A 72,089-nucleotide genomic window follows, 5' to 3' on the forward strand; every position below is an offset into this window, starting at 1 on the left:
GGCATTTTTATGAGGATTTTGGGATGAGGACTTTGTTCTTGAAGAAAAAACAGAAACATCATTTCTTCCAGGCTCAACACTTGAATGAGCAAGCCCTGTAGATGAGTTCAGAATGGTCACAAACTAATTTACATGACTGTGTTGGACCACAAAGAGGAGTTGTGTACCTATTAACAGAAAATAGTGGTCCTCGTGTATGGAAATGTGGCTGAATGTAATAATGTATGGATATGTGTATGTAGAAAAGGTGCTTGTAGAAGAGTTGGGATGGAAAAATTGGTAATTATAGGTGAAGTCTTGGGGTAGGGGGTATAAATGTATACATGCAACATGATTTATATTATAGATAGATGCAGGAATCAAGTATACATATTCAATCTTGCTTCAGTGAATATCAGACTTTACTCTTCATCCTGAGTTGCTTCTTTAACTTGGACTATGTCAGAGGTTAATTCCACTTCATCAGCTCAGAATGCTTCCAGAAATCTTCCTTCTTTTTTTGCTTGGATGATTTCTTCTTCTTCACATTTTTCATTAATATCATGAGCTTGAACTACTGTATAGATTGGATCTATCAGTGTTTGAGATTTAAATTCCTTATATACTGACTTCTTCTTTGTAAATCTTTGGATTTAGGCTTTGAGATCTTTTACTTTTCTTCTATCTTCTCTTTTCCTTTAAGCTTCTTGTCAGCAGTTCCAATAACTTGTGATCTGAGATATCTTTCATCTTCTTTCTGATTGATTTCCCTTATAACTATACCTCTGGTTGGTCTGTTAGAACGATCATCTTCATAAAGTACTTGAGAAATAACAACAATAATAACATTTGCTGTCTTATTAGAATTCTTGAAGTCTTCCAACATTTGTCTTAGCTATTCAAGATCAACTCCAGGATTTTCTTTAGCAAATATTCTTCTACTCACCTCAGAGTCAAATAATTGAATCTTTGGATCCTTGTAGAACAGAGTTGTCTTTCTTAATTTAACTTTCATAGTTTAAAGATATTGACTTGCTTCAGCACCAGCTTCTCTCTCCAGAATACCTTGGTCTTCATCAGCAGCAGTTGTGACTTGTGAAGATTGTTGCATTTTAGTAGTCACAGTCAAATCTTCAACTCTTATTTCATTCCTCTTACTTTCTCCTTCTTGTCTAGACTGAAATATAGTGATGGCTTTTGATGAACCACTAACTCCAACTAGCTCTTCACCTCTTCTCCTTTTGCTTTCCTTCTGTCCCCCCTTATTACCTCTATCGGGATTTTCATCATCAGTAGTTGTCAATGTCACCTGCTTGCATTAAGATTTTTTCTCCCCCTTTTTGGCATCATCACCAAGCAGTAGAGAAAGAATCAGCTCCATTGAATTCTGTACTTCTGTAAGTGGATCAGACATTTGAGCTTGTTTAGCTTCCAATTTAGCTTGACTGGCTTCAATGGCAGTTTTTCTGGAAACTGTTGGTGAAATTTGTTTCTGAATTTCCTGATGAGTAGTCATCTTTGAAGCAATCAATGATTCTTTGATCTGATTGATTTGAGTAGTAGTTGATTCATGAGCTGTGTGTAAGGATCTGACAACTAAAGTTGATGCAACAACTTGAGTTCTGGAAATATGATATGTATCATTTTTCCAACGAGCATTCCAAAGATTATCAGAATAATCATGCTTCTTCTTAGCATCTAACTCTTTCATTTTATGTTATCTCACATGCATAGACACATCTTCAGGGAAGAAAAGATCATCCTCAGGATTTAAAATTACATTAGAAATATTAGCTTCTTCACTATCATTAGATTCTTCAATAGAAACTGGATTTTGCACTAATTGCTGAACTTCATCAACAACTTCAGCATGTAGAATAGAATGATAAATTGGTGTAGTATATGATCCAGTAGCTTCATAAGCTTCCACACCTTCAACAACTAACTCTACATCTTCAAGTATTGTAGATAAATAAATTGGAGCTTCAATATTAACTTCCAGGACCTCAATTCCTGTAAAATACCGTGATGATTTTGAAATGGATGAAATTTTATGAATAGACTGTTGTGCTACTACATTTTCAGAAACAACAGGGATTTCCTCAAGTGATGGAAAAGTAGAGTAAATGGACTATTTTTTAATAAAAAAAGGGATTATCTCATGTGGTGGAATAGTAGAATGTATGGACTGCAAGAAAGTATCATTACTTAGACTTGCAGGGAGATTAATAGCCTTTGGTACATCAGAGATTTCCTGAGATTCAACAGACTACTGTTCAGCATCCGTTCCTTTAGTACTCTGAGCACCTACAAACATATATCAAATAAAACTTAATCTCTTTATTCTTTTACAGTAGTCTCACTACTCTGCACACCACACATCTCATGACTTTTAATAGTCAGAGCTTCCTCACAAGGATTACTAAATCCTATCTCTCATCTACCTCTCCTTTTTCCAGGAAAGATCATGCCTCTCTTAAATTCTGTTTTTCTCTCAATCTTTTCACACATCTCATAGAAAAAGGCTCAAAAAGATTGTCCCACATAAATAAGAGGTGGCTAAAGAAGGGTGATCTGTGGTCATACAACTAGAGGTAGTCCTTAAATAAGGTCTAGAATTAATCATGCCAACATGATTTATATCATGAAAAATATAATAAATGCTGAAAGAACTTAATCGGTATTTAAAATAAATGTTGATAAAGTAATAACAATATTTATACCTTGTGAATTCACAGTTAAGCTCACAGTAGATACTGTGGTTATGACACTTGTTGTTCATCAATAATGAGAACCTCCATTTGAATTGGAGAGGATTTGATCAGGTTACCATCATGTATCATGATCTCAAACTTGTTCTTCTTGCAAAGAACTAACACTTGAATGTGTTTATTGAAAGCTTTCACAGAGTCTTTAGTAAAAACTGATGAAACCTCTGTGTCTCTATTAGTATCATTAATATCTACCTCATCAAGTAGTCTCTAACCAACTAAATGTTGTTTCTGAGTGGTGAACATAATTCAAGAATTATGTCACTTGATTTTTGGCAAAATTTGAGTAAAGAATTCAAGTGTTTCAGTTGTAAGAAGAAATTTAAGATGTAAGATACATAACTTTAAGAATTGAGTGTGAGCAACTTTCTTGAATAAAAAAAGAAAGTCTCAAAAGTATGTCTTGAAAAGATATTTTGGATAGTTAAGTACACTGAAATATAATAATCCTTATTGATTAAGAATTAAATCTTTCATAAATTTCTTTTTTAACAATAGTAACTTACTTTAGTGCTTTTAATAGTACATGGAACTGAATTCAAGAATAGTACTATGAAAGAGTTCTGCAAACTCAAGGGGATAAAATAAGAGTTTTCTGCTCCAGGAACCCCACAACAAAATTGAGTTGTTGAAAGAAAGAATAGAACTCTGATATAAGCTGCAAGAACCATGCTAGAGGAAGCAAGATTGCATTCCTACTTCTGGGATGAGGCTGTGCAAACTGCTTGCTTTACACAAAATGCAAAATTGATCAACAAATATGGAAAAACAGCATTTGTGATGGTGAAGGGAAAGAAGCCAAATTTAAAGTACTTTCATATTTTTGGTTGTAAGTGTTTTGTTCTTAAAACTCATCCGAAGCAGCTGACCAAGTTTTATCTGAAAGTTGATGGATGAATTTTTGTTGGATATCCATTATCTACAAAAGCCTTCAGAGTTTACAATCTGAGAATGAGAATAGTCATGGAATCTATACATGTATCTTTTGATACAAGAAGATAACCGGTCTAGAAGATGCAGACGACCATGACAAATTGAGATTTGAAAATGAAGTACCTTCTGCTGAATTTTTAAGTCCTGACTTTGATACAGTAAATCCTAATACAGGAACTCAATGAATTTGAAAGGAACAAAGTCTGGACTCTTGTTCCAAGACCAAAAAATAGATCTATAGTTGGCACAAAATGGGTGTTCAGAAATAATACTGACAGTGAGGGCATTATCACAAGGAATAAATCAAGACTGGTTGCAAAGGGTTACTCACAACAAGAAGGCATTGATTATGATAGGACATTTGCTCCAGTTGCAAGGCTAGAAGCTATAAGAATCTTTCTTGCCTATGCTGCTCACCAGAAGTTTAAGGTGTTCCAAATGGATGTGAAGAGTGCATTTCTAAATGGAGAACTTGAAGAGGAAGTTTATGTTGAACAAAATCCAGGGTTCATTGATCCAAAGTATTTAGATCATGTCTACTTACTGGATAAAGAACTCTATGGACTGAAGCAAGCTACAAGGGCCTGGTATGAAACACTTGGTCTATTTCTGCTAGAAAGTGGTTTCACAAGAGGTACAATTGATAAAACTCTCTTTTATGAATACCATGGTAAGGACTTGTTATTAGTTCAAATATATGTTGATGATATCATTTTTGTATCTACTAATGATAAACTCTGTGAAGAGTTGCAAAGCTAATGCATTCCAGGTATCAAATGAGTATGATGGGAGAATTGAGTTACATTCTAGGGTTACAAGTTAAACAGACTGATGAAGGAATCTTCATAAATCAATCCAAATACACCAGGAATTTACTCAAAAGATTTGGAATCAAAGACTACTCAACTGCATTAACTCCCATGGCCACTGCAACCAAGTTAGATTTAAATACTGGTTCTTCAGTAGATATAACTAACTACAGAGGTATGATTGGCTCACTCCCATATTTGACTGCTAGTAGACCTGATATCATGTATGCTACCTATCTTTGTGTAAGGTTCCAAGATGACCCTAGAGAACTTCATCTATTAGCTGTGAAAAGAATTTTTAAGTATCTCAAAGGCACCATGGATCTGGAATTATGGTATCCTAGAGATTCAGACTTTAAGTTAATTGGATATTCAGATGCTGATTTTGTAGGATGCAAATAGACCAGAAAAGCACTTCTGGAAGGTGTCAATTCCTTGGTGGCATATTGGTTTCTTTGTATAGCAAGAAATAAAAGTACTTAGTATAGCATGGTATCTTATTATGTGTCAGTAATTGTTAGATACTGATTATTGTGCTAAATATTTATGCCATAATAACATACGAATTATGCTAAATGATCTTATGTGAAAATTGCATATTGAACTACTGATTATGCTTACATGCCTTGTTATTAGTTAAACCTGGTTTGACTAGTAGTTTATGTCAGTAGATGATAAATCCTGATACTTGTAATTAAAATACTGATAATGGTCAAATCATGATTGACTGTTATACTTCATTGGATATTTTGAATTTATTCGAAATAAATTGTTTAACAGTATTTTTAATTAATCAGTGAGTGAGTGAAATATCTTTTAATTGCTTAAATGGGTTAGCTACTGATGCAAGTATCTTATAATACTTGAGTATTTACATTGGGAATAGGAATCTAAAGAGAGAGATTACTTTTTGTTTACCTAGATACGCGTAATCGTGTATTTGTATTATGAATAATTATTACATGGTTAATCAAAGAGACTCTTCAGTTTCTAACTTCTCTTCTATAAATACAACCCTCCACTCTCAAAACTTCTCCTGACCTTTCATTTTAAACACTCATATATCAAGACTTCTTGAACACAACTCCTTAACTTCTCAAATGTTCATGGCTCAACGTTTGTTTAGTACTCGTACTAATGTTGGAGCTTACCTTCCAGATTTTAAGTTTGAAAAGGGTTGTGTCTATTATAACCCCTGGGGACATAGAGTTAAGATTAACAATCAAATCTTTAGTTCTCATGATGTTCCATTATCAGACTATGAGGAGTTGTCAAGTGATCAATAAGTGGATCTCCCACTGTTTCAGTTGGAAATTACTCTTGAGGATGAACGTTTAGCCGAAGAGGCTGAGCAGCTGAGACTCGAATCTCTTCAGTTGCAAGAGAATATTATCTCTCTTGCAAAGACTATCTCCGGAATTTATCATCGCCGAGTCATGAAGAATTAAGAAGCTCTGAAGAAATTGAAGATGGAATAGTTTCTAGGAATAGTTTTTAGCTTGTGTTAGGACTATTTTATGATTCTGCTTTGTATTCATCTTCTTCATAATTAATGAAAATCTTTAAGCTTCTTCACTATCTTATTTGATTTCTTGTTTACTTTTAACAACATATTATGAACAATAAATTAGTTACTTAGCCGCTAAGTAACTACAAAAATGATCAGATTTAGTATCAGATTTGGATAATCACCAAACCGGGCTTCTTATAAAATACTTTATACGAAAATAATGTAATAATATCTCGTCTTCCGAGAATACGGGTTTTATTAATTTACCGAAATGATTATCGTATAGAAAATTGTACGTCGGGACGTGTACAGGTCAAACCGTAATCCAGATCGAAAAAGTCAAAACACGGAAAATGTCTGAAATTATCAGATTAGTTAGGAAGGAGTTTTCGGAAGAGTTTCGAGTTGTAAAAATGCAAAAACAATTGAAGTTGGACGGTTCCTGGTTTTATAAAATAGTTTTATAATTATACAAAAATAATTATTAAATCTATAAATCCTTATAAAATCATATAACGATCCAAAAATTACCAGAAAAATATCATAATTATCTATAATGTATTTTGCACATATAAAAATTAAAATGTTTAGATAACATCACATATAAACATCCAAAACATCACTCCAATTACCAGATAATTCACCAAAATTCATATAAAATCAAATAAACAATTTCAAATAATAATACTAATAATATTTGAAAATATGGGATATTACAATCTACCCCCCCCCCCCTATAAGGATTCCGTCCTCGAAATCAGCAGAAGAAAGCACTAAGGGTTTTCTAAACAACTTCCCAATCTTACATCAGCAACTTTTCTCAAAATTTTCCAATAACACTGCAATTCCTTATACCACACAGTTACAACAGGAGCTTCACTCTGCAACATTGTTCCATCCACATCCTTTGACCAATCCCTCAATAGAATTTCTTTTACTACTTGCGAGAAAGAAGAATAGAGAGAAAGAAAAAGAAAGAGAGATGGATAGAGAGAGAAGTAAAGAAACATATTGACTTCGTTATACGCCACTGATATTATAACCACATTGCAGTCCACTGTTGATCTTGGTAATCCCATCATATAACTCTGCTTTGACTTAACCAGGATAACTCAGCTTAATTGAATTGGCATACCTTCGAATGTTTGAGATGATAAAATCATGGAATTTCAAAAAGAAGAGACAAAATCTGAATTTGTGAAAAAAAATATTGTTGAAACAAGAGAATAACTGAGAGATCAATATGATCAAATAAACTTGGTGTTGCGTGCCAAAATCAAGACACTACTAAAGGTTGTTGACTTTCATTTATTCACAACACACAGAAGTGATGGTGTGCCATTCAACTCCTATCACACAAACAGGTATACCTTGTGTCCCCTATTGCCCCTGGTTGTTCATCTCAGTTAGAATAAATGAATATCAAAGGAATCCAAAATCAAATGAATAAAACTGAAAAGATTTCAAAGCTGATATTTCCGAAGGAAATGAAATCCAGAGAACAAAATTTTGGCATAAAATGTTTAAACAGGTGTTAGGGAATATATCCTCTAACAGATACCTCTTTTTGAGAGATGACAAAAGAAGTTATAGAAAGAGAAGGTATTGCCAAGGTCTTAATACTTATCTTCTATTTGAACTCTTATGTTGACTCGTCGTCCAATTCCAGATACTTCTTCATGTTCCAAGGATATCGATAATCTTCATCATCGTCGAATCGTAGTAGCCTCGAAAGATTCCATAATAGAAGTTTGCAACTGCCACGAGTTTTGTCCAGCTGAACACAACCATCTCAAACTAATGCACCTATCATAACTTACTCGTTGGTACTATATCCAATAATCGAACAGGGACTCGATATGAGCTCAAACGTACTCACATAGCTATAACCACTCCTACACACTCTCGTTTCTAGTTTACTATAACCTCATCTCTGATACCAACCTGTAACGCCCCCAAATCCGGGGTCAGAGGATTTGGTCGTCACTATAAAACCTCAATCCAAATTAACCTGTTAAATCAAAATGCAAATGACAGCGGAAGATATTTAGCATCTGTGAACTCAACTAATCCAAGATCTTTTAAGGATACAGTTCTAGAAAAAAGAAATCCAAATTCCATAAATAAATTTTTCACTTTCTTTTAAAACTCTTTTGAAGAATTCTCAATCTCAAAACTTAACCCGCTAGTATAACTTTGAAAAGAAGTATACGAGGCCCAACTATAAAATACACAACTATAATATAATATAATGTAAACAACTTTATACAATAAAACTTACACTAGTCCACAAACCCTGGACCAACCACCTTCCAAACGCTTCTTCTTTGCTTCCTCGAATTACGCGGCTAAACAACGTAAGTTAATCCTCACTGGAGGTTAAATTTAAAAACAAGCAAGTATAAGCAAAAGAAATGCTCAGCAAGTTCATTATAATATTTATATATGGTTGTTTTGATATAAAACTGACATCTGCAATAGCGCAGAAACATTTTAAAATCATAATTGCTGAAACAAAAAAAATTATTAAAGAATCAGATAATTGTTTCTCACTGTATTCAAAACTCTTTTTGATATTTTCGAGCGAAATGCTTCAGCAATACTTTTAATCTTGACGAGAATAAAACTCGTAAAACCGTGTTTACGGAAATATCGTAAACAACAATAACAAGAAGCAATGATTATGGATTGAGTCATAAATTTTATTCAAAACCGAACTCTTGATATTAATAATTATTTTGTTGTCATACCCAATTAGATATCAATATGAACTTTGATGCTCACAACATCCCATACTGAAGTCAACATCAATCATCTATACTAATACCACCTTTGATATTTAACAACAAAGTAAGTATCAGCATAAATCAGAACTTGAATCAAAACTGCATTTCACTTTTAATCCAAAACAGAAATAGTTGATAAATCATTTATTCTATGAATATCAAAAATGATATGATAATTTAGATTGGGATCATTCTCCGAAGGACGTACTATCACATGCTGATCAGCCCGTGTGATAGCACTGAGTCATGATTCGTAGAAACATGACCCCAAAAACACGAGTACTCAAATAAAAAGGCAATATACCTTCCTTTGGAAAAAATTGTGTCATAATATTCCTAATAATTGACACCAAAAATAATTTTATTTCCCCCATTTACTTGGATAGGAATATTCGCAACCAAATCATTTTTTTCAAAATCCAAAACATTTATAAATCCAGTAATTTGATGAGTAAAATCACTTAGCTATTGTGAACTTAGAATAGCCGAAAGTTCTTGCATAGTGAACATTTAATTCAGCGATATGTAAAACATTTATCTATTCTGAACTCAGAATACGGAAAGCAATACCTGCGTAAGAAGATTTAAAATAAATATCACTTGAACAATAAGTGATGATAGGGATACTTGCCATTGGTTTTTAACAGTTAGTCACACTCGCAACGACACATCAATCTTAGTCTGGCATCTCAAGGCATCAACGTCTTTTACTTCGCTAAATCTCTGGTTTGCTACTCATGCAGTGCTGCAACCCAAGATTCCATACTATTCAATTATACTCTTCATCCATTCCATCTAGTCCTGATCGTCTTGAAAGACTCGTATCTATAATTAAAATATACAACTTGAATCATCTAAACGATAAATACTCGACAAGCTGCGCGTCAAAACCCTATTGTCTACCCATACGATAGCCCGCACATAAAGAAGACAGTCAAATACGAGACTCTTGACTCACGTACGCACATAATTCACATACCACGTTAACACGTAACTCACATATCACATAAATTATATCACATATGACTCGGTTCATCAAAAGGTTCGACCCAGAACGTTTAAAACTGAAATCGAGTCAAAAATATGATTTTTAGATAAATAAGCTACTCACAACTGACTTGCAAAATAAGCGACCTTTCGAAACAAAAGAGTTTGGGTCTCGAAAGTATTATTAATGAAAGCGGAATATTTTTCTGAGTCTATACGCGTTCATTTCTTATTAAACGGACGAACGGTTGATTTATTATGAATTGGGTCTCCGAGTCTGAAAGGCATATGTCATAGCCTATTCGTTTATTCGAGGATTTAACTCAACTCAAATAAGAATGTAATAAGTAAATAGTGGATCTATCATCAGAGATATCTCACAAAGTAACATCTGTCAAAGGATAAAGAAACATTGTTCATCTGCAGACTTGAAGATTCACTGGAAGAAGTTCAAGAATTTGATCATGCCTCAGTGATATAAATCAAGATCGTGGATTTAATCAAGTGACAGAGATCTCGTCAGGGTATCATTTATTACAAGGATTTAATCAGAGTATCAAAGTCAAGACATGAAGAAACGTCACGGAAGTTAGTCACTCATGAACCAGACAGTACATCGAGTGTCAGCATTGAAGTGGCGGAATTGATTCATAAGTCTCAGTGATTTTCAGAAGATTGTCAGAAGAATGAATGCTGCTCAGGGTTAGTATTAATTCTCTATTAATTAATTAAGTCATATAATTTAATTAAGAAAATAAATTATATCTGCAAAGATTAATTTATTGATTAATTGAATTAAATTGATTAATTAATTTAGAATTAATATTGAGGATTTACAAGATTTTAATTGGTTTAAAATCTGCTTAAATTCAAAACAAGACAATTCATTTGAACTAGTATGACAATCGGTATGACAATTGATAGTCATACCGAAAGTCATGCCAATACATTTAATTGTCTTATTAGAATTTCCTGTTTAGATTAAAATCTGTTATTAATTCAGCAAGACAATTTATTTGAACTAATATGACAATCGGTATGACAATCAATAGTCATACCGAAAGTCTTGCTAGTTCATTTTGATTGTCTTGCTAGTTGTAAATATTGTCATACCGAAAGTCTTGCTGGCCAAAGAGATTGTCATGCCAGTACATTTTTCAGTTCGGTGTTTGATAAAAGCAGCAGAAGACTTTTATTGATCAACACTTACAGAATCCAATCAAACAGAAAATAGAACACACAAGAGAAAAAGAGCAGAAAACAAAAGCATAACATTTTATTTTTCATCTGCTTTTCTTCAAGATTAAATTTCTAGATTGTAAAGTTAAATCCAATCAACTAGAAATATTTATCTTGTTCTTGTGTATCAATCTAGCGGATTAAAATCCCTAGAACTTAATCTCAAATCGCATTTAGCATTTGATCTTTTAATTACAAAAATAGAAAAAGTTCATGTCGAATTTATTCTAGATTTGTAATAATTGATTTGAGATTAATCCCTTGTAACCGATACCGTAGTTGTAACACCTTTCAAGTTTAATAAAAGTTTTATTTAACTTGAATTTGTTTCACAATTTTATCCCGCATTTTATTCGATTAAACGGTATTGTTTGCATTCAACCCCCCTTCTACAAACAAATTGGGACCTAACAATTGGTATCAGAGCCTTCTGATTAACGTACAAATCTAGATCCTAGACTTTTGTGTTTCTTTCACTTCTTGAATTTTTTATTCACACTACACAAAAAGTTGGAACCGTTAAAATTCCACTTTTCGATAAAGAAAATTATGTTATGTGGAAGAAGAAGATGCTACTGTTTTTACAGGTTGCTAATCCCAAATATTTGCAAGTGTTGAAGAAGGGTCCAAAAATTCCTATAGTTATTGAACCAGAGGTAATAGAAAATGATGTGGTGATCACCAAAGCGAGAACTTATGTGAAGGATCCTGAGGACTTCTCTCCTGCTGAAATAGAAGAAGCCTCCCTGGATGCTAGCCTTCAATTAATCTTAGTAGATTCCCTTAATCCCCTGATGAATAGACATGTGATGAATTGTAAAGATTCCAAACATATCTGGGAAACTATTGAGATTATTAATGAAGGCACAGAGGAAGTTAGGGAGAACAAACTAGAAATCCTAACCTCTGAGTATGAATACTTTAAATCCAATCCAGGGGAAGGAATCACTGAAGTGTTTGAGAGGTACAATGCATTGATCAACAACCTGAACATTAATGGTAAATACTATTCCATCAGGGAGGTCAACAAAAAGTTCCTTTTAACACTGCCAACTCATCTCGAACATAGAATCACTGCTATAAGAGAAGCAAGAGATCTGAGTGAGATTTCTTTGGAAAGGCTCTATGGTGTGTTAAAGACTTACGAGTTGGAGCAGATTTAGCAGAAGGAAGTTTACGGGAATGGAAGAGTGGTCAGCACGTCTACTGCTCTAGTAGCTGATGAACAACAACAACAACCACAATATCAACAACAATCTAAACAGTCAGAAAGAATGGTACAGTCTTCCAAGGTTAAAGATAATGTGATAGTAGCAGAATTTGATTCTCCTACTACAAATCAATCAGGAGATGATTATTATTCCTTGGAAGAACTGGAGCAATTGGAGGATGAGTCAATGGTCCTGATTGTCAAGAGCTTCTCAAATGTCAGATTCAAAAGGAATCCCAAGTTCAAGTACAAGTCCAACTACAACAGATTCCAGAAAGGTGGATCTTCATCCTCTAACACCAGCAGTGGTGGGTATAAAACAGGGATGGTTGATCGAAGCACCATTCGATGCTTCAACTGTAATGAGTTGGGACACTTTGCCACAGAATGCAGGAAGCCAAAACAAGATAGGAAGAACTCTTACGATTCTAATCAGAAGAGTAAATCTGAAAGGGCTTACCTGGCAAAGGGAAGAAGCTGGGATGATACTGACAGTGAAGATGAAGAAGTTGGGAATCTTGCTCTCATGGCTAGTGATGCAAGCACCTCATCGTCAAGAAAAGAGGTAAAATTTACTAATGCTGAATTAGTTTATCATCTAGGAGATTCCTTAGATTGTGCGCGTCGTGATAATGAATTGTTAAATCAACAAATCAAAGACCTTGAGAAAGAGGTCAATGAATTAAGACTTGTACACATTAATCAAGATAAATTAAAAGATCAAGTGTCTTTTCTAGAGAATAGAGTTGACTGTTATAGAAAACTTGAAACTATTCTTAAAGACAAGATCACTGGTCTTGAGGCTAAGGTTAAAGCTTACTTTAATTCTTGTTCGAAGTCCAAAGGGTTTTATAATAAGCAAGCTGTTAATCAAACATCTGGTATAGGTTATGATTACAATGCTGCTATTGGAAAATTAGGCATAAACTCCCCTCCTCATGTCTGTGCTAAAGGCAGGGAAGTACCACATGTGCTTAAGGGTGTTGATGAACCCCTCTATAAAGAATCAATTGCTGAACCATTTGATGAGACCTCTTTTATTATTCAAGAAGAAATCCGTGCTGAAGATAATGCTAATGGGAAAGCTGTCTCCAAGTCAAGTGTGTCAAAAGTTCCAGTCAAGGTTGTGAAAGCAACTGAGACTAACTCAGACACACATGAGTTGGATAACACAAATGCCATGTCTACCATGCATAAGTTGCCTATTGTTAATCCTTCTCATAAAGCATGTGGTGTTCCTGATTGTATGTCTTGTGCTTTTAATCTGATGTTTGCTTATTTTAATGGTAAGCATGTTTCTAATGATAAGACTACTCCTCGTCAGCATGTGAATAATAGAAAGCATGATAGGTCTAAGACTACTAGTCCTCCTAAAGCTAGAAAGGAGACATTTGTGCCTAAGTCTAAACAGAAATTTGTCAAGGCTGTTCACAAGGTCAAATGTTCAGTCATTGAGAACGTTGAGAATATTAAAATTAAGAATGTTGTTTTGCCTGATAAAGGCCAATTTTATAAGTATGCCGGACCCAGTCAAGCTTGGGTTCCGAAGAAGGTCTAATCCATTTGTATTGCAGGGCATTAAACAGGTACAACCGGTAGTGTGGATTCTTGACAGCGGATCGTCAAGACATATGACCGGAGATAGAGCCCTGCTATCAAATGTGGTTGAGAAAGCTGGCCCAGTGGTTACCTTTGGAGATAACAGCAAAGGTTTAATGGAGGGATATGGCTGTTTGCTAGCTGGAAATGTTATCATTGAAAATGTATATATTGTGCAAGGACTTGAACACAATCTGCTTAGCATTAGTCAGTTCTGTGACAACGGCTACAATGTTTTATTCGACAAGCTGAAGTGTCAGATTCTGCACAAGAAAAGTGAAAAACCCTCCTTAATGGGAATCCGGAAAGGAAATCTGTTCGTAGCTGACATGAACTCTGGAAGCAATCTTGAAGTCAATTGTTTCTATGCAAAGGCATCGTCAGATGAGAGTTGGCTATGGCACAAGAGACTTTCTCATCTCAATTTCAAAACAATGAATTCTCTTGTCAAAAGAGAATTGGTAAGAGGTCTGCCTCAGCTGGAATTCTCTCCAGAAGGACTATGTGAGGCTTGCCAGAAAGGAAAGTCAAAGAAAGCAAGTCACAAAAGCACTGACACATCTTCCATAACTGGTGTTCTGTAATTATTGCACATGGATTTATTTGGTCCAGTTAATATCCTTTCAATGTCAAAGAAGTGTTACTGTCTTGTGATAGTTGATGACTATTCCAAGTATACGTGGGTTTTATTTCTTCACTCTAAGGATGAAACACCACAAGTTGTGATTGATCATATCAAGATGATTGAGTTAGATTCTAACGTCCCTGTTAGAGCAATAAGGTCAGATAATGGGACAGAATTCAAGAATGCACTTCTCAACGGATTCTGTACAGACAAAGGGATTACCAGACAATTTTCAGCTCCTAGAACCCCTCAGCAAAATAGAGTGGTAGAAAGGAAGAATCGTACATTGATTGAAGCTGCAAGAACGATGTTAAGTGAATCAGGTCTTCCAATGTACTTTTGGGCTGAAGCTGTCAATACTGCATGTTATACTCAGAATCGAACTCTAATCAACAAAGACTTCATGAAAACTCCTTATGAGATTTTGAATGAACAGAAACCTTCTATCAAATACTTTCATGTATTTGGTGCCAGATGCTTCGTGCTCAAGGATGGAGATGATCGTCGTGGTAAGTTCGAGGCAAAGGCATATGAGGGTATTTTTGTTGGATATGGAAGAAGATCATATAGAGTGTATATCATTGATCAACACAAAGTAACTGAAAGTGTCAATGTTACATTTGATGACACTAAACTCCCTAGTATCCAAACTGAAGATCCTTCTGAGAAACTGAAGTTTGATGATACGTCAGATTCAGAATCAGAACATGGTCAAGAACCTGAGGTTGTTGCTGGTGAAGAACCTGTTAATCATGATGATACTCAAGGTAATAGTGATGGAAACTTTGGCAACAATGAAGATACCACTGCTACTGACGGAGAATCTTCAAGTCAATATGGCAACAACTCAGGGGGAGATATTGAAGGATCATCTAGTAGGACACAACATCACAATGAATTTCAAGGCGAATCATCAAGATCAAATCTTCCAAGACAGACTGTCTGGAATAATGCTCACCCTTTTGAGTTGATTATTGGTGATCCAGATGTTGGAGTCAGAACTAGACGTGCTACTCAAAATGAGTGTCTGTTCTCAGGATTTCTTTCTGAGATGGAACCTAAGAAGATTGAAGAAGCACTAACTGATCCAGATTGGGTGATTGCTATGCAAGATGAGCTCAATCAGTTTGAAAGTCAACAAGTCTGGAAACTAGTACCTAGACCTACACACAAGAAAGCTGTTGGTACTAGGTGGGTATTCAGGAATAAACTAGATGAAGATGGTGTGGTTACGAGAAACAAGGCAAGACTGGTAGCAAAAGGGTATTCTCAAGCTGAAGGCATTGATTATGATGAAACCTATGCTCCAGTGGCTAGACTTGAGGCCATCAGGATATTTCTGGCATTCGCAGCATTCTCAAACTTTAAAGTTTATCAAATGGATGTCAAGAGCGCCTTTCTGAATGGAAAGCTGGATGAAGAGGTATATGTAGAGCAACCTCCTGGTTTTGAAGATCCAGATCATTTGGATTTTGTCTTCTTTCTTTTCAAGGCTATTTATGGGCTAAAACAGTCTCCAAGAAAATGGTATGACACACTCTCTGAATTTCTTTTTGAAAATAGCTTTATTAGAGGTGTCATAGACAAAACTCTCTTTTCTAAAAAACATAAGAATGATACTATATTAGTCCAAGTTTATGTGGATGACATAATATTTGGGTCTACTAATGATAATCTCTGTAAGAGATTTGCTAAGTTAATGCACAGCAAGTTTGAAATGAGCATGATGGGAGAGCTAAAGTTCTTTCTTGGATTACAAGTAAATCAAAGGTTAGATGGAACATTTATTTGTCAATCCAAGTATCTCAAGGAACTCCTCAAAAAGTACAATCTAGAGGATTCTGCATCAGCAAGGACTCCATCAACTACAGCTGTCAAGCTTGGACCATGTGAAAACTCCATTAAGGTAGATGTCACAAGCTACAGAGGTATGATTGGCTCGTTACTCTATCTTACTGCAAGTAGACCAGATATTATGTATGCTACATGTTTATGTGCAAGGTTCCAAGCGGATCCTAGAGATATTCATCTCGTTGCTGTTAAACGAATCTTAAGATATCTTAAGGGAACACCAAATCTAGGTATTTGGTACCCTAAAGAATCTGGTTTTAACCTTGTCGGATATACAGATTCAGATTATGCAGGAAGTGTTGTTGATAGGAAAAGCACCTCAGGGAGTTGTCAATTCCTAGGTAGCAGACTAGTCTCATGGTACAGCAAGAAACAACAAACAGTTTCCAACTCAACGGTCGAGGCTGAATATATTGCTGCTGGAAGCTGCTGTGCTCAGATCTTGTGGATTAGGAACCAACTACGAGACTATGGCTCTGTATTGAACAAAATTCCTATTTTATGTGACAATACAAGTGCAATAGCCATCACCAACAACCCTGTGCAGCACTCGAGGACAAAGCACATTGACATCAGGTATCATTTTATTAGAGAGCACGTCATGAATGGTACTGTTGAACTATTTTTTGTTCCAACAGAAGAACAAATAGCAGATATTTTCACTAAACCACTTGACGAATCCACATTTACCAGATTAGTTGGTAAATTGGGCATGTTGAATAGTTTTAGTGATTAATTTAGTTAATATCTGGGATCTGTTCTTGAATGAATTTACAAATGAATTTTTCATAAATGAAAAATTCATTTGCAAATTTATTTTATCATTTTATCATATTTCTTGCTTATTTCTATGTAATTTCTATTATCTTATCTTATTTATTTACTCAACTTGTTAATTTTAATGTCTCAGAATATTTTATTTTCTCTAAAAATATTTTTCTATGAATTTAATTTGTTAAAATTCAAAAGAAATCTATTTTTGGACTGAAAATATTATTATCTCTGAAATATTTTAATTATTTTAATTCTGTAAATATTATAGGTCTGTATTTCAGTTTTACTATTTTGTAATATAATTTCAGTACATATATAGAAGTCTGTACATTTTGACTGTATTTCTACTGAAATGACAATCGACAAGACAATTGAAATTGTCTTGCTGAAAGTCATTTCAGTATATATTTGTCATATTAGTGTTTTTCAGTATAGTTTATACTGGCAAGACAATCGGTATGACTATCAATTGTCTTGCCAGTTATAAACATTATATATATATATTATTTTATTTTATACTGGTATGACAATCGGTATGACTATCAGATTGTCATACCAGTTATATATTATCACTTGTTTTATTCTTATTGTTTTCGGTTATTTTCTTTCTTTTGCCTGGTATGACAATCGGTATGACAATCCCGGATTGTCATACCAGCTGTAATATAAAGGCGTGTGTTTGTTTTTTTTTAAAAACCATTTCAACAGTTCATTTCTTTTCATAAGTCGAACAGTTTTCTTCATTTTCTCTCTTCTCTCTCTTCGAACTAAAACAAACGAACTGCTTCTTTCCTTGCTCGAGTTTTTACTCAGCAAACTGAATCTTCACTCCTGTGATATATACTTACATATATATACATACAGGAGTGCTGTCAAAATTTTCAAAATCTGTTTTTTTTTAATCAGTTTGCCCCTTCAAATTCAATTTGTGTTTGTTGATTTTGAACATTTTTATTTTTATTTTAATTTCTGATTTGTGTCTTGTGGCTTGTTTAATCTGGGTTTGTGAGTTAAGGATTTTAACGAGATACATTCCTGTCTAAATTTTTCGATTATAATTAATTTAATTCGAATTATTGAATTAATTTAATTAATTCGAATTTTCTTAATATTATTCTTAAAATTCTGAAAGTGTGTGTCTTATTATTATTTTAAATGGCTCTCAATTTCCAAATTGTCGCGCATAATCAGGTTGGTTATTTTAATCCGGAAAAATGTGATGTTGAAAAATTTAAGCCTTGGATTAGATTTTTAAATGACCATTCAATTGTTAGCTCTGCTATAAAATCAAATGTGATTTTAAATGTCGATCTTCTTAGACTGATTTGCACAACATCTACTGTGGCCGGTGATTCAAAATCTTTTTCATTCACCGTGGCAAACACACAGTATGTAGTTGATGAATCAGTCATTAATCAGGCGTTAAATTTTCCATTGGACAATTTCTGTAATTTACCCTCTGAAAATGAAATCACAAACTTTTTCCATGCTATTCACTATCAGGGGGTGATCAATTTAACCAAACTTTCTAAATCCAATTTGGTGTCTGAATGGGATATTTTCTTCGATACACTTTCCAAAGTGTTTGCCAACTGCACAAAATCCAATTTTCATAACATCACTTCCACTCTGCAGTATATTGGTCTTGCGGTTGTTTTCAATCAAAGGATCAATTTTGGCAAACTACTTTTTCCCATTCTCTTGAGACGTCTAACTTCTGCTTTACGTGATCATTCTACAAATCGTAGGGTATCATGTTACTATGCTCGTTTTCTCATGCTTATAGCAGATCATCTTCTCACACCTGAACACAAAGCCCTTTTTGCTAACTCTGCAGTAACCGAACCCCCTCCAGTTAGCAAAAAGATTTACACTCGCCAAGACACAACCTTCAAATTCATGCAAGTTCCAGTACTTGTATCTGCTTTCATGGCCACTTATATTCCTTTACCTATTTTCAATCTTCTCGGTCATGAACAGCAACCTCAACCTCCAGTGGTTCAAGCCACCCAGGCTCCTCCAACATCAGATGCTCTTCCATTACAGGTAGTAATTCCTCACTCTCACTCCCTTCCTACTTCTGTTGAAAGACCCCCAGTGGTTGATAGGGCTGACCATGAAGTTGTAGAACCACAGCTTCAATCCTAGGTCATAGAGCCAAACACAGAGTCACATTCTATCTCAACCTCTCCCCCACTGTCTAAAATGTTACCCAGAAGATTACTAGGAAGTAGTGCATTGTTAAATATGAGTGAACCCTCAGCTCTGCCTCCTCCTAAGAAAAGAAGAACATATACTGAGGCATCTGAAAGCCCATCCTTGTCCTCCCAACAGGACATGGACTTTGAAATGGCCAATGAACAGTTACTAGAAGCATTCTCTCAACAGGATGCATCTATTGAAATTCGCCATAGGGCCATGGCATCTTGTACTGAGTCAAGCACAATTCCATTACTCACAACGGAACCATACACTTCCCCAGATCATACTCAGGACACAGAACGAGGAGTGCACGTAGAGTCGGTTACAGTGCCTGCCATAGTTACGGCAGAAGAGCAGTCACATGCTTCAGAGGGAAAATCTGACTCTCCGCCATCTTTAATAGAGTCATTTTCTCCCCTCCCAGATCCAACACCTCTGGCTCCCTTATGGGATTCTCCACTCGCAGATTTATCTGGAGAAAGTGGAGGGCAACTCAGTCAATCTATCCCTGAAGAAATTCAGACATCTATTTCAAAAGATTTGATGGTATTGACTGAGGATCGGGACTCGCGAATTCCCATTGCACCACCACTGACCTCTCTTGAAGAGGCTAGGGTGATTTTAACTGCAGGTACAGAAGAACAGCAACAGGAAGACTCCTCACGAGCAATTATATTGAGAGAAACACAAGCGCGTGAGGTGAGTGAACCAAACACGAGTGAAATTCAGGTGAGAGCACACACAGACACAGATACTCAAAACCTGTTAGCTCAAATTGCTGCTCTAAAAGGAGAACTTGCTAAAAGCCAAGCTGAAGCTCAAGCATTCAAAGCACAAGTGGTTGAACGGTCTTCTTCTTCCACCTCTGTCAACAATCAGCTGGCAATCATCAGGAATGACATCTCAGATCTCAAGACCACTGTAATACCAAAGCTCAATTCCATTCAGGACACTCCAACTTTATCAGCTGATGACATATCCAACTTCTGCTCTCTACACACAAGAATGACTTCTCTTGAAGAACTCGTTGAGATGAATCATTCACTGGACTCCTCAAGATTTCTAAAGATAGAGACGGGCATGGAACATCTCAATGAAGGGATGAAGCACCTATATTTCATGATCAAGAACTCTCATTGCCCTAATGAAGAACAAAGAGCTTATTTTGAAGGACCGTCTGGTGGAGGATCAGGCTCTGGAGGTGATGGAGGTTCCAAAGGAAGGTCAGAAGAGGATCCCTCAACTAAGGGGGAGAAGAAAGGGAGTAGTGCCAAAGGGAAGGAAAATGATACCTCTGCTGGAGACAAAGGAAAGGCTGATGATGTCTACTACAGTGGAGAACATGATGACTTTGATATTTTTGACATTCCCACTGAACCAGTTCAGGAAGATAAAGATGGTTTATTTGAAGCTGAAGAGGAAAGTGATTTTGGAGAATGGGAAGAAGAAGCTCAAGTGGATCCTCTGTTTGAGAAAGAATTTCAGAAGGAGCAGTCAGAGATGAAAAGAAAAGAAGCTGAACTCAAGAAGGTCTCTCAGATCATTGACATGAGGAAAGACATTCAAAGAATAGAAACTCTTCAAAAGCAACGTCTTCATGACATTAAGGCTCAAGAAAGGAGAAGAGATGTCAGACTGAAGATTGGTGAAAAATGGGATGAAGCTAGGAGAGTACTTGATATGCCTCAGCTGAGCACTAACAATGATAGGCAGTTCCTACATCTTCTTGACAAGCTGGAAATCTCAAATCCTAACAATGACATGTACATGAATGCTATCAAGACTGAAGTCTTAAGGATCACAGCTGCTTTTGATAGATCCCTAAATGAGATGAGCATTTTTGTATATTGTCAGAGTGAAGGATCCTTCAAGGTGTCACTTCATCTGTTCGAGAATCGTTCTTTGTCAGAGAGTTGGGTTCTTCTCAACAAGGTAAAAAGAAGCTCAGAATTGAATGAAGTTCTTCGAGAAAGGCTTAAAGAGTTTGCCAGCAGGGCTAGTCCTCAAGTGGTCAACAATCCTCATCAGGTGAGATTCTTTAAGTCTGATTGTCTTCAAATCTGTCAGCTAGATGTACAATCTCTTAAAGACTACTCAGCTAAGCATCTGGTCTGGATGGAACATCATTTAAGAACTGCTGGATATTCATCCATGTTGAAGACTCAAGCTGCTGATTTGATTCAAGCTTATTGTGAAAAGAATATTAAAAGGTACAATCAGATCAAGAATAAGCTGAAGTCAGTTGGAGTTCAACCAGTCAGACCAGCAAGCTTCACTTCAGAAAAGGATCGTGTCTTTGACAAGGAATTGCTTCAAGATTTAGAAGAAGGTGAAGTCAGAAGAGAAGACAACTGAAGTCAATTAGCTCAAAACTCAATGTAATATGATTAGAGCTTTATGAATCAAGATAGTCTAATGTAGTTATATGTTCAGGCTAGAGGAACACCTATCTTGTATTCACTTGTAAATTTCATTTGGAATCTGGAAAATGTTAAATATAATCCAAAACTTTTCTGTTATTTACTTTGCATTACTGTTTATATCTTTTTCTTATTTGTTAGTTGAGTTATCCTCTAGGTATTTGTTGTTATTGTCTAACAAGCAAATAGGGGGAGATTGAAAGGCATATGTCATAGCCTATTCGTTTATTCGAGGATTTAACTCAACTCAAATAAGAATGTAATAAGTAAATAGTGGATCTATCATCAGAGAGATCTCACAAAGTAACATCTGTCAAAGGATAAAGAAACATTGTTCATCTGCAGACTTGAAGATTCACTGGAAGAAGTTCAAGAATTTGATCATGCCTCAGTGATATAAATCAAGATCGTGGATTTAATCAAGTGACAGAGATCTCGTCAGGGTATCATTTATTACAAGGATTTAATCAGAGTATCAAAGTCAAGACATGAAGAAACGTCACGGAAGTTAGTCACTCATGAACCAGACAGTACATCGAGTGTCAGCATTGAAGTGGCGGAATTGATTCATAAGTCTCAGTGATTTTCAGAAGATTGTCAGAAGAATGGATGCTGCTCAGGGTTAGTATTAATTCTCTATTAATTAATTAAGTCATATAATTTAATTAAGAAAATAAATTATATCCGCAAAGATTAATTTATTGATTAATTGAATTAAATTGATTAATTAATTTAGAATTAATATTGAGGATTTACAAGATTTTAATTGGTTTAAAATCTGCTTAAATTCAAAACAAGAAAATTCATTTGAACTAGTATGACAATCGGTATGACAATTGATAGTCATACCGAAAGTCATGCCAATACATTTAATTGTCTTATTAGAATTTCTGTTTAGATTAAAATCTGTTATTAATTCAGCAAGACAATTTATTTGAACTAATATGACAATCGGTATGACAATCAATAGTCATACCGAAAGTCTTGCTAGTTCATTTTGATTGTCTTACTAGTTTTAAATATTGTCATACCGAAAGTCTTGCTGGCCAAAGAGATTGTCATGCCAGTACATTTTTCAGTTCGGTGTTTGATAAAAGCAGCAGAAGACTTTTATTGATCAACACTTACAGAATCCAATCAAACAGAAAATAGAACACACAAGAGAAAAAGGAGTAGAAAACAAAAGCATAACATTTTATTTTTCATCTGCTTTTCTTCAAGATTAAATTTCTAGATTGTAAAGTTAAATCCAATCAACTAGAAATATTTATCTTGTTCTTGTGTATCAATCTAGCGGATTAAAATCCCTAGAACTTAATCTCAAATCGCATTTAGCATTTGATCTTTTAATTACAAAAATAGAAAAAGTTCATGTCGAATTTATTCTAGATTTGTAATAATTGATTTGAGATTAATCCCTTGTAACCGATACCGTAGTTGTAACACCTTTCAAGTTTAATAAAAGTTTTATTTAACTTGAATTTTGTTTCATAATTTTATTCCGCATTTTATTCGATTAAACGGTATTGTTTGCATTCAACCCCCCTTCTACAAACAAATTGGGACCTAACAGAGTCATTTTATAATTAAATAATAGGGTTCAAATACCCGAATATGACTTTAAAATAATTTTATAATAATTATTGAGTCTTCAAAATAATTTTAAAATAATATTTTAAAGCTCGAAACTATTTTTCGGAATGTGTAAATTAAAAATAAATAATTAAATCTAATTAAATAATCAATTAAAATTAATTAATAACTAATTAAATTAATTAATCAATTAATATTTAAATTAATTAACTAATTAAATAATTAATTATCAACTAAAATTAATTAATTAACTAATTAGGATTTATTTTAGAATTAAAAATAATTTTAGAATAATAAATAATGAATTTTGGAATTTTTTAAAAAAATTTAAAAAATTGAATTTTGAATTATTTAGAAAGGAAAATTCAAAAACAGTTGATAGGAATAGAGTTTGGGGGAAATTGGATCAAAAGCGGGTCATATCAAGAGTAAAACGGGTTGGAACGGGTCAAGGAAATGGGTCACCGGAAAACAAGAACATAGACCGGAATCTGGAAAATCAGAAAACCGGTTACCGGAGCTCCGTTTTCCGGCCAGGCTCCGTTCATGGGTATAACGCCTTAGACCGAGTTCATTTTTGTACCAAATTCGCTTAATACGATACCGGCATCTCATAACTTACAATCACAGTTACCAACGATCAAGAATTCAACAACTCCGGCCAAAAATTCAAGCAACGCCGGCGAGAGCTTGAGCAAAATCCGGCCAGACCCCAAAACGTAACCAAATTTAACGATATATTTATATGAAATTGAAGCTTATCAAACATACAATCTAACCCATGTAATCATATTAACAATTATTCAGCAATAAGAATAGAAATTCAACTCAAAAATTCAACAATTTTTATGAACTCGAATATGCCACTCCGGGAATCGTTTGGTACACTAAAATATATGAATTGATAAAAAATTTGACAAAAAAGCTTAATGAAACATCAGAATTAACCCATAACCCCTAAATCAAAAAGCCCCAATTCGACTTATAAACCCTAGAAATCGGATTTGAAAATTACCAGTCGTTTGATCAAATTGATGGCAGAATATGATAGAGAGGATCAAGGGCTTCAAGACGAATATTCACACTTATGATTTGGACCACAAAATCATTCCCAAATCTGCTTTGATCTTCAAGACTAATCAAAACCCTAACCCTAATTCTTGGGAGAAAATCTGATTTTTGATATCTTTTTTTTTTTATTTTTGTATAATTAACTAATACTAAATGCTATTTATACTTATGGAATATTGGTTCGTGATGGATCGATAAATTATTTACTTAACCGCTAATTAACTGCAAAAACGATCCGATTTAGTATCAGATTTGGATAATTACCAAACCGGGCTTCTTATAAAATACTTTATAAGAAAATAATTTAATAATATCTCGTCTTCCGAGAATACGGGTTTTATTGATTTACCGAAATGATTATCGTATCGAAAATTGTACGTCGGGATGCGTACGGGTCAAACCGTAATACGGATCGAAAAAGTCAAAACACGGAAAATGTCTGAAATTATCAGATTAGGTTAGAAAGGAGTTTTCGGAAGAGTTTCGGGTTGTAAAAATACAAAAACAGCTGAAGTTGGACGGTTCCCGATTTTATAAAATAGTTTTATAATTATACATAAATAATTATTAAATCTATAAATCCTTATAAAATCATATAACCATCAAAAAATTACCATAAAAATATCATAATTATCTATAATTTATTCTGCACGTATAAAAATTTAAATGCTCAAATAACATCACATATAAACATCCAAAACATCACTCCAATTACCAGATAATTCACCAAAATTCACATAAAATCACATAAATAATTTCAAATAATAATACTAATAATATTTGAAAATATGGGATATTACAGCTAATCTACTAATCATTGATTTTTTTTACCAAAACCTTTCTACTGACAATTATTTCTTAAATAATCTGTGAATCTAGGTTGGTGAAGGTATAAATTTTCCACCTCTACTTAAGCAATTTGAAAAGAAAGAGTTTATTGTTACTTTATGTCCATCTGAAGAGAACATTAAGAAATTATGTAATGTGTATTTGGCAAAGAAAGTTACTAATGTTCCTAAAAAGACTGGAAATTATATTCCTACAGAGCCACAAACTCCAGGAAATATTCATATATCACTTAATGGTGTAAGAACCTGCTTTCCTTAACTTCAACCTTCCTCTTTGGGAAAGAAACACTAATTTTATGAATGTAATAGGAAAATGGTAATAATGATGTCCGCCCAGGTTCCCCCCCCCCCCACTGAAAAATCTACCAACAGGATTAGAACACGGAGGAGCAAATTTTCTATAAAATGTGAGCTAGATGACAACACAACTTTAGCCAAACAAAGGGAACCATAGTTTGTGAGTGTATATTGTCTTCCTTTTTATTCAATTCTCTGCACTTTTGCCTGTCATATATTTAAGGTAATTACCTTTATTGTAGGTTTTTACATTGATAGGCTAGTGGACGTTGATTTGATTTGAGATGGTTTTTAGATAATGTTTGGTAATCAGACCATGGTATATGGCTACTTTATTTTTGTTGGACCACAAACTTATTTCAATTTGGTTGTAACTTAAATCTCGAGTAATATATGTACTTCTAAACTGCCATTATGTTGCTTGATGAACATTTGAAAGAAGTTATTTGTAGTCCAACTATGTCAGAAATGTTATTGTTGTATTATTTTTAAATGAAAAGTTATCTACTTCATTCAATTCTTTTACTATATTTACACTTTGAGAATGAAAGAATCAGATTACATAATGTTGTATGTGTATCATAGTGTTCTTGAACACAGGTCCTGCCATTGCTTGAAATTTTAAATTTGTAGTCAATATTATTGGTCCATACCTTGTCTATATAACATAATAGAATCCCAGGAGAAGGTATACACATTTCTTGCTATTGAGTCACACAACAATGGCTTCTAAGAAATATGACTCTTTCCGAGATTTAAAAAAGGAAAATACGATTGGAATGTAACTACAAGAGTAATTAATATGTGGTGGGGTTACACAAAGCAAGGACATCCATTTCAAAGTTTCAACCTACTTCTAAGAGATAACAAGGTTAGCACCATTTTTTAACATTCCAATTATGCATTTGTACAAGTCCAGTATTGGTAACATTTATGAACAGAGAAGTAGGATCCATGCGTTTGTACCCGAAAATGTTGCTTGTAAGATATAATCCACCTTACAAGTTGGCAGCATTTACAACTTCAAGAATTTTACTGCGAGAGAATATAAACTAGATGACAAATTTAGGCCTCTGTTCAAGGATATTCAAATTGTATTCTCTAATGAAACCAAGATTCTGGATATGGATGAGAATGAAGTTTTCATTGAGCACGGTGTATTTGATTTCTATGATCTTGGTGAGCTAAATAATCTTTCGAAACAAGCAACTTATCTCACTGGCAAGTTATCTCAACTTATATTTTCTGATTTTAGATTTTTTATACCACTTTGAAGTTTTCAAATAACACTCCGTTCTTAAAATTATCATGTTAAATATGTAGACGTGATTGGTGTCATCAAAATCCCATTACCTACTCTTTCCAGGTTGACAAACAAATTGAACCATGAGCAACGGAAAACAAAAAATTTCATAACTGATGGGAGGTTTGCATTCTAAATGTTGATTATTTAATATACATCTCTTTATATTACGGTATCTATGTTTTTACTTTTGAATGTATTAACCTTATAGGAACTCTATCAAAGTGACCTTTTGGGATGCATTTACAGAGCTTTTTGCTGAAGCTCTAAAAGAGGAATATGAATATCCTTTGAACATTATTATTGGTAGTACCAGAATACAGGAGTGGAATAATATGTAAAAAGAATCTCCCAGAACATCTTCAAAAGATTATAAATTTTGTGATTTTGTTTATTTCACTTTTTTACAGATAAAGATGAAGTATCACATGTTGGAGCTACTACCTTCTATCTTAACTACAATCACCACAGTGTTGGTCAGCTTCGTAAAATGTAAAATGTAGGCCTTTACCAGACTTTTGTAGAAGCATACTATTATACTCCAAGTTATTTATTATCTAACTAATTAATTATATTAACAGGATGAAGGAAGATATGTTTGGTTATTGTGAGCTTACAAGAAGAAGATCTAATAATATCAAATACTGTACCGTTGAAGAAATGAAGAACCTTGTTGAAGATGACATTAGGGTATTGTCAAATTTTTTACTCTTATTATAAATATTGTCCCATTTTACAGTCATTTCTTTAACCATAACTTTGTTCGTAGAATGAAGTGATGTGTTTTCTGAAAATTGATCAAGTGCCTATCATGGAAATATGGTTTCGCTATATATGCACTTCATGCTACAAGGAATGTAAACTGGTTGGCAAACAATGCCACTGCATGTTTTGTAAGAGGATTGTGCTACATCCTGAGAAATGGTATAACATTTGATAATAGAATTATAAATTAGTCTTATTACAAATTTTGATGTGTACTTAGTTCTCTAAAATGATGCAGGTATGAGTTATGGATATTGGCATCAGATAGCAGTGGATAGATTGATATGATTTTGGAGAATTATCCAGCAAGCAAGTGTATCTGCAAGTATGTCCATGAAATTTATAATGAGGTATGTATTTGAGGATTGGTTATATCTTCTATGTACATTAATCTGGCTTATCCTTACCTATAAACAGGGGCCTGAAGTCATGTTCCCATCTGTTCTTAAGACCCTTGAGAATAAGGAGTACACGATGAAAATTTTGATACGCGGAGAAAATATGAAGGAAAGATCAAAGCTCTATATTTTGAAAGATATCATGGAAGGTCCGTACACTGATGAGTATGATAGTGATAATGAACATACCAACATTAAACCTGTGCAAAAATCTTATGCAGAAGTAAGCATTAACATTGGCATATGTATAGGTAATAATAATATTAAATTTTATTAGCAGTATTCTCCAGTGATTCTAATATATGTCCATGGTTTTCAGGCTTCGTCTTCAACTTATCATCTGGACTCCATGTCAGAAAACAACTAGCTTATGATATTGAATCTTTTGCTGAATGAAATGTTAGTTGAACGATGTTATGTAATGTTTAATTTTCAACATGATTATTATTTAATTTCTACCTATCATTATTATACTGTCATTTTCCTTTGAATGCAAGAAGTAATATTTAAGATTAATTTGTAATGTCATAACATGCTTCCGAATTTGGAATGTCTCTTATTGTACCAAGATCTATGATTCTGTTGTATTTGGCATAATTTTTATGTAATCATTAGTAATTTATGATGGTGATTTGTATAAGGTATGATCTTCTATATGTGTAGTAATTGTCATATGTAAAATAACTTGAAAGTACAACATAATGAATTATACATCATTTTTTTGTCTTAATGAATCAATTTGATATTCATGGAATTACTCATGAAATGAACCAATATTGAAGTAGTTGAAAACAGTAAATATGATGTTCATAGCGTTGTTTTTGTAATCATCCAATTTAAATTGAATCATAAGATCAATAGCATATAATCGATTAGTAGAGGGATAATAGCATTTCTACCATTTCAGTTGCAATTTTGTTATAAGAAATATCTATACTTCACCTATGTGTTTCTTTCTTGTGTTTTCTGCATTTGACTAACCAAAGGAAACAACAATTTTCCTTTGTGAAGAAGAAGGTAAAATGAAGTACTAACTCGGCAGTACTTTTTGTATGCATTCCAATGCAACTTTTATGTTGGGGAAAAATACTACTCTCCGAATGTGGTGTTGTCCAACTACATTTATAGTACTAAAGTATTACCGACAGCATGTGTTCAGCCTTTGTCAAATTCTGACCACCCTTTCCCATAATAAAGATCACTATGGCCCATCTATGCATATGAATCCTAAAAAAGATGAACTTGGATGACTGAGCCAAAATTAGTTTATTTGTTGCTCTATTCAGCATAACCTACATCATGCAATAAGCTTTAATAATTAGCATTTTGTTATAAATGGAATAACTTGATGCTTACTTATATTATGGGAAAAAGCTTATTTGATGCTTACTTCCGCATAAGATTCTTGCACAGGGGGTGTAAATGGAATTACATATAGATAGGTAAAGTCTTGAGAATAAGGAGTACACAATGAAGATTTTGATACGCGGAGAAAATGTGAAGGAACGATCAAAGCATTATATTGGTAAATATATCATGGAAGGTCCGTATAATCATGAGGTTGACAGTGATAATGAACATACCAACATTAAACTTGTACAAGAATCTTATGCAGAAGTAAGCATCAATATTGTCATATATATAGGTAATAATAATATTTAATTCTCTTTAAAGTATCCTCCGTTGATTCTAATTTATGTCGTTGGTTTACAAGGTTCGTCGTCAACTTATCATCTGGACTCCATGTTAGAAAAAACCTAGATAATGATATTGACTCTTTTGTTGAATGAGAAGTTCTTTGATTGTTGTTATCTTATGCTTTTATTTCAATATGTTTATTACTTAATGCTATCATGATGGTACTCTAATTTTGCTTTGAATGGCATAACTAATATTTAAGAGTCATTGTTATATGATAACTTGCTTCCAATTTTGGAAGTTCTCCTATGCAATAAAGTTCTTTCATTTTGTTAATATTTGTTCAAGTTTTTATGATATCTTATTAAGTGTAATGGTCATTGTGTAAAGTATGATATTGTTTTTGTGTAGTAAGTGCCAAATGTAGATATTTATAAACAGTAACTTGAAATCACCACCTTATGAATTTTTCATTTTTTTATTCTTATTGAATTAATTTGTAATCTATTTATTTCAGAGAATTACAGCATAAAGATGAATATAATATACCCGTAAATGTACACTATGACATTAATGAAATACTCCGCATAATTTTGATTATGTAAAAATCGATAATTATAATTTTAAACCAATTTTTATAAACATATTTTATTAATAAACCGTCTATTAACATTTTGGCATACTTGAATGAAAGTTATGCATTCCAATCTGTATGAAATAAGGATGTAGATTACATCAGTAAAAGTAAGATATGACATGATTTAGATACTACAGAAAAATTAATATTCAACTTCTTCGAATCTCCGAATCTCAGCGTGCACAAACTTTTAATAATATGAAATAGGTTATATTAAGTGCATATGATTGTGTTTGTCGTTATACAAGTTAAAGCTTCTCATTAGAGCGAGAATCATTTTCTCTAAAATACTAATATCTAATCAGTTATTGTGACCCTAAATACATAGTTTCCATTGTATTGAAATGTCAATTGTTCATCCTCCTCCATATGATTATCTGTTGTGAAATCATCGCATCCTCTACCAAATATACAACTTCTTATATTGCGGAGGACTTCTACAGCCCAATCTCTGCCCTTACAGATCAAAGTTACCATTTTGCGTCGACCCCAACTTGAATAGATTGATGTTAAATGACTTGGTATGTACTATTTACAAATAGAGAAATTCAAAATATCAGCAAATTGGATGACTAATGAGCATATAATCTAATGATACAGAAAGAAATTAGTTTACCATGCCACGGCTTTTATGATCGAGGTGTGATTTTTTTAGTGTCACAGCAAATGACGGCAAATATGGTAAGATACATAAAACAACATAGATCAGATTGCGTAATTGTATTCAAAACTACTTGAGTACTATCTTCAAAAATGTATTACATAATTTTTTTATTAAGTACCTTCATGTTGTGCTTCATTCATATCATTTTATGATACAAATATTCCTCAGCTAACATATAATGGAGTAGTCAGTTTCCAATTGTGTTTATTATCAATGACATTAATATTTGCATTCATATCTATGTAATTAAAGTGTTCAATATAGATATACAATGAAACAAATGAAAATAAATGAACCAGTACACATAAAGTAGTATAATTAAACATTGACTATTTAAAGATCTTAGAATTTGAATAAATGCTAAAATTTACAATGAAGCATACCTTCATTATCTGCCTGTATCACATTATTTCAGGGTTTATTGTATCCTCATCTGTAGTCACATTTATAAATTCTTAGACATTTCATATTTATAGGAACAAGGAAATTAGATAATACAACCTTAATTACAATGAGAAAGTACCTGCAATGATCATGTCGGCATTAGGTGCCAACAACTTCAGCTCATCTACAACTTCAGTACAATCTTTCATATCCAAAAAAGTAAATTGATAAATTTAATTTCATTGTTGCAATACATGAATGAATTGTATGATACTAAATAAATCGAATACCTTTTATTAAGTCAATCACAATAGATCCATGAGTTGGTTTACTGAATTCGTCAATTATTAAATTTCCGTCCATGTCATTGAAATGATTTGTAAAAAGAGAGTCAAACACTGTCAAAGAGAACTTTATATCTCCCTTATATGTGAAAAGAATCATGTAATTTTGTAGGATTTCATATTTACGCATAAAGCGTTATAATCCGTAAATTTTGTTAGTTTTAGAACATAAATGGAACCGCAACATTTTCCCACCGCCCACATCAACCTCTATAGAAGTACCAGATAATAGGCTAAAATGTTTGTCCATAAACATTCAACCACTTCCTGAAATTAATTTCACGATCATAAGATTCTGAAATTCATTATAATAAGAATCACATACCGCAAATTTATGAGGTAATTGTATTTACAAAGGTACATAGAATTTACCATTACTCCATCTGCAATGTTACTCCTACTTATAACCTTCAAAAACTTTGGGTAAAAGTTTAATATACCACAGCTGATCACATATAACTATTATCAAAATTCCTAATAATAAAATGAAGTACTATATCCATTAAAAATAAAAGAACAACATCAATGTCTTTTATGTTAAGAGTCATTACCTGGATGTGAAATAGAAGTCGCACCAAGACTCTACGGTAATATAATAACTTTAAATTTGTTGTTTTGGTTCATCTATGAGAATACTACTACATCCCCGCTCACCAGATTACATTCCTGAAGAAATTGAAACCAGCAGTTGTCGAAGTATGCCTCACCATTTACCCATTCTAATTTGATGGTCCACTTGAATTTGTCAAAGTGAACATCAATAAACGGAACAGATTGATTTAAGTTCAAAGCCGAACATGCATTTGATGAAAGAACCTACCCAAAATTATAGCAAATTTAGAGATGAATCATTAAATGTAAAAGTTTTTTACAATTGCAAGAATATACCTTAGTAAAATTGGAAATTTATACAAAGGCACGAAATTATCCTGAGCATTATACTCAAAACATTGACAGAGCTTCATGCTTTCTATCTCAGAATTCAGTAATTTGACTTAATTGACTTCTACTTGACTTGGTTGATTTGGTTGCAGTTTGTGGTCAAAGTTATACTCTATTTCTACACAATATGGATTAAAAATTTCAACATCAAACTTGCCCGCATTTTTATATACCATCACTACAACGTGATACAGTTTAATTTGGTAAAAATGCATCATATTCTTTAAACCCTTTATGCAACGAGTATCTTCAGATATTTCACCAGTCCATATTGCATTTGATGGAATATGTAAGAACACTTTCTTTGGTAATTGCTTCCCATATTGCACGTAAAAAGATATTAGTAATTTCTACAAGAAAAGTTCATATCATACTGTAGTACAAAAAATGAAGGAGAAAATAAATCAATAAAATAAAAGGCGAAACTAATACCAATATGCCTTCTTCATATGAGAATGCATAGTTACAACAAAGAAAACATATCTTCTGTTCTTGCAGCGCCATTTCTATAAAACCTATACAGATAAAAAAATTGAATTTCATGGCATGAATTGAGTAGAAGTGATAAACTAATAACATACATTTTTAACGAAGTTTGAAGCATGGGAAATTTATTCTTAGAAATTCATGGATAAGATATGTACCTTGATTTTGGTGGAGAGAAATAGATGATGTGATGTGCTAATTGAAACTGCTCTTTTTTAATACAATGCTGCTACTATTTTTATCAATTGAAAGATGTTGTGAGAAGTTATGTTGGAACATCTGTAAAAAATACCCTTTTGATGAAAATACAAATGAATTAATTTCAATTCTGAAATCAATACTAATTTAGCGTTGCTTAAGGATGGATTATGGGCTAGCCCAATTAACCGGTTTTGTTTGGGCTAGATTCATTCACCATGAACTGACCCAATTAGTGTATATATGTTTTAAATCCGTAGAATTGTAAGGACATCTCCAACAACTTTGATCCAAAAATCCAAATTAGGATCACCAATTCCTTAAAATATTGAGAGAAATATTGATCCAACTTTTAGAATTACTCCAAAAAGTGTTCTAAATATTTCATGCGATTGACATTTATATGTAATAAAATAGATAAAGCAATTTTGGAATAAACATAGTATATATTTACATTTCGTATATTTGAATGAAAGTTGTGCATCCATCCTGTATAATATACAGATGCCAATGCATTAGTAAAAGTACACATGTGACTTAATGAGATAGTCCGCATACAAATATCATGCCAAGCAAAATTTATCTTAAATTGTATTGTTTAATCATTATTAACAATTTTTAAAAAATGTTAAAAACTAAATAAATTAGAAAAAAAATATTACACCTTAAAGTATTATAATTTTGCATTTCATTCACAAAGAATACATAAAAAGTATTAATTAACATACAAAAGTTGCGTTAAAGCTTATTTTTTTTAGAAGCGGACCAAGAAATCTTCGAATGCTTTGCATTGAGTGATTTAGAAATTGTAGATTTTTATCGGCCCTTTTGACTCATCAATTTACTTCTATTTAAATTTTAATAAATTACGTTTTTTGTCACTCCCCAAACCAACAACACACACACAGAACAAATGCGAACCATAATTATATTACATACTTATAAGTCTAAAAGATGATAATAATCCGATACAACCCGACCAAAAATAATAACAATCCCAAGATCTTTACAAGTTCAGAGTTTGAAACAGCCCTTCTAACTAATACAAAATTACATAATGGCGGATTTTGCCTAATCTATATATTCTACCTGCGCCCTCAGATGGTCTTCAGATTGCCTACCGGTTGACTTACGGGCGGTCTGCTTGGTATAACCATGATTGCTAGCTATATAACAGGGTTAAATACGAGTAAATGAGCTAAATTGCTCAACAAGTACTAACAGTCCTACTATACAAGGCATTACCTCAATATCAAGAGTTCTTAACTCAAAAGATCATGGATACTTGATAAAAATGATGATAAGAAACATGAAGTTATAATATAAAGGCATGGTAGAATCATAGAAATCGAAACATGCACTACGCCATAAGTGGGCTACTGTAATGCAAATGTTACGAGTAGCGTTACATTAGATAAGAAATTTTTGTACTATTGTAACACCTCTCAAATAGTGTTACAATAGCTATAAAACTAGTGTTGCAAAGAAATGCCGGTGTTACGAAATATGTAACACCGACACTTGGTGTTACATTAGGTTACTTTTTTATTTATTTTAAAATTATTAAAAATGAGTTTGTTATAAAAAATATGAAATCATTGTGCCCAAAATTGGTGACGTGGCATATGGGTGGCCTACTATTGTTGACATGACCTTCAAGTTTGGACTTTGTTTTGAAACTTTATCTAATATATATATATATATTACATAAAATGATTAAAACATTTATTTGATTTTAAATGGTAATCTATATTAAATTAATTAACATATTTTCAAATAGCAAGAATTTCTTAAATAGGTAAATTATTATTTATTAAATATAACATATAATTTTATTTTATTAAATTTAAAATGATTAATTTTGTATTGTAAAACTAAAAATTATATATATATATATATATATATATTTGATTTTAAAAAAGATTTAATTGCATGCAGGTAATTTAATTTTTTTAATACTAGGATACTAGTTAAATACTAGTTAGAATGTTTATTTACTGAATTTAAAATTAAAAATAATTAAAAACTAAAATCTGCATAAATATAAAAAGTTAATAGTAGAGTGTTCTGAATTATTAGAGCGGTAAAAGCCTCGCCCCTAATTTTCACAAGTAACTTTAACTTTTCAGGCTCCCCTCTTTATTCACTCTGGTACCTCGCCATCTGATTATGAGATCTCACCACCTCTCTTAAAATCTCACCAGCAAACTCACTTCCGCTCTCTGTAAGTATAAAGGCCTCGATTAATTAAGGGTTTAAAACTTATTTTTTAAATTAGGGGTTCAATTTTGAGTTCAATTATGGCTTGTATCTATTTAAATTTCAACTAATTGATGCTTATTTTTGTTTCTAGGGCTTCTTCATATCTTCGAATTGAGGGCATCGATTTCAGGTATTTTAGCTCTCTTTCTTGTTACCTGCTTTTGTTGCTTCTGTTACTCCTCATCAGCTTATTCATCATTGGGAAGGCTCTTGTTTTAATGTTAATGAGGCCCGTCTCGATTTTACGTAGTCTAAGAATCACACTCTTGGTGGTGGAGTTCTTTACCTTAAGGTCATTTTTCTTGTAGTATATCGAAACTTATGTATGTGTGCTTTTTTATTAGGTACACTTTCTCTTTGTGGTATTCCGCATCTTGCTTGTTTTTGGTCTAAAGATGAAATTCTTAATGATACTTGGTTGTATTCACCAATTTTCGCAATAATAGCTTGGTTTACAGCGGGATTAACCGCATTTTATATGTTTCAAATCTATTGTGTTTTTATGTATGTTAAGTATGAATGAGTGAAATTGTGCTGTTAGACTAGGGAAATTATGAATGTTTGATAGTAATAGTGGTTATGATAAATTATCTGATTTTGTGAATCTTTGTTATGTAGACTGTACTTGCCTATAAGATTTAAGACTTGATTACGTTATAGTTGATATGCATTGAATGTGCGAGATGCGCAATGAGTTTAATTTCTTAGAAGTGACTGGCTTAATGTAAAGATCTAACACGATGTTAGTTGTTAGTGGTAGTAAATGAAGTTCACTAAATGTTATGTTGATCATTTAATGTTATCATCCGCCACATTTGGATGTGTAATACAAAATATTGCATGGCCTTATGGGGTATAGCCGTATAGATAATTTGAGGGCATGTGGTTTTTAGGAATCTGTTCTATGCATTGCATTTGCGAGATACGCAATAAGTATATTTTCCTAGAAGTGGCTGGTTTAATGTAAAGATTAAAGAGGCACTTAGCTGTTAGTGGGAGTGATTAAAGTTTACTAAATATTATGTTGATCATTTATTGTCCTAATATGCCGCATTTGCATTTATAATAAAAATATTGCATGGCAGTATGAGGTATAGAAGATTTAAATATAGTGGTGTCATTGCTGAGTTTGAAATCACTTTACATACTATGCATGTTTAAGGTACAAATGCTTAAGAAGTTAAGGAAACTGGTGCTGATATGCAAGCTAGATTGTTGCTAGATATGCTGGGAGAAGGAATTGAATCAGTGGTAATAAATCCATCAACTCTGATACCAGAGTCTTGGCAAGCATCTGGAGAGAAGTTATGCGGCACTGATCCTAAAGCAATGGTTGTGGATCCTGCTTTAGTCTTTTCTATCTAGGATACAAAGTTTCATTGTACATGATGTCAATTATTTCAACGTACAACCGAAGTTGCAAAGATTGCTAGAGCCTATGAGTAATGCCAGGTGCTCCTTATTGTAAATTACGTTTATCACCTGTCAGTGTGAAAGGAAGATGCACATATTCCCACAATCAAAACAATAGGAAATTCTGCATTATTGTTTAAAGGAAGTAAAGATCAGTTGATCATGTAAGGTAACGATTTAGCCAGTTACAACCAAACTTTCAAACTCTGTCATATAACAGTGAGTCTTTGTATCGATTACAATTCCGCTCTGAATGCCCCCTCCCTTTTTATGTTCATTTCATTTCTATTTTGTTATGCCTATTTCATTTCTATTAAGCTATATAAAGAGAAAGAATGTTTAAACAATTATGTTGCAATTTTTTATTGTTCTTATCTTTAATTTATAGTTTATCTTATTACAGACTTCAAAATATTTCAAAGGTTCAATCTTTATATTTTGGCCTTCTTATATTTAGCTACCTCATAAATATTGTTTAAATTCAAAAACTGGCCTTCTGAGTTTAAACCAGCATAATTTTAAGCTGTCAACTGTTTTCGTAAATAGTGTTAGTAGTATTGTTTGTCTTGTCTTGTTGTTGTAGCTAATGCTTTGTATTATAGGTGAATTACTTGAAGGAAATGTTATTGTCTGATGATGGTAATGAGGACTGCGGTGATATGAAAAGTTACTAGTAGGATGAAGATGCGGTTATTAAAATATGTTGATGATGCTTCGTATTTAAAGAATGTATGAAGTTAAAGGTGTCTTTTGCAGGTTTCCTCTCATGAACTTTTGGGCATACCAGATAGTACTGCTGCTTTCCCCCTATCCTCGCTTGTTGATGCTTGCTTAAGAAATGATTTGACAGCTATACATGAGATTTTGGAAAAGCTTGGGTATAAAGATGACAAGGGTGCTGCAACTGAGGTTGAATTCTACTATATTACATATGAATATATGACATGTTTTTAAAATATGTACATATCATGGTTCCTTTTTATCTACCTATTATTTGTGTGGTTTGTGGCATTTTTTTAAGAAAAATGTGGAATCCACAGCTCTTCATGTTCATGTCATAAGTTTAGCTATTGTTTGGTCTAATAGCTGATAATGCTGGTGGAATTGTAGAGATGAGTCAGCAGGTAACATGTTGGGTTGAGGAATCTAGGATGTCTGCGTGTGTAAGAATCAAGGCTGTGTATTTGTATTAATCAGGTTAAGGACCCTGTCAAGTTTGACTTGCTTTCTGCAAAAAAAAAACCAGAATAACAGAGTTATTTGAATCAAACGCAGCCATTTTTACATATATAACCTGACCATCTTCGGAGAAGCCTCTCATATCATACAGAGTGCCGAACCACTACAAACATCCACTTCCACCTCTTCTAACATCTATATCATGTAATAGATGCTTTTCGGTTTTGTCCATTTGTTTGAATATGCATATCTGCGACCATATCTTGTATCAATATGAACAGGTCAGGGGTGTAAGACCAACGCCTCTCATGGAAATGGCGAGATTACTGAATAGTTACAACTCAACGGTTTGTCAAGGACTGGTGAGTGTCTACAACACTGCAATTTCTGTTAATTTACACACTTCTCTGACTTACTGATTTTTTTGACAACACCTTTTTTTGACTTTCCGATTTCATCATTATGCACTGCTTTTAGATTCACAACACCTCTTTTTGACTTTCTTATTACAGTGTTTTTGAGTGACATAACTGAATTTTATGCTAACATGGTCGCCTTTTATCTTCCTTATTACAGTATCGAGAGATATTTTCTCTCAAATCATAGACACGACGTCTCAACGCAAACTGCTTCCTGGACTTCTCAACACAAACCACACAAACCATAGACAAAGTTAAATTATTTTATCGTCATTGTTGGCGTTGGGATGGGACTATTTGTAGTATTTTGGTCGCCGTTGGCGTTGGAGATGGTTCAGAGAATGTACTGTTATGTAGTTGTTTGGTTTGCAGAGCTAAGCCTCTTATGTATGCAGATTTGATGTATTTGTTGATTATGGATTGTTCTAAAAACAAACCTTATATTTCAAAAATGTTTAGAATAACTGTTACATTTGCTTGTTCTAGTATAACATTTATTTACATATATATGTTACTAGTGTTACAATAGTTAAAAAGACTATTACAATACTCATATTCCGTTGTTGCCTAACTAAAAAAATTGGTGTTGTAATAGATAAAATCTACTGTTACAATAGGTTATGTGGGGTCACGTGGACCCCACCTTCTGGGTCCCACTTATAAAATCTTGATCAAGCTATTGTATCACTCATTTTGTGTTACATTTGGGCCATTTAGTGTTACAGTAGGTGCCTATTGTAAAGTTTTCCTCTTTGTTACAATAGCTCAGTGAAGTGTTACATTAGGGTGTCTATTGTAATGCTCGTATATATAACGCCCCCTGTTGTTATAATAGACCTATTGTAACGCTTTTGGGGCCTATTGTAACACCATTTAGGCATTACAATAGCCCACTTATGGCGTAGTGATGGCATATGGTATCTTGGCATCGTGGCAACATGTTATAATCAATTAAAATATCAAATCATCAAAATTCATTTTCGGACACTACGGATTACAGCCGGTGAATAGCCGCGAAGTAATCCCGAACCGCGTTGGGTTGTCAAATATAATGGGATCCCTAGGCTATATGTGAGCCTATCAATAAACATGAAAAGGACTTGCGTCTAAGTCCAATCCACTAAGTTAAGAAAACATCTATTTTATAACATGATTTATAACATGAATGTCGGGGAAAGATTTGGTATCACCTTAATTGAATTAGATTCATGGGAAGAAAACATTTGAAGGTAAAATACTAATCAGGTTAAGAGTTATTAACGGAAGTATTTGAAATAATTATTGACATGGTGGTTATTATAACTAAGAATTCACGGAAAGTGTATATACGTGCAACAATTATAAGGATAAGGATGTAAGTAACTTGCCTTTCAACAGTCCTAAGATTATTCGATCTTGATGGCATGAGTCTTCACATTCGCTTTAGAACCTACACATTATATTAACCTCATTACTATTCACCCTTTATCGCCTTACAAGCCTATAAGCTCCTGGAATAACTTTTACCCTTATCATAACTACTATTACACAATAACTTATGATTATGAGAATACACATAACTTAATCATATGCAATTCAAGTAATCCACATAGTCACATAATCACATAATGGCATGGCATATGATACTTAATTATTATCATCCAAATCCCTGAGCACATAAGCAAGTAACACATAAGAACTATTACTAATACTTAAATCTATCTAATCTGACCTTAACTTAACCTAAAGATGTTGTGCAATACTCAGACCCTTCACCTCTAAGTCCCAATTACAACGAACACCACTAAAGCTTCCTAATGCCACTCGAAGGGTGCTCCTCGGGTGCCTTGGTGGAAATGGGATGTTTCCACCTTGAGACTTCACTCCAAATTACTTCCCATAGGTTTTTAAAACATTAAACTAACTAAAGTTGGTAAGACTTAGGGGCCTCACTCCTATAAGCTTACAAAGATCAATACTCACACTGAAGTTCCCTGCTAGCACCAGTTTGCACTACCTGTGTTCTTTGACAGAAATCTTAATTTCTACATTGGACCTTATAACAAAACCAATTTCCATGGATTCTTAATACCTAAACCTAACCCTCAGACTTCGTTTCATGCCAAGGCCTCACCTAGGCCTCTCTAGGCCTCTGCTCAAAGTTGACATTGCCCAGCCCCTTTCGAATTCACTCTGCTCTGTTTTTATTTACATAAAACTCACTTTTCTCATTCAATTTTTAATTATAATGGTTTTTTTAAGCTTCCTAAGGATGCATTATACTTATTTAAGTCAAGGCCTCATGAAAGTCTAGCCTAAGACATGGTTATAATCGACCAAAATTCAAGTTTACACAGTCTTTCCCTGTTCTGAGCTTCTCTCGGATATGAGGGTGTGCACCTACCTAAATGCAAGTTTCTCATTAAATTAAAGCTACTAGACTCAAGTACAACTCAAGTTCTAACTCCAGTAAACTCAGTCCTAGAAAGGCCTCACCAAACTCAACTAAAACAACCTATACTTATGGTGAAAAAATCTTCTACTTAGTGCCTAGTGTTCCTCCTTCCACCTTAACTCCCATTTCATCACCAAAACCAACAATCAAGCCAACAAATATAACCTAAAATATACACAACCCTAATGACTATCATTTTATGGGAATTATGAGCATAAATCTAGCCATATAAGTCATTTACCAAGGCAAAAACAGAGAGCATAGCAGAGCATATTTTTACATATGCGATTTCAAGTAGAAATTCGAACTAAAAATATATGGTATCAACTTGATGGCTACTAAATTTGATTATGACTTATCAAGGCACATAACATACTAGCATTTAAGTGCACAAACCATGTCATGCATTGCACAAAACTCAAATTTAAGTCACATGGCATATTTGTCCGAAATATCACTTATACCACTTATACCATTGCATGCAAGGATGGAAACTTTGTGAAATAAATTTTAAAAGATCATAGATTCTTTAAAAGCCACAAGCAAAGTCTCTTTCTTTTTGAAAACAAACAAACTAACACACACACAACAAAAATCCATTCGGCTCCTTGGGAGTCATTGCCGAATGCTTGAGGTCACGATCATGGCTTGAAAATAGAAGCAAAACACTTCGTCAAGACCATCTCTTGCTCAAGTTTTATGAGCCATATTGAGGTCAACTCTAGATTCATAAGAATCAATGTTAAACCCTTGGCTTTAACCACATGCAACTAAGAAACTAACCTTAAATGAAGATATAGCACTAAGTGTAGATGACCCTTGATTAGATGAGTTGAAAGGTGTAAGAAAATGAAGAAATGAGGAAGAAAATGAAATAGTTGGGGAGGGTTTTAGGCGCGGACGAGAGGGAGTATGGCGAGGAGAGAATGGAGTGATGTGTGATGAGGAAAATGATGTGAGGTTGAGTGCTTTGATTAGCTTTTGTTTCATCCAAGTAGTAGTGGAGTTTGCTATTACCAATCTATTCTTCATCTAGTACTAGCAAGATTTTACATGCAAGGTTTTATGGGTCATTTAGTTGGTCAAATGGAGTTAGTGGAGGGTGAAAGGTCGGTCTTACCCTTGATTTCTATTTGGGTGGAATTTGCATGCAAGGGTACACTTGTAATTCAATAACTATTAAAAGTATAATTAAAAAGAATGAGTTTTAGTAATTAAAATATAATTCCATAATCACAAAATTAATATCATAAATACTATGAGATTTTAGAAGTTTAATAAATTTGTTTCCAAAAATTTCGGGCAAGAATTTATATTAAAAGAGTTTTCTAATATTATCATACTAATAAATAAATCATGAAAATAATATAATTAACACATTATCAATCTCACAAGAAATTACAAGTAAATTTACTATATTCCACAAATTAAAATAAAATATATAGTCTAATCGCAACTATTCAAATATCACTAAATCGTGAGAATCTCAATTATTATTTAATCGCGTAGCGAAAATCTTACTTGCGTACAAAAGTTGTACACTTAAAAATATTTCAGCAACACTCGCAATGCCAAACGACAAAATTATACACTATATATAACGAATCCTCTTATAACACAGAATATTTATGAATATATATATATATATATCGTACTTATAAAAATAGTTCCAATATTTACCGGTTGTCACATTTTTTCTCATTATAATAAGTTTTAGTTAGACAATAAATGTTGTTAATATTAAATATATTTTACATTAAATTTTATAATAGAGAAGTAAAAAAATTTAAATTAGATCACCAACAAATCCAAAAGTTGATTGAAATTTAAGAGCAACTGCAATAGTGTCATTGAAATATTGGATCTATTTATCATTTACATATAATCATTTATGTAAAACCAATTTGGGATAAACAATACTATAAACGTTTTTGGAGTAATTGTCTTCCCACAAATGCTTAGTGAATGTTTTTCTAAATTCAATATGTCCCTCTTCATTTTTTATTTTTGTGAAGCGATCTAGGAAATGTTGGAATTGATTATTCTCATCGATCGAAATAGTCTAAACTTATGAATCCGGCACTTCTGACTCTTCAATGTAGTTCTAATTTAATACCAAGTAAAATTAGGTTATCGCATTAAATAAAGTTTTACTTTCCAACAATATTTTTTTAATTAGAATTTTTAGTAAATTCTACAAATCAAATTCTTAAAACAAGCAAAAATGACCTTAAATTTTCCAGCAATCTGGACGATCACAAATTTACACGAAAAACAAATTAAGCATATTAAGCAATTTTATGTACATTTTAATCATTTAATGGGGATTAACCATGTATTTAAGATTTCTTCAATTAAGAAAATAAAATGGACTACTAATTAATCATGCTAAATTTATATTTTTCCTTTCATTCTATAAATAATATCTTCTAATTTGGGCCAATATATTAGATTTTACCTAAAAAAAATTTATTTAACTTTAACCGAGACAAATTACGTAGAAAATAATATACAACTCTTTAAAAGTTATAAAATCATCTTATAGTGTCGGCCTAAAAACACTTATCGTCTCCAGGGGGAATACAAATAAATGAGCAATATTACCCAAATATTAATTCCAAAATAAGAAAAAATAACAATAATTGAAGTGGCAAAAATATAATTTATGGAAGACATATTCTATTGAATGGACTGAAGAAAAAATTAACTTTATATGTAAGTAGAGATACATCATCACTTTTGTGAATTCCAAACTAGAAATATAGGATTTGCTGAAATAAACTTAATAAAACCGAAAGAAGGATCTTATAGTTGGCAGTAATCAATTATTTTTTTAAATTGGTTTGACAGTACATGACGGCTACTTCATTTGATTGGCTCGAGGCTACCCACACCTAATTACTGAGTTACACTTAACTTTACTTTGTAGCGGTAATAATGTATAGGTAACTAATAGTTTAGGGTGAGTACCCAGTCTTTACTCTGTTTAACTACAAACTACCCATAAATATCCTAATTGTTGGTCTCCCACTGTTAAGAAGGTCTGTTTAGTTTAGAACATTTACTCACTACTCTATCTATTATGTGGGTAGTTTGTTGGAAGCCTTATTTAGACATGCAAACTAATACAAGCACTACTAACTCATTTCAAGTTATTGCAAATTAATACCAATTTAATGCATAACAAAACCATAGAAATATATAGGAAAATTAAACCACATTAGAGGGATTCCATGTATTTATCAAATTAAAGAGCCATAGCTTCAGAATTGCAAACATTATAGTTCAAATAATTAACATAATTAAAACTTAATAAACTTGAATAAACTGGAAAACCACCCATGCATTAACGGCTTCAGCACCATCCATTCATCTTCCTCCGGATCTCAGCGTGCTCAATCCGAAGAAGACGGATCTCCTCAAGCAGGAGCTGCTGCTGCATCTGGAAGCTGTAGTTGAACTGTTCCTGCTTCATCATCATGTTCCCAGTAAACTGCATGTGGCTTTCCCCCAGCGCCTCCACAATCCTCCACACAGCCGCCAAGTTAACATTCAGATTGGTCATGCTTTTCTCCATATTCTCTGACTTTAAGAATCTCCGGTTCTCATTTCTGCTACTGTCGTCCTCCTGTGAACTGCTACCACTGTTAGGAGAAAGTGGTTTAGTCCATTTCATAGGAGATGAAAAATAAAATAGAAAAACTCTTTAAAAATAATAGGAAACGATTGGAAGCCAGAAATTGAGTTTTAAAATTAAACATAACAAGTCATCAAGATGATATTGGAAGCTTATTGTATTCACTCATACAAATGATTGATTTTTTTTTGAGTGAGTTTGTGAATTGTGGATCACAGTGATATGGTAGTGTAATTAGCACTGTCATACACTCATAGTTTCATGTTTATAAAAGTATTAACTGTAACATCTGGGAAATATCGTATAATTATTTATATCAATATATGATTATTATGTGAATATTATATGAATTTTTGGTGAATTATCTGGTGTTTGATAATAATATTTGGATGTTTGTATGTAATAAAATGTGAGTATGTTAATTTTAATATGTCCAGAATAAAATATAGATAATTAAGGTATTTTTCTGGTAATTTTTGGAGTATTAGATGATTTTATAATAATTTATGAAATTATTAATTATTTTCTGAATAATTACAAAATTATTTTATAAAGCCGGGAATCGTCCGACTTCAATCGTTTTTACGTTTTTACAACCCGAAACTCTTCCGAAAACTCCTTACTAACCTAATCGGGTAATTCCGGACATTTTCCGTATTTTGACTTTTTCGATCCGGATTACGGTTTGACCCGTGCGCGGCCCGGCGCAAGATTTTCGATACGATAGTTATTTCGGTAATCAATAAAACCCGTATTTTCGAGAGACGGGATATTTTTATATTATTCTCGTATATAATATTTTATAAAAAGCTCGGTTTTGATAATTATCCAATTTTGGTATTAAATCGGATCGTTATTGCAGTTACTTAGCGGCTAAGCAACTAATTTAATGATCCAAAATGATCCAAAACGATCCAGAACGATCCAATATTCCATAAATATAAATAGCCTATTTCTTATTTCGTTTATTCCGTTTATTAATTTGCAACCAGTTAAAACACCGTAAATACAGAGAAAAACCCGAGAAAACCGATACGTTCCCGAGAATCAAACACACGAACGAAGGCGTTATCGAACTCCGATTCGGGCATGCAGCATATCAAAACGAAGCTCTCGGAATCCTCTATCTGAATCAATCATCAGTTTCTTTCCAGAAATCACAGTAATTTTCTTATTCAATTATTTATATTCGAATTATTTGATAATTAAATTACGAATTTTTGTTCTTGATGTTGTTGATGTGATTTGATGCTTCCATGCTGTAGAGTATGTTTTTCTGGTCAATTTGGTATATTATATGTCAAAAATAGAGTTCAATATCATATAGAAATTAAGGTTTGATTTTCTGAAAATTCTTTGAATATGTGTTCTTGGTGTTCTTGGAAAATTCTGAAAAATCAAAGTCGATTTTGAAGGTGTTATTGAACACCAAATCACAAGTATGAATAACCAAAATGAATCACAGACCATTCTCTATCATTTTATATCATCAAATCGTACCAACAGTTGTTAAATTTTAAAATCGATTTTTAGGGTTTTATTCGAAAATTAGGGGTTTCTTATTGGGTGATTTTTGGATTATTTTGATGATATGAATGCATTACACAGAATCCCAGCATCGTTTTAACATATGAATTGATCAATTTGGTATAGAAATGCGTAGGATCGACGTCTGGCCGGATTTTCGCCGGCGTTGGTTCGGTAATTGCCAGAATCCCTGAATCGTTGTTTTTCTGGTGTTGTGATTAATGAATTAAGCTTAGGAACTGATTTGGATTGAAACCCAGCTGATAGGAGTGCCAAACGGAGCTGTTTCGAGTTACGGAGAATTCGCCGGCGTCCGTCAAGGTCACCGGATTCTGGGTTTTGGTCCGGTGTTCTTGAGGACCCGGATGGGTTCTTGATAACCCGAATTCGATCCATGTCCAACCCGGTTTTGATCTTAATTCCCCCAAATTTCTATTCTGAAAGTGTTTCTGCATTTTATGTTTTATTTTAATTCAAAAATCCTATTTTAATTTCTGAAAATTCATTTTATTTATTTTAAAAATCATTAATTTAATTCTGAAAATTTATTTTAATTCAAAAAATAAATCCAAATTATTTAGTTAATTAATTTTAGATGATAATTAATTATTTAATTAGTCAATTAATTTAAATATTAATTGATTAATTAATTTAATTAGTTATTAATTAATTTTAATTGATTATTTAATTAGATGTAATTATTTAAAATTGATTTAAAAAAAAAAAATTCTGAAAAATAGTTTCGAGCTTTAAAATAATATTTTAAATTATTTTCCAAGCTCGATAATTTTTATAAAATTATTTTTGAGTGTTCGAACCCTATTATTTTATTATTAAATGATTCGGAAATTGTTTTAATTCCGAAAAATATTCAAAAATTCATAATAAATCAACCGTTCGTCTGTTTGATACGAAACGAACGCCTCTAGACTCAGAAAAATATTCTGCTTCTATTAAAAATATTTTCGAGACCTAAATTCTTTTATATTAAAAGGATGTTTGTTTCACGAATCATCCTGAGTCGGTAATTGATTGATAAAATGTTCTTTTTGACCCAATTTCAACTCTAAACATATCGAGACCTATCTTTTGACGATTCAACTTATATGTTACGTGAATTACATGATTACGTGTTATCTGGATAATATGATTACCTGTCCTATGTGTATGTATTATGCAAATAATGAGTCAGCATGTCTTTTGAATGCTATCTGAATAAGATGTGATTCTTATATATTATTATTATCGGACGGGTAGACGATAGGGATAAGTGTATAGACTAGTCAAATATATATTGTCAGTTTATTGAATAGTATTATTCGTGATAAATGCATATAGTATGAGACGTTCAAAGCCAGATAGAGATGGTAGAAGTGAAGCCTGATTTCGTGTAATACTGAAACAAGTGGATTTGGGATAAAGATAACCTAAGAAGGTAAATGATAAGAAAGGTCAAGTAGCTCGTCAAGGGTAGTACAGAGGCGACAGGACTGAGTGATATGTCAACTAGTTAAAGATCAGAGGGATTCTCAATTGAGGCAAGTATCTCTATCATCACTTATTGTTCAAGTGATATTTATTTTAAATTTTATCATGCAAGTATTGCTTTCCCTATTCTCAGTTTAGAATCGATAAACAGATCGCTGAATTAAATAATTCTGTTTATGCAAGTATTCCCGAACTTTCTTTTATATACTGCAAGTATTCCTAACCTTTCTCCTTAAATACTGCAAATATTTATTCGCTCTTATTCTAAGTTCAGAATAGTTAACTGTTTTATATTTCGCTGCAATTACTCTTATTTATGCAAGTTCCTTTCACTATTATTTCTTTATCATCGATGGCTCTCTTGAGCAAGTACCCAAAGTGATTTGACATCAAAATACTCCACGGACTGGATGGTTACTATATATATATATATAAGGACCAGTGATGAGCTGGATCCTATGGGCCGGAGATGGACCGGACCCCTTTAGGCCATAGTTGCCTGAGTACTCCTAATGTTGGTTGGGTCTATGCAGTTGGGTATAGATCCGCACTATCTCCTGACTGATCAGCAGGTTATAGTGCATATGTTGGTTTCTAGTGTTCAGTCCAATTTATTGTTGTTCGCCATTAATGGCATTCCCTCTTGAAGTAAAATGTGATTATGGGTTAAAGTTATTCTTTCTTAGCCCTCAGTTTCGGGAAATTACAGTGTTTATAAATGAATTCGAGGTTCAGAGTGTTGCTGTAGCATTTGTTGCTCAGTGATATTTAGAATCTTGAATGAATTGGGATTTTCTTAATTATTCAACCCGTCCTTATCAGGCTGGTTTAGCAGGCTAAGTCTATGGAAACTTAGTCGATAATGATGGATACTGAATAGTTAGGAATTTCTTGAACGTCGTTTTATGAATAGTTAGTGCATCCATTGCTCAATTATGAGATGATACCAGAAGCTATTTTGAAAACACGCGATCTCTAAAAGCTCTGACAAAAAAATGTCATTATGTCCTTTGTGATTTATAGCAATACAAATCAAATTGATTTTAAGCTGATAAAGTATATCCTTTAAATGATTTCGTGTTTCGCTCTTCAAAATATTTCAGAGAAATTAATGTTTAAAGACTCAAATTATATACTTGCTGGGCATTTTTGGCTCACTCTTGCTTTGTCAATTCTTATTTCTGCCAGAAACAGATAAGGACTAAAGTGAATAGCTTTGATAGACAGCAGAAGTTAGAGAAGTTTCCGTTGCGAGAGGTTGAAGGTGTTAGAAGAATGTGACAAGAGCATTAGTTCAAAGGTATATATACTTGTATTATAGTTGAAGTGAGTTGTAGAAGGTTAGATTCTTGTTTCATACCATGACCTGTAAAAGATCCGGACTTAAGGGGTTATTTATTTATTTCTTTACTTTATGTAATAATGGTTTAGTAACACCAAATCTTGACCCCGGATTTGGGGTGTTACAGTTTGGTATCAGAGCTGCAGGTTATTGGTCACTGAAATAAGAATAGGTGAGAGTAGGATAGAAATGATAGGTCGTACAAGATAGGAAAGTCCCTAGGCATATTCAGGACAAATTGAGTTGAGTGCGAATTAGGGTTAACAGATCTGATAAGGAGTTGGTAAGATAGGATTGATGAGAAAGTGTAAGGCGAATATCACAACATCATAGGTATATTGAAACCTCAGATCATACAATAATGAGAAATCGACGGATCGACGGAGACTGGGTATGTTACCCTACTTTTCATGTGGTTTTGAAGAAAATGCGATTGATTTTGTGAGCACTTGTGAAAGAGATGCTAGGTGAGCTTTAGTACGAGTTGACTTAGGTATTAGGACGAGTTACACGTCGAAGGCAACCAGTGGATGGAAGCTGATAAAGAACTAACGTTGCGCGTTTCGAAGGAACCACCGTTGCGAGAAGATTCTTATCACTTATCGGGAGCTGCATGAGGAATAATATTTACCTTCCTAGATATAGGTAAGATTAGCAAGAAGATGCGACCCTATTCACATACAGAACGTCGAATTGCGTGCGTGGTTGTAAGCATAACGTCGAGGACGACGACATGAATATGAAAGACAATGGCAGACGTCAGCGTTGGGTCCAAGTTAGGAATAAAATGGCATATAACGGTGAATGAAGTTTCGTCGGCTAATAAGTGCATGTATAATCCAAGGAAAAGTGGAAGAAGTACCAGAGTAGAGAGACCTTATATGGACATTCTTTTAATTAGACATTTTATTGGTAAATCAGGAAGATAGCAAGTAATTTATATAGTAATGACGACCAAATATTTGATTTTTTTAAAACTTTAAAATTAGATTTCGGAAAAGATTTTCTTCATCAACTTTTAGAAGATTTTTTGCATGAAATGAGTTTTACAAATTGGTTGTCAAATTACTACTTATGTTCTTGTTATTATAAACAGAAAATGATCTAAAAAGAAGAATGGAATTAGACTCAGTGTTGTTATTCCAAGGGCCAAATAGACCCATCAGCAGGAAGAAGGTTTAAAGTTTTCTGTGAAAAATAAAGGTAAATTTGGTTTAATAATATCAATAATTGAATCAATATGTTAAAATATTATTTATCCAGTTTATAAAATTATTAAAATTTAATGAGATTTGTGATTTGAATGAACGAAAGATTGAAGGAAATGGCAGAATCTTCCAGATAGTTGGAGAAGAATCGTATTTTTATCGATGAAATTGAGGCATTACGTGATCAATGGGTATTTTACACGACATAGATGAAATTTGAAGCTGTGATTTTAACTTCGGAATGACGCGATTAAGATTAAATTATTGAAGCATTTGGTGTGAGGGCATTTCCAGGAAGCATTTCAAAGCAGTGATGTGACTTGAATCGTGAACCTGTGTCCGCACGATCCTGAAGACATACGTAAGTGAATCGTGGAAGGTAATCAGCATTGATATTCTTTCTTCTAATACGATAGCATATGTTCTTCTCGAGTTTGAATATGTATGAGCTTCTTCTGTTAATAAATCATATGAGGCGGAAACGAAAGAACATTCTTGTATCCCTCCTAAATTGTTGCTTTTCTCAAATTCTTGATTCCCAATTGAGACAACAGTGTTATGATATGACGCTTTGTCGAAATGATGAAAAGTCGGGTGGGACGCCACCTAATCATGTGCTGTATGCCATATAGTATGAAAGACTGGCCATCTTGAGTATGAATATGGTTGTCTCATCCTTCACTCATTTTTCTTCCTTCAATCAGTTGTCGCATTGTTATTCCTTATTCCGTTTTTCAATCAAAATCATGTTTACAAACTATCCTCTTGCATCGAGTCTGTTCTTTGACGATTCCAAAAGAAATAGAATAGTCAGTGCGACAGGTAGAATTATGTGTCAAAGGAGAATATGATTGTAAGTTGATAAATAATGCACTTCAAACTAGAGGATTTCGACGCGAAATGAATGGTTAGTGAATCGTACATTTATTACAAAATAAGGAAGCAGAGTTGTGTGTGTCAGACGAAGTAAACGAGTATCGGGACGACGATCAAAGATCAAGGAAATTCTGAACGATGACTCAGACAGGCGGTTAATACACGAGGCATCCCTTCGTCATGAAAAGATATTAGTCGTCAAATAAAAAAAAAATCGAATTTCGAACGTGTTCTTCAAGAAGTTGTGAAGATCCCTAACTTAGACAATTGATTGTGAATGCAATGCTTATACCCGGGTCAGTAACGGAAGTTCGATGTGAAGCCGTAAGTGGAGATGAAGCAATGGTGACTCGATTGTGAAACTTTTCAAGAAATAATAATCTAACGATTGAGTTTCTACCAGATTGTGATGGTAATAATGGAGACCATGCGCAGTTATTAAAAGATAAACCGATTAATAATGGTCAGAAATAAATTAACAGAATCATGAAATCAAACCTTAAATTCATTAAGAACAATTCGTAATATTCTAAGAAAGGTATGGTTATATTAATCATTGTGGGTTTCAGATCCAATCCCAATTAAAAAGAGATATGCTATACTAGTTAGATGCTGATCAAAGGTGAATTGTGGGAATTGATGATTTGGTTGATGGAAGTGGATGTATATGATTGTGGATGACTTGGTTGATTAATGGTGTCGGCTTGAGTCCGACTGGTAGTCAATGGGGTAGGGGAAGTGCTGCCCAAATTTTCAGAAATTACCCTATAGTTAAGAACAAAGAAGTATATGGTCATTCTCGTCAGCATTCCAGATAATTGAAATCTCGGTTCTTGAGAAAGTTGTTATGACCAAACTGACTTTATGTAATTGGTATTTGATTCCAGTTAGCTAGTTAGCACTTGGTTTAAGTGATCATTTAAAGGAATTGATTGATCCACTTTGCCAACTAATGGTTAGTTAAATAGAAATCGATTCCAATTAGATTGAGTCAAGCTCTAACATAATTCCCAGATCCGAAATGAAAGATATAGAAATTTGAGAAAAAAGTAATGGCGTTACCGTAAATTAAAAAGGCCTAGTTCAATTAGCGTGATGTTATTGTAATCGGGTGTAAGGTGTGATCCAGAAGAATATGCTCTTTTTGATGAATAAAAAGAATAGGAAGTTATTGGTTCATGCTAGTAAGAAGAATATTTCAAGACCTGAAGCGGTTGAATAGAAGTTGCTATAGAATAATGGAAAGCTCGCAAATTCAAGCATCCAATGAACGACGGAGATTGATGAAGTCCGCATGTGAACTCAGGAAAAGAGATGAGAATCAATGAAGAGAAGTCAAACACGTGATTTGTGACACGTCAAGTAAGGCTAAGAAAATAGCTACCGAGGAAATTCGATAATTTTGTTAGTAAGAATTTAAATAGTGTAAATAAAAGCCTTCATTCCAGTGTGAATTCCAGGAATGACCTATTCAATAATAATCAGAGTAATATTACTAAGAAAAAGAAATTCGTTATATATAAAGAAGATAATGAATAATGAGAATAAAGAACTAATCAAGACAAGAAGTGGAATCAAAAGGATGATAAAGAAAGTTTATAAAATAATCCAGGATATACGCAAGGTATAAACGTCAGTTGGGCCAGAATTGATTGGAGAATAAAGTGAAACGTCGATAGTTGGAGATAGGAATTTCATTCAAGAAATGCGTGTAAACAAGAATGATTAAACAAAGAAAGTAATGGCAAACGATTGGAGAAGCGCGTTACAATGAATCTCAAAAGGGAATTCTTTAGAACTAAAGTAAATTCCCGGAGGTTCGAATGAATGCTTTATCAAGATTACCTCAAGGAATGAGGTGAGGATTTCTCGTCGGTTACTGCATAGAGTCAAGCTGGTGACAAAGGCCCCATATCCTCTAAATCAATAGGGACGAAATAATAAGTAAGGGAAAACCTCAGAAATATGAATATGGAAAAGAAAATAGATATATGAGGATACGCGTCGATTATCAGAAATTGTAAGTTTGAAGGTTAAGTGAACACAATGTACCAGGAGTATTGAGATAGAGTGATCGTATTTATTGATAACATCCTCATCAATTCAAGGACTAAAGAAGAGACTAAGTCGAACGACTGAGGATATGCTTGCAAAGAATTGAGAAATAGCAGCTGGATTCTTAGCTTCAAAGATATGAATTCTGGTTATAATTGATTATGAGCTCCAGTGTGTGGTTAACTACCAAACAGGAAAGGTCCATTTAGGAATAGATTTTTAAGTAGAAATAAAAGAGTGAATGCCATTAAGATTGTTAAGAAATGGTTAAAAGAATTGGAAAAGTTAGAAATTGAAGAATAGGTTTTGATTCGTCTTCTAGGGTATGCTGATACTTACTTTGTTGTTGAATATCAAAGGTGTTATTAATGCAGATGATTGATGTTGACTTCAGTATGGAACGTTGTGAGCATCAAAGTTCGTATTGATATCTAATTTGATAGGACAACAAAATGAGTATTAGTACCAAGAGACCGGGTTTTGAATAAAGTTATGATTCATTCCATTCCAAATTAATATTTCCTTTCGGATAATAGCATATTCTCGCTTGATGAATCTACTTGTTGGTGATTGAAAAGAAATTGAAGTATACCCCAAAATGGTAAGTTAAATGCAATTGCCGAGATTTCCTTTAGTTTTTGAATAAATATAGAACATTCCTAATTATCAGGCGTCATGAGCTCAGGATATCGGGCGCAGACGAATAGAAAATACAAGAGACCGATTAAAGATTCTCGAATATGATTAGAAACGATTATAGGTCAATTTAACCAAATAGAAGGAGACATGATAAGTAGAGAAAAACAGTCAGTGAAAATAGAAATTTCATGAACAGGAAATATTAGAATTGGAAAGAAAAGAAGGGTAGTGTAAATTGAGTTAGTCCTTTGAAACAGTGAGATAGATAGAATGATTGTGAATGAGTTGGTCTTGTTGTCACAGGTGTACGAGTCTATAAGGCATTCATGTGTGTATGACTATGAAGAGTAATTTAGCTCTCAATGTGAGAAGTAGAAGATTGAATTAGGAGTTGCATGAGCAAATGATAAATTTGATGACGGCAGGAGACCGTTGAAACGAGATTAGAGTAGTGAGTCCTAAGAAATTTTAAGTAGATACTCGAAATGTATCAGTGTCTGTTCTTTAGCATGATTCTGAGGACAGAATCCTTTTAAGGGGGGAAGGATGTAACATCTGGGAAATATCGTATAATTATTTATATCAATATATGATTATTATGTGAATATTATATGAATTTTTGGTGAATTATCTGGTGTTTGATAATAATATTTGGATGTTTGTATGTAATAAAATGTGAGTATGTTAATTTTAATATGTCCAGAATAAAATATAGATAATTAAGGTATTTTTCTGGTAATTTTTGGAGTATTAGATGATTTTATAATAATTTATGAAATTATTAATTATTTTCTGAATAATTACAAAATTATTTTATAAAGCCAGGAATCGTCCGACTTCAATCGTTTTTACGTTTTTACAACCCGAAACTCTTCCGAAAACTCCTTACTAACCTAATCGGGTAATTCCGGACATTTTCCGTATTTTGACTTTTTCGATCCGGATTACGGTTTGACCCGTGCGCGGCCCGGCGCAAGATTTTCGATACGATAGTTATTTCGGTAATCAATAAAACCCGTATTTTCGAGAGACGGGATATTTTTATATTATTCTCGTATATAATATTTTATAAAAAGCTCGGTTTTGATAATTATCCAATTTTGGTATTAAATCGGATCGTTATTGCAGTTACTTAGCGGCTAAGCAACTAATTTAATGATCCAAAATGATCCAAAACGATCCAGAACGATCCAATATTCCATAAATATAAATAGCCTATTTCTTATTTCGTTTATTCCGTTTATTAATTTGCAACCAGTTAAAACACCGTAAATACAGAGAAAAACCCGAGAAAACCGATACGTTCCCGAGAATCAAACACACGAACGAAGGCGTTATCGAACTCCGATTCGGGCATGCAGCATATCAAAACGAAGCTCTCGGAATCCTCTATCTGAATCAATCATCAGTTTCTTTCCAGAAATCACAGTAATTTTCTTATTCAATTATTTATATTTGAATTATTTGATAATTAAATTACGAATTTTTGTTCTTGATGTTGTTGATGTGATTTGATGCTTCCATGCTGTAGAGTATGTTTTTCTGGTCAATTTGGTATATTATATGTCAAAAATAGAGTTCAATATCATATAGAAATTAAGGTTTGATTTTCTGAAAATTCTTTGAATATGTGTTCTTGGTGTTCTTGGAAAATTCTGAAAAATCAAAGTCGATTTTGAAGGTGTTATTGAACACCAAATCACAAGTATGAATAACCAAAATGAATCACAGACCATCCTCTATCATTTTATATCATCAAATCGTACCAACAGTTGTTAAATTTTAAAATCGATTTTTAGGGTTTTATTCGAAAATTAGGGGTTTCTTATTGGGTGATTTTTGGATTATTTTGATGATATGAATGCATTACACAGAATCCCAGCATCGTTTTAACATATGAATTGATCAATTTGGTATAGAAATGCGTAGGATCGACGTCTGGCCGGATTTTCGCCGGCGTTGGTTCGGTAATTGCCAGAATCCCTGAATCGTTGTTTTTCTGGTGTTGTGATTAATGAATTAAGCTTAGGAACTGATTTGGATTGAAACCCAGCTGATAGGAGTGCCAAACGGAGCTGTTTCGAGTTACGGAGAATTCGCCGGCGTCCGTCAAGGTCACCGGATTCTGGGTTTTGGTCCGGTGTTCTTGAGGACCCGAATGGGTTCTTGATAACCCGAATTCGATCCATGTCCAACCCGGTTTTGATCTTAATTCCCCCAAATTTCTATTCTGAAAGTGTTTCTGCATTTTATGTTTTATTTTAATTCAAAAATCCTATTTTAATTTCTGAAAATTCATTTTATTTATTTTAAAAATCATTAATTTAATTCTGAAAATTTATTTTAATTCAAAAAATAAATCCAAATTATTTAGTTAATTAATTTTAGATGATAATTAATTATTTAATTAGTCAATTAATTTAAATATTAATTGATTAATTAATTTAATTAGTTATTAATTAATTTTAATTGATTATTTAATTAGATATAATTATTTAAAATTGATTTAAAAAAAAAAAAATTCTGAAAAATAGTTTCGAGCTTTAAAATAATATTTTAAATTATTTTCCAAGCTCGATAATTTTTATAAAATTATTTTTGAGTGTTCGAACCCTATTATTTTATTATTAAATGATTCGGAAATTGTTTTAATTCCGAAAAATATTCAAAAATTCATAATAAATCAACCGTTCGTCTGTTTGATACGAAACGAACGCCTCTAGGCTCAGAAAAATATTCTGCTTCTATTAAAAATGTTTTCGAGACCTAAATTCTTTTATATTAAAAGGATGTTTGTTTCACGAATCATCCTGAGTCGGTAATTGATTGATAAAATGTTCTTTTTGACCCAATTTCAACTCTAAACATATCGAGACCTATCTTTTGACGATTCAACTTATATGTTACGTGAATTACATGTTTACGTGTTATCTGGATAATATGATTACCTGTCCTATGTGTATGTATTATGCAAATAATGAGTCAGCATGTCTTTTGAATGCTATCTGAATAAGATGTGATTCTTATATATTATTATTATCGGACGGGTAGACGATAGGGATAAGTGTATAGACTAGTCAAATATATATTGTCAGTTTATTGAATAGTATTATTCGTGATAAATGCATATAGTATGAGACGTTCAAAGCCAGATAGAGATGGTAGAAGTGAAGCCTGATTTCGTGTAATACTGAAACAAGTGGATTTGGGATAAAGATAACCTAAGAAGGTAAATGATAAGAAAGGTCAAGTAGCTCGTCAAGGGTAGTACAGAGGCGACAGGACTGAGTGATATGTCAACTAGTTAAAGATCAGAGGGATTCTCAATTGAGGCAAGTATCTCTATCATCACTTATTGTTCAAGTGATATTTATTTTAAATTTTATCATGCAAGTATTGCTTTCCCTATTCTCAGTTTAGAATCGATAAACAGATCGCTGAATTAAATAATTCTGTTTATGCAAGTATTCCCGAACTTTCTTTTATATACTGCAAGTATTCCTAACCTTTCTCCTTAAATACTGCAAATATTTATTCGCTCTTATTCTAAGTTCAGAATAGTTAACTGTTTTATATTTCGCTGCAATTACTCTTATTTATGCAAGTTCCTTTCACTATTATTTCTTTATCATCGATGGCTCTCTTGAGCAAGTACCCAAAGTGATTTGACATCAAAATACTCCACGGACTGGATGGTTACTATATATATATATATATAAGGACCAGTGATGAGCTGGATCCTATGGGCCGGAGATGGACCGGACCCCTTTAGGCCATAGTTGCCTGAGTACTCCTAATGTTGGTTGGGTCTATGCAGTTGGGTATAGATCCGCACTATCTCCTGACTGATCAGCAGGTTATAGTGCATATGTTGGTTTCTAGTGTTCAGTCCAATTTATTGTTGTTCGCCATTAATGGCATTCCCTCTTGAAGTAAAATGTGATTATGGGTTAAAGTTATTCTTTCTTAGCCCTCAGTTTCGGGAAATTACAGTGTTTATAAATGAATTCGAGGTTCAGAGTGTTGCTGTAGCATTTGTTGCTCAGTGATATTTAGAATCTTGAATGAATTGGGATTTTCTTAATTATTCAACCCGTCCTTATCAGGCTGGTTTAGCAGGCTAAGTCTATGGAAACTTAGTCGATAATGATGGATACTGAATAGTTAGGAATTTCTTGAACGTCGTTTTATGAATAGTTAGTGCATCCATTGCTCAATTATGAGATGATACCAGAAGCTATTTTGAAAACACGCGATCTCTAAAAGCTCTGACAAAAAAATGTCATTATGTCCTTTGTGATTTATAGCAATACAAATCAAATTGATTTTAAGCTGATAAAGTATATCCTTTAAATGATTTCGTGTTTCGCTCTTCAAAATATTTCAGAGAAATTAATGTTTAAAGACTCAAATTATATACTTGCTGGGCATTTTTGGCTCACTCTTGCTTTGTCAATTCTTATTTCTGCCAGAAACAGATAAGGACTAAAGTGAATAGCTTTGATAGACAGCAGAAGTTAGAGAAGTTTCCGTTGCGAGAGGTTGAAGGTGTTAGAAGAATGTGACAAGAGCATTAGTTCAAAGGTATATATACTTGTATTATAGTTGAAGTGAGTTGTAGAAGGTTAGATTCTTGTTTCATACCATGACCTGTAAAAGATCCGGACTTAAGGGGTTATTTATTTATTTCTTTACTTTATGTAATAATGGTTTAGTAACACCAAATCTTGACCCCGGATTTGGGGTGTTACATTAACGGTTAACCCAAAAGAGTAATACAAATTACTTTACCTAGCCTATTAGCATTTAAAGTGTTCATGTATACAGGAATACGCATGAAGTGGACAAAATTTAGTAAAGGGTTAACATAATAATATAAAAGTTAGAAGTTTAAAAGAACCAGATTGCATGCATTTACAACATTAGATACATATATAGTTACAAACCACATAAAAACTTAGAACACGGATAGGTATAAAAGTAAGAGCATGAATTGGAGAAAATAATTGAAATGGTTAACAGGCTACTACATACAGGCGGGGCAGATCAACTTAAAAGAAGCCAAAGTAAAGTAATATTAGGAATGCAGATCATTTTATCATGGAAATGAGAATATATATGTACATATCTGTATTGATGCGTAAGTAAGAGGAATCACCTGATATTACTTGCAGATTCCATGGCGTGTATAGAAGCAAAGTTAGAAATATGATTTGTAGGAAAATGTTGAATGAAAAAAATTATGTTTGATGAAGTTGGCTTTAATAGGAGATTTATGAGAAGCTCAGTAGGCACGTGTGTGACATGCATTGGATTATCCGTATAGTTGTCCAAGACGAGGAACCTAAAAGGTTTGATGTATTTAGTGAATGATGAGGTAGAAAATGAATAGTTTTTTTAAAGGTAATGAAGAGACATATGTAATGAAGAGAGGACCCACGAGTTTTTTGAAAATGATATAATTAAATTTATGGCCCCTTTTTTACCAAAAAAATTTAAATATGTAACCTAATAAATATTAAATTATTAGATTTTAATAGTAAGTTGAAGGTTATTTGACACCAATAATGCCTTAAATCATTATTACATTGAAAATTGTAGGTTCGGAAAAAATAACATAGCAACGTTAAAAATTAAATATGTTTATCTAGAAAATATAATTGCATTTATATGTTTAAGAGTAAAGATAAAAATCAAAATTGTTTATCAAAAAATTTGTGTAACATAATTTTTTTCTGAAATAGTATGTTCTTCCCGCAAATGGTCAATTAATTCATTTTTAAGTACAATATGTTCCTGGTTACTTTTTTTCTGAAGTGGTCCAATAAATCTTTGATTTGAAATAAAAAATTGCTTCTGCATTCGGCATTTATGATTCTTCAATTTAATTCTATTTAAAATTTAGTAAATAAATTTTGGCTCCTTAATTTAAGTTTAACTTAAAAAATAAATGTTGTTAATATTAATTATGTTCTCTTATTAATTATATAATAAAGATTCAGAATTTTAAAATTCGATCACCAACAAATCAGAAATATTATATTCTTCCCACAAATGCTCTAGTAATGTATATCTAATTGAGTATTCTTCATTGCAATAATGAAAATACAAAAATGCTTCTTGATTTTTTATTTTTCTACATCGATCCAGGAATTCTTGGAATTGAGTAAACTCATAAATTGGAATAATCTCAACTTATGAATTCGTCACTCTTCAATGTACTTCTAATTTGATATTTAATAAAATTAGCTTCTCTCATTAATTTAATTTTTAATTTAAAAATATTATTTGTTACTATTAGTAATATTCTCTTATTAATTATATATATAAAAAATATAACATTATTTAAATTCTCATAAACTATAAATAACAAAATCATTATTTTTTATGAAACCAAGTTATCCAAATGTAATTCACTTAAAGACAATATTTTTGTGTCTTACATTAGTAGTCTGTGCGAATTTTACCTAATTGCAGGACATTAGCCACTACAATTATTACCACCATATTCATAATTGAGTTGATGTTTAATTCAATGCTAATTCATATTAAATACCTTATAACTAAAGAACATGATATTAAAAAAAGTCTACAACTCAAATGCTTAAAAGAAGCAAAAACAACCTTAGTTTATCCAGCAATGTGTACGATCACAAATCGAAGAATGCACAAGTTAGCCATTCATTACTGCATACCAATACTAAATCACAAATAACGCACTAATTAATAACTAACACTTCGAACCGATATTCACCTAAGTACACAAATAACAATTCAGTATGTGCAACTAATTCATTATCACCAATGTAGTCATCCCATCCGATTCCAAAACGGCACTGACGAGCTACTCACAGTGCTTGCACTACCCATTATCTCCCACCCAACATCAAAGTTGTGTTGGTTCTTCTGTCCTAGTTAGAATATATAGGTCTTAAAGCAGTTGCAATATACTACAATATAAGAAGAGTTGAATAATTGTAAAAAGATATAGAAAATAGAAAATGTTGATATACGGTTTCCTTAAGTATTAGTAAACTTACAGTGCCATGACATTTATTGTCAACATGAGAATTTTTAAGTACAACAATGAAAGAAGCTGGTTCTTCATCAAGAATTATGTCTTCATTTACCATCTGTTGTTGTTCTTCATCTACAAATTACAGAGTATTTCATTTCTTTTTGAGTAGGTTTCACAGAGGTGTAAAACACTAATTTCACAAACTAGATTACTACAGACCTTTATTTCTTTCCTCGGAAGAACATGAAGTATCAATCAGTTTAATGTCTGTGTCGCTTTTTACTGAGAAGTCATTACAATATATTACCAAAAAAAATTGGAATATTACAAACACATAAGGTTATAATAATGTAAAGAGCTTCAAATTCAATCTTTACTATTTTATGTTTTCATTCATGTAAATTAGAAATATATGCAATACATTACCTGAGGAAGATTCAACTCCAGTTCATTAATGCCACAATCTAAGCAGAACAACAGATATATGATTAAAGATGTTATGTAAGCTGTCCAAATTAGGTATATTTCAAATTGGAAAAAATCTCACAATAAGCTACCTTCTGCTTCAATTTGTGCATTATCTGAGGAAGAGTGAAAACCCAGAGTCTCATTGTCAGCATCTGCTTAGAAGAATACATGTAGCAAATTCAGTATTCTGTTAATACGTAAGAATGATGGTGCTTTCTACTACCAAAAAAAGAAATATATTCATTTAAAGTAGCAGAAACAATACATAAAATTATAGCTTCTGATGCAGGTTTTACATAAATTACAGTGCATATATGCTAAGTTTCAGTATATTTCACAGAGGTGGACAATAGTAATTTTGTAATGAAGATATGTTACATACCTTCATTGGTGTCCTCTGAAAAAGAGGCAATAACAATCAGTCGAATGTTCAACTCGGTTTCTACAAAATTGCAAGAAGAATGCAATGAAGGTTTATAAACTTCACTTTAAATATTAAAAAGAGAAGAATGTTGTAATAATATGTATAAAAGAAAAGGAAATCTATACTATTACATATTATAATTCATGCAAATTTAACATTTTGCATTATCTGAGAATGAGTTAGACTATGTTTCATCATAGGCATTATCTTACCGTAAGAATTAATATATCAGTCCCAATATAATTTTATATCTCTACATTAGTGTAGTTTCTACTTTAAACAAAAGAATGCTACAATTAAGGCACCTTCTACTTCAATGAGTACATTAGATGGGGAAGAATTAAACTCCTCCTTATCATCATCATCATCTTTAAAGAAGAAGACCGGTAAATTCATCATTTGTATGAAAATTATCTAAATGATGATGCTTGGTACTGAAAACAAAAGAAATACCTTTAATTAAAATGCCACTAACACTAGATAAGAAAATCGCTTGTGATTCAGGTTCTGGCGGTACAAATTCATCAAGGCATAAATAACCGTCATCATTGTGGTGCCCCAAAATCATGGGTCAAGGATCTAGGAGGCCACGCCATCTTAAATACTACATAACGCTTATCTCATATCACCGTATATAAATACTCACACTTTTACAACCCCACACTTATCACACAGACACACACTTATAGGTTATTATCTTGGAAATGAACCATTCATTACTAGAGTAAATCAATCCACAAATATTCATTTCTTATTCATTATCTTATATAAGTCATACTTGTAAAGAAGCTGGACTAAAAACAACTGAAAACCAATCCAACTTATTTGGTCTACCTGTGGTACAACACCAAATGCCCTACGGAACAGCTGGCCATTTCCTACCAGTTTCCTGGCTGTGAATTTCATGATAGGCATCTTGATGCACTGTTGTGTTGTGTCAATTTAAGAAAACAAGTGTGAGCTATAATGCCCAACATAATAATGTATAGTATGAAATGACTGTATGATAAAATCAAGTATAACATCATATGTGATAAATACGTTTTATTTAAAAATAGTTTTCTCTGGTGATACACACCTTCTTTTAAAAATAATTCTTTAGTGGATTTATTATCCAGCAAACACCTTAATGGTAAACCCAGAACCTAGGCTTGGGTTACAGTATTGCATCTTAATTCCGATTGGAAGAACTTAGGACATTCACTGGAGCCACCGCATACGATGATCAGTCGTACTACAGAAATAGTAACCTTTCTACTAGTAGAATGATGACACCTTCGTATCCTGGTTATCACCCTTGCCGCATTCGGGCTACGTGTCCCATTTTAGGTATACAAATACTTCACAAGTTCCTGAGTACACAGAGTACCTTCGCCTGCGGTACCTTTGGTAGTCTCCCTAGTACACATAGTACTAGAGTCTACCCCTCCCTTGTCCTTTAAAAATCCTATCATATCTCGAAAACTCGAACCATATCGAAATTCCCCAAGCATTTTGCTTGTTGATAGAAATAACTTATCTTAATAGTATATATATAGGTACTTCCAAAATTTTAGGAGGAAGTACTAAGGATGTGAGTTGACTGTTGTCAACAGATAATTAAATAAGGGGGAGATTCTTTTGAAACTATTTTTAAAATATTTAAAATAAGTCGAGATAATATTCTTCGACGATCTGAAATTATTCAAATGATTTTCTGAAATTCAAAAAGTATTTTTAAATCAGGTTTTATGATTTTTAAATCATATTAAATCATTTAATAAATAATTAATAATTAAATCATAATTATTAAATATTTAAACCTCGAATAATTATATTTTTAAATGAATATTTGGAATAATATTCCTCAACTAATTTATGTTTAAGTAATTAAAATAATCTTTAATAGTTAATCAAGTTTGAAATAAATAATCGTTGGAGAATAATTCTCCTATATTGAATGAATAATGAAATAATATCCATTATCCGGGTAATTAAATGTAGTTGAGGGAATACGATTTTTGGAAATCATTTTAATAAAATTTCGAGGTTTTTAATGTTTTGCAAGTGGACGTCGAGTCCCTTGGAATACAACTACTATAGACTTTAATCGTCCTAAAACATCACCAGAATGATTCCCATGTTTTCATTTTATAACTCCGACCGACTCTCGGTTTTATTATTATACGTCACGCTCGTGGTGGCGTTAAACATTCTACGACATATACATATCGTAATACCATCGCTATTATATGTGAAAACACAAATACTTAATATCATGGCAAGCATGAAATTTATGTAAATAATAATAAAACAATCCTTTCACAACACAACAATATATGGAGTTGGGTTCGTAAATTTCGTGGGTATCTCGAGGTGGAGGATGCTCTAGGGTCCGCTCGAAAATCTATAACCATAAACACAAACCATTTCGTTAGGTCCCGTTCTAATTCACGGCGACTCATACTCATATGCTACTTATTATGCACCCTCTCTACTTAAGTCGATCATTTTTATTTCTAAAGTTCGTAATTCGTAGCAGTTTTTGTCGCGTAAATTATTTTTAGTAAAACGGTCATAACTTTTGATCCATAAATCGGAATCAAGCAATTCAAGAGTCTAAACGATCCTTATAAAATTATCTATCATAATAAATTGTTTTTTTTATGAAATTACAGCTTATATATTCGGAACTTTCTGCAGAAACTTAGCGAGATTACGATTACGATCCGAGTTTCGTTTACGCCTTAAATCTCTATACTACCACCAAATTCATCAAATCATCACCACCACACTAACTACTCTCAAGAACATCATGTTCTTGAGGCAACAATAATCAACCTTAAATCTACTTAACTAAACATCAAGATTACAACAATACATTCACCAAAATTAGGTTTACAACTATGTTCCAAAAGATTCTTGAACTTAAACCTTAAATAAAGATGGGTCAAACATTTATACCTTTCTGGAAAGCTTGAGATGAGTTCTTGATGATGGTGAAGTCTTGGGAGTGCTTGGAAGTGTTTTTGTACCTAAATCAACCATTAAAATCAAGAAACCAAGAAAAGTTACTATTCATACTATTCACTATCATCTTTCTTGAATTTATTTCACCCATCAAATCTTGATAAAATGAGCTTAAAAATATGTATTACCTTATTTTAGGATGTATGAAGCTTATGAATTAATGGGGGATTTTTTCCATGACTAGAGCTTGGAGTTTTGAAATTGATTTCTTCTCTTTTCTTGGTTAGGGCCGAATGAAGAAGTTTTGGGAGAGAGAGAGAGATTTTGTGAGCTTATTGCTTGCTTATTGAATAAGACTTGTGTTATATGTTTGTATATATTTTAGTATATAACCTAAACTAGTGTAGGTTGGCATATCTTTGAACAATCTTGATAGCTTTCCTAGGTTACAAGCTAAGCTAATTGGTTTTAAACTTTAGCTTACTATTCCTTAGCCTTAGGTGATCATTCCTATATAGCTTAGCTTACTATTTAATAAAGTAACCATGGTTAATTTTATACCATGGTTGGTTAGCGTGATACTTTTATTCATTTGTTTACGTGTTTGTTTGGTCGCTTAATCATTTTCGTAATAATTTCCCGTAAACGGTTCGCGGCGTAAATCCTTTCGTATTTATTCTTTATGTTTTGAAGTATCATCCTTGAATATAAATCCTTAGGGTTTTAAATTCGTAATTATATTGTGATTCCCTTAATCCTCGAAGGTTCTTACATACGATCATTTTTCATAGTTCATTTTTTTCGAAAACTAATAGCGTTTACATACACTCATTTGGTACGTATTATCATGTTATCAACTCTGAAACTCAATTTATCATGCACAACATAGTGTGGGCTAAAAGGTTTTCCCTGTATGTTAGTGTTACTATTCATTAAGCATTTTTACGAAGTCTCAAAAATTCGAGTTATTACAATCATCACGGAAATGAGTCCCACACTGAGAATCATACACTTCCAACTCAAACTTGCAGCTACCAATATAAGTGAATACAAACATGTAATTTAATAAAATCATATACTTATGCATGAACCGCTTTAGACCAAATATATTATGTGTTGCCGGACAGAATTTAAAGTTCATTACTTTCCCACCACCAAGATGAACCTCTACAATACCACGATTCAGGTTACGTCCAAATTTTTGCATAAAAACAAGAGGCACTTCCTGTAAATTTTAAATTATTTAGCAAAACTCAATAAATATTTTAGGTTATCCAACATATAAGTACGATAATATATATCAAATACCAAGCTAGCATTTTCTATTGTACTCCTACGCATCAGTTTAATAAATTTTGGAGGAATACTCGATGAAGCATCTACAGTACACATTAAAACGAAAAAATGTTAAACAATAGAATAAAAATTGGCAATTAATTACAAAAGATACAGTCATTACCTTCATCAGTTAAAGGTGTAACACATAAATTGTCTGAGAAAAGTACTACTCTAAATGAATTGCTAGAAAGCTGTTTCGAAAACACCAATTGATCTCCTTCATGAAAATTGCAATTACGAAATAAGTGAATCCATCCTTTGTCAAAAAAAACCTCACCATTGAGCCATTTCAGTTTAATGGTCTAGTGGAATTTACCAAATCCAATTTCAATAAACTGCACAGACTCATTCAACCTCAAAGAAGAACATGTTTGCAATGAAAGAACCTACAAAATATAAAAGACTCATTCAACCTCAAAGAAGAACATGCTAACTGAAACATTGCACAAAGATATTACCCAATTTTTTTTAGAAAGATATACCTTCAGTCCAGATGCTTCTATCAAATGATTTGCCTCGATACATACAGTGTGCATACCAACAAAATTGTAGTATGCATTAAAGAGGTAACACTTAAACAGTTTTTCCACTTCTAAATCACTAAATTGAACATTTTCAGCAATCCCATCCAATTTCTCTGCATGACCTAATCGAACATTGTGGTCTAAAGTATAATCAATTGGAACACAGTATGGATTAAAGATTTCTACATTAAAGTTCCCACCACTTTTATACTCCATGATGACAACGTGATATGGTTTAATATTGTGAAAGCACATCATCTCCTCCAAACCCTCAATATATTCATGGTTTTTAGAGATACAACCAGACCATATAACATTTGATGGCACATGTAAATATACTTTCTTTGTTAACTTTGATCCATATTTCAGATGAAAAAAAAAACAGTAATTTCTACAATGAACAATACACATCCAGAATATTAATGAAAAGATGGACAATAACTTCAATTCGTAGACTGAAAAATGTATATCACTGAAAATACTTTATAAAAGGATTTTGAAGAAATCGAATTGAAGTACAAGACAATATAAAGAATATTACCAATCGGCCTTTTTGGTATGAATAAGCATAATTACGGCATATAAATCTAATCTTACTCTCTTCACAATCCATGTCTCTATGAAGTTAGAAGAAGAAGGTACACATCAAAAGAGATAAATTATTCACATGCAAATGGCAGTAAAATTTGAAGTTAAAAGGAATTCATAAAGTTTAATAGAAAGGAAGTATTACCTGATTTGATCTAACCCTTTCCCCCAAACAGAATTAGGAGTTTGAACACTTTCAATGGAAGATGAGTTTCTGAGAATTTGTATACATGGAAATGAAGGAAGTTGTGTAACAGAGAGTATTCCGGACAATAAAAACCACCTAGAAATTACCCCACCTACTCTTATTTATTCTTATTTACTACTTAGTAAAGTCAAACAAGAAAATAGCAGTTACATATTTTAAAATTGTAAAAGTAAATAATTTTACTCAAAAAAGATATGTGTGCAAATTTCAAATATTAAAAAAATTATTATGACTGTATATATGTGTATATGGTCTATTTTACTCAAAAAAATTCTAAGAATATATGGAAAATGTAAATGTAATAACAAATATATATATGGTATTAGTTTTAAAAGAACATTTGATAATATTATTTGTTGATTTCTAGATGTTGTTTAAAATTTCTTGTATTGCCGTAAATTAAAATTTGTTTGTAATTATTGAATACTACTTTCCATCCAAATAAATTTTCAATACATGCAACTATTTATTAGTCATGATTTATTACAAATTACAATATCACAAATTAAATTGTTACTCTTAGAATACCAATACCAATTGTTTGAATACTGATTAGGTTGTTCATTTGTTAATTTTTTTGTTTAACTTATTATTATATTAAAGATAATTTTTTTAATCTAATATAATATGAGATCAACCGAAAATCATATTCACTAAAAAACCCTCTATTAGAGAAAGGATTATAAAAATATTATTTTTAAAAAATATTTACGCCAAGTGTAGCGGGCAAAAAAACTAGTTTTGATAGTTTTGACATTATCAATTGGAACTTGTCCATATTTCCATAATAAACAAGTTAGGGGAGATTGTTAGGAGAAATTGATGATATCAAGCAGAAACTATCAGAAGTTCACTTCAGAACTTATACATCAAAGGATGATGATGATGTCAACGGATGATGATATCGGATAATGATATCAATGTATGATGATATCGATGGATAATGAAATCAGTATTTGTCACATCAGTTTATCTTCGATAAGGAAAAGGAAACAGGAACTTAAGGAGGTGAAGGAATTTATCTCAGAAGTAATTGTATAGGTTTCCTTGTTGTTGATAGAATATGATTCCTTATACATTGTGTAGTTGTGCACTATATAAAGCACAAATTAGATTCATGTTATATGCATTACGACATTGTTATGTCTTTCGCATAACCTAGCTGTAACATCCCCAAATACGGGGTCAGGATTGGGTGTTACTAAAAATCTTTATATAATATAAAATAATATACAGATGACCCCTCAATTCCGGATCGTTTACAGGTTATGGTATGAAACAAGAATCTAACCTTCTAAAATTTATACCAACTAATTACTATTTTATTACCTCTTTTCTAACTTTCATGTCTTGTTCACTCTGACATCTCCAACTTCTCGCTGTTGGGATTTCTGAAATTTTTCTATCTACTAAGAACTATTCACTTTAATCCTCATTTGAAACTGAAAGAAATAAGAATTCACAAGGCAAGAGTGAGCCAAAAATGCCCAGCAAGTAACATAACTGATTTCCAGATATCAATATCAAAAGAAATTTCTGGACACAAACTTTAAATAATTTATAAATATTTTTATTTATTTGAAGTAGTTGAGCGAATAAACCAATGCGTTTATTAGCCCTTAATCATAAATCAGAAATAACGAGCAATTCACTGATTCATTTCTTGAATCAGGTCTTTGTCTGGGTTTTTTGTAATCATAGAACTCTTCAAGAAAGAATGCCGTTAATGGCGTTCAATAATAAATTAGACTGGACACTAGATCAACGTTCACACTCATACCCTGCTGATCAGTCAGGATATAGTGTAGACCTATACCTGCCTGTATAGATCCATTCGGGTACCCATGCACTATGGCCCAATATCAAGGGTCCGGTCCATCCCCGGCCCTTAGGTTCCAGTCCATTCTTGGCTCTATCGTAACCATCCAGTCCGTAGAGTATTTTGATATTAAATCATTTTGATTTCAAAACATCTCGATTCAGGGTTCGCAAATAACCCGGAGTAGTAGGTGCTCAAGAGATCAATCAATAATAAAGGAACAACAATTAAGGGTACTTGCATAATTAAGAGTAATTGCAGTGAAATATAAAATACTTAACTATTCTGAACTTAGAATAGGAAAGAAATACTTGTAGTATATTATAAGAAAGTTCAGGAATACTTTCCTCAATTGATTTTCTTTCTAGCCTTCAATCACCATTTTATGCTCACCTCTACTTTATATCTACTTGTTCCATTACCATACCAATCAGACTTTACTTTCATTATCATTGTCTGGCTTTGAATGCCTTGAACTAGGTGTATTTATCATAAGAGGTGCTACTTCAATTAACCGACAATGTATAATTTTCTATCATACGCTTATCCTTATTATCTACCCACCTGATAATAACAGATAATGATCATATATTTAATCAGATAACGTTTAAAATACACGTTGACTCCTAATTCACAAAATACGTACACATAAGGCACATAATCATATTATTTATAAATCACGTAGTCACATAATTCATATAACACATAAGTTGAATATCGAAAAGATAGGTCTCGATACGTTTAAAATTAAAATCGGTTCAAAAATAATATTTATTGATTAGTAACCGACACAAATTAACCGCAAAACAAACGACCCTTTGATACAAAATAATTTAGGTTTTGAATTTTATTAGAAGTGGGATATTTTTCTGAATCTAGAGGCATTCGTTTCGTATTAAACGGATAAACGATCTATTTCTTAAGAATAAAATAAGGATAATTCAATTAATAATAATATTAATTAAATTGTAAATACCTTCATATAATTTTTAAAACGTCAAAGGGATTTTTAAATCATTATATAGCTTAATTATAAATAATTATACTTTAATTAATTATTTATAGATAAATTAATTGATTAAATAAACTAATCAATCAATTAAATCCATAAATAATCAATTAAAATAAACTATAAATAATTAAATCAAAATTTATATTTTTGAAAATAATAAAGAAAATCACTTTCTGGATTTAAAATAATTTAGTTAATTATTTAAAAGAATTAACTAACTTAATACTGAATTTAAAATTATGTTTTTGAATTCAAAAATGATTTTTGAATTACTTTCTGAAAATAATTTCCATAAACAGGTTTTAGGGAAGGGAATGGGGCAATATCAAATCAAATCCTGGTCATATAGAAAAGATATTCGGGTCTTCAAGAACGAAGCTGGGTCCGGGTTGAATATCGGCCGGGTTCTGGAACAAGCCTAGATTCCGGCGGTCCAACCGGACGTCCGGCAGCCTTGAATCCTGCTAATTAACCCACCTCCCGACTTTGTTTTTGTTTCCAAATCGATCTTTATCAATCCACGAACCCAGAAACGTCAATTATATACAATCAAATCGATTTAACACAAGTATGTAAGAAAGATCAAGTATATTGAATAAACTCTGTTACAATAAGAACTGTCGTTCTCTCTCAGTGATGAACAAATATCACTAAGAGCTGCTAGATTAAAATGTATAATCTTCTCGATAATGATAACACATATAGAGTAAACCCTAAGTCTGTGTTTATATAGTACACAGTTACAAGATAACTTCTAATTGATATGGAACACAATTCTGTCTCCTAAAATATATCAATCAGATATCTTCTACAAGTCTTCCAGTCTTCTAACTCTTTCCATGCATATCTTCTTTTATTTCAGTCTCGATCTTCTACTGTAAATCAGCTTCCTTCCTTATATGAAAGTCTTCACGCACTTAAGTTCTGATATGACCTTAGGTTCTGATATTAAGTTCTGACTTCCAGTAAATCCTGATTTCAGTGAGTCCTGATATGTCATGTTTGTTAAGTTCTGAAAACTAAACATGAATCATATTAGACATGACATCTCAAATATATCTAACAATCTCCCCCAACTTGTACATTATGCAAAATATACAAGTTAATAGATTTGATGATGTCAAAAACATTTAAGTACAAATACAATAAGAGTTTAACTAGATAACTAACTACAACTTACAGTCCTTGTAGCTTTTACCAATCTCACTGAGTCAATCTGAATCCATAATGATTCTTGATAAATCTTGATATCAGCTTTTCTTCTTTACTCTACAGGACTTGAGACATTGTAGCTTTAACTTGCTTCATCTCTTCATCTTGACTCCCAATCTGATAGATTATAGTCCTTAAAGCAGGGATATGGTTTCTTTCTAAACCATTATTCAGTCTTATTACCGTAGGATGAGAAGAATCTTCATTGTAGCACAAACATTTTTCATTCAGTAATACTTCAAGCTTAGTAGAATCCTTCTTCATTGGAGTTTCACTTCCATCATTTTCAACAATAATAGGAATGCATTACTGTAACTCTTGAACCATAAATTCTTGCTTTATCTCTGATGGTCTTCAATATAAAGTTTGACCATCTCCTGGTAAGATCGGACTTTACCTCTAAAAGGTAATGAAAGAATTGAAGTTCTTTCAAAGATTTGTTCAGCACATCTGATTCTGACATTTGATATGTCCTTCCATCTTCAAGAAATAAAATCAGATTTTCCTTGTCATTGTGCTTGTCATGAACATCTAGTACCACTTGAACAGAGATAACTTTATCAAGATGTTTCTGTGTAACATCTTCAAGCGGTCTGTCAGTCAATAGAAATGGATCTCTAGTAGCAACTTCAACTCCTGTTTTAATCTTAGCTTCATCATAACCTAGTCCAGCCCTGTCTCTTGGTTCTCTAGCATTTAACCCAATAGTCATAAAAGTAGACAGCAGTTGGCTTTGCTTTGGATATGATGGTTTGACATTTTTCCACAGAAGTTTCTTTTTATCAGC

General features: G+C 32.7%; 1 long non-coding RNA gene across 2 annotated transcripts; it reads left to right on the forward strand.

Moving 5' to 3' along the window:
• The first annotated feature begins 35,358 nt into the window (after positions 1 to 35,358).
• LOC141676956 (uncharacterized) lies at positions 35,359 to 38,978 on the forward strand. 2 transcript variants are annotated; one of them, XR_012557257.1, is made up of 6 exons: positions 35,360 to 35,487; positions 35,617 to 35,655; positions 36,688 to 37,107; positions 37,695 to 37,847; positions 38,049 to 38,479; positions 38,694 to 38,977. It is a non-coding gene; the product is annotated as an uncharacterized LOC141676956 (long non-coding RNA). The 2 variants fall into 2 exon arrangements; XR_012557256.1 differs by having other exon boundaries at positions 35,359 to 35,487; positions 37,695 to 38,479; positions 38,694 to 38,978.
• Positions 38,979 to 72,089: the final 33,111 nt, after the last annotated feature.

Source organism: Apium graveolens, chromosome 8 (assembly GCF_009905375.1).
Source record: "Apium graveolens cultivar Ventura chromosome 8, ASM990537v1, whole genome shotgun sequence".
Taxonomy (NCBI): domain Eukaryota; kingdom Viridiplantae; phylum Streptophyta; class Magnoliopsida; order Apiales; family Apiaceae; genus Apium; species Apium graveolens.